Source organism: Cynocephalus volans, chromosome 4, assembly GCF_027409185.1.
Source record: "Cynocephalus volans isolate mCynVol1 chromosome 4, mCynVol1.pri, whole genome shotgun sequence".
NCBI classification, from domain to species: domain Eukaryota; kingdom Metazoa; phylum Chordata; class Mammalia; order Dermoptera; family Cynocephalidae; genus Cynocephalus; species Cynocephalus volans.
In genome coordinates, this window is record NC_084463.1 from 32,014,903 (window position 1) to 32,086,991 (window position 72,089).

The 72,089-nt window shown below is 35.5% G+C and overlaps 1 protein-coding gene and 1 pseudogene across 1 annotated transcript; one reads left to right on the forward strand and one right to left on the reverse strand.

Moving 5' to 3' along the window:
- Nucleotides 1-27,861: 27,861 nt before the first annotated feature.
- Nucleotides 27,862-28,800, reverse strand: LOC134375924 (putative vomeronasal receptor-like protein 4). Its single transcript, XM_063094658.1, has one exon. The coding sequence runs from the start codon at nt 28,798-28,800 to the stop codon at nt 27,862-27,864; it is 939 nt and encodes a 312-aa protein (XP_062950728.1).
- A 12,988-nt stretch (nt 28,801-41,788) lies between these two features.
- LOC134375925 (vomeronasal type-1 receptor 5-like) lies at nt 41,789-59,960 on the forward strand (annotated as a pseudogene).
- The last annotated feature ends 12,129 nt before the right edge of the window (nt 59,961-72,089 follow it).

Below are 72,089 nucleotides of genomic sequence, written 5' to 3' on the forward strand. Positions count from 1 at the left end.
AAGAAGATACACAAATTGTCAATAAACATGAAAATATGCACAATATCATTAGTTTTTAGGAAAGTGCAAGTTAAAACCGCAATATGATAATAATTAATAGTACAATGGCTGTAACAGAGATGATAACAAGGGTTGGGGAAATGTGGAGAATATGGAAGCCTCTCCATTGCAGGTGGGAGTGTAAAATAGTGCGAAACCATTCTAAATTTGTTTACAAATTGTAAACAAATTGTAAAGCAATTTGGCACTTCCTTCAAATGTTATATATGGACTCACTATGACCTAGAAATTCCACTACCTAATATGCACCCCTAAGAAATAAAACATATGGCCACAGCCAGCCTCATTTACAAGAGCCACAATAAATATAACCAGAAATAAGTTTGAAAAGAAATATGTAAATCATACATAAGATAAACTTTAAAAGACTCCAAAAGACACAAATAGACTTAAAATAGTTTGAGTAAAGTAGTGCTACATTTTAAAGATGCTGTCTTTAAGTCAAACTTATTTATTTAACACAATGGATAAAAGGTGTACAAATAAAGATGGGTGGCCCAAAATGTATAAAAAAATTTAAAACTTAGTAATCCACATTAAAGTTAAAATAAGATACACATTCTCATCTATCAGACTGTCAAAAATCTTACGATTACTAGTAATACTGTGGAGGAATAGCCATCTTGTACATTTTTGCTGGGAAGTCAAAATGATATAATTAGTGGGGGCGGGGGAGGCGGGGAGATACAAATTTCTAAGCATTAAATTGTAACCAAACCTAACTTGGGTTTGTTCACCCAATGTGCAGCTAAAGCCAAAACACTGACACTAAGTTGTAGAGGGAAAAATTAAGCTAGAATACAAGTCCAAGTAGTGGAGGCCAGGTGGCTAATGCTCAGAAAAATTTCAAACTTTCCAAAGACTTGCAGGCAAGGCTTTTTAAAGGAAAGCGTTGGGGGTTGGAGCAGGGACTCTGCAAGTAGCCAGTGGAAGTTTCTGATTGGCTGAGTCTCCAAAGACAAAGAAGCAGAATCTCCAGGAACAAAAAAAAAGCAACTTTTGTTCTTCTGCTTATTATTCATCTGGCTCCTATCAGTCCAATGCCTAACAGTTGACCCTTGATCAGCACATTCTGAGGTCTGGGAAAATTCCGTTTTCTGTCCCTGTAAAGACATCTCAAGGATATGTCAAGATAATGTCTTTTATCCCCGGGAACTTAGTGACTTTGTTATATGGTCCTCTTTATCACTTAGGCAACATCTCTTTTTGCCCAGCTGTCTTTTTTGTACTCCCTTTCTCAATTGCTAGTTATAAAATCCCAACTCCTTAATTAGAGGGTCCAGTTCCCAGATCCTAAATCACTTTTAACTTGAGGGACTAATGCCATAGACCACTTTGATTAAAACTTTCGAGGAGGAATGAGGGCTTCATCTGAATGGGGTACCCACTCGGTTTCATTATCTTTGCATCCAATAACCCCACTTCCAAGAATCTATGCTTCAGTTAGAGCTTATGGACAGCCTATTTAAAAAGATCAAGATGGGAAAGGAAAGTGATGAAGTCATTTATTGAAATTCCTAAGGGGGCTTTGAAAAGAGCCTTTGATTTTCAATGCCTTTGGCCCAAGGTCACTCACCTTACACTCCACTACTTGGAGGCAATCCTTGCCCTCTATTAAGGCGATGGCTTTTTGTGGCCAGGGATACCGTCACTTAGTACAGCACCTCCTCATCCTGGCAACAGTAGTAGAAGTACCCACGCTGAGTCAAGGCATAGAAAATGCTTGCCCTCCTTGAAGGGCTCCATTCTGTAACTCATCAATTTAGTTGAGAAGCACGAGCTGGGTTGAAAAACCTCTGATTTAGGAAAATGTCTCCAAAATATGCCTTTCTGGCAATAAGGACTATTTTCAGCTGGTTATTTTGAGACCCTTTTGCAAAAGAAACTTATATCTGTAAATAAAATCCCTATTTGTAAAGGTGTCTCTATCTCTACCTCACAAAGAGGAGAACTAAATCACTAAAGAATGAAGAAGGCATTGACTTAAATATACACCACAAACCTTATCTCTAGTTGAGGGGCTGTTCCTGGCCATCTTGTTGTAACTGGGCCTTAACCTATGCCTTTCTATCTTTGTTTAGGCAGATGATGGTATTTAAGCCTGAAGTGAAAACTCTGTGGCTTTGAGATGTAAATTTTCTACCCTGTCTTCTGTAGGACCCGATAGCTATTTTGTTAAATATAGAATAATTTATATTCTATATAGAATATAGAATAAATGAAACCCAATTTTTTTTAAAGTTTATATGATCTGGGATGATCTTTGGTAAATAAAAGCTAGTTAGAGTTTCTTAGTTAAATTAAAACTAGCATGTGTTGATGTCGTCAGCAAAAAATATAGTGTAGACTTACAACTTTTATTATACATGTGCTTACTGGTCAAATAAGCTCATATTATCGGTGTTACAAAAATGGTTAGCAAAAAAAAAAAAAAAAAAAAGAACAACCTGATGATATCTCACTTTGTTTGGTATTACGTCTACTTAAAAATACTTTTCCAAATCTCTTTGGCAACTTACACCCTTAGTATTTTCCTAATTAAATTAAATGATGGATATTCATTGAATATCTAGATCATTTTCAGATAAGCTAAAATAATGAATTATTAATTGCAGAAAATAAGTTTATCTACTTTTGGCTTCTCATTATAAAAATATTAAATATATTTGGGTCTGTTAGCAAACACGTCCTGTGCAGAATTGAAAAATTATACTATGAGGTAACACATGCTTCTAGAAATTACGATGAATAGATTTGCCATTCTACAGAATGCTGGTGTGATAGGCAGTTCACAATTGGTTATTTCATAGTTTTACCTAGAAAGTAAATTTAATTAGAGTTAACAATTACAATTTATTTATGATAATTAAAATTACTAAAAAGTAATGAAGGACCCAAAACTATACAAGGAAAGTGACATGTTTTTGGCAAGTTAAGATATGTGGTATGAAGAATGTGTTTTTGTTTAGGGAAAAAGACAGTAAGTTTTGTTCTAAAGTGGAATTACTGTTGCACAATGAGAAAGATGAAGAGTATAGAAAACTTATAGATGAATAAAATAAAAGAGGCATCTTGGAAATGAAATTTTATGTGAGATGAAGCTGGCTAAGATTTGAAGAAAGTTTTTTTTTTTAATTGAACACATTAATATAGTACACTGATGCAGAGCTAAGATACCGTCTTCTTTATTAAAATAACAAATTGTTCTTGGAGTATTGTATGCTACTAAGAAAAAATTATAAAAGGTTTTTCTTCACCTTATAGATGATTGGTGTAGAAAACAAAGATTCTTCTTTAGACACTTAAGTTGCTGTACTTCATGTTGTCACTTTTAGGTCTTCAACTACTTACAAAAACAGTTATTTTCATTAAAAGCCTAAGTATTTTTTTGTTTTGTTTTGTTTTTTCTATCTTCAACTGTGTGGCATTCTGTATCTGCCCTTGAAGTCTTTTAATTATCCTTTGGCTGAATGAATAAGTACTGTTTTGCAGTAACATAATTTAAACTGTCTGATAATTTTGACAGTCATTACAAAATCAAATTTTAATTGTCTGTTTTAACCTTGAACTTAACTGTGGTAGTTTCCAGAGGGCCCCTGAAATATCTCCAAAGAATTTGTTCTCTCTCCTTGTAGAAAGAGACATTTTAAACTGATTAGGCTTACTTTATATGTTAAACTGCATGGAAAGCATTATCAAATGATGAGTAATCCTAAGCCTTGTTTAAGTTCTATTTGTATGGGTATATTTATCAATATTAATGCTCACAAATTCTATGAGATTTCTAAAAATATTGTATGACCTAGTATAATGTTAATAGCCATAATTTCAGTTATTATGATTAAATGTTGTATACCACAGTAATGGCCACATTTCTGTATCAATTGCCCTATTATGGACTCTCATCAGATATTTAGCCATGGCCATTTTAATTCTTTTGCCATCGACAATTAATTTTTTTACTCTTTTACTGTTCTGAAAGCTTTGGCAAGCAGCAATAATTTTAAAGTGCTGTGCAAGCACTTTCATAAAGAGGACTCTTAACATGTCCAGGTTTCTGATAACTTTAAGATCATTCCATTGGACCAGTAAAGTTTTTCAAAACTCTAATGAAGAAACTGATTTTCATAAAACTGATACTTACATCAAGTAGAAAAAGAATTACATGAGATTAAATTAATAGAGTAAAATTATTTTTAAATAAATTTTGTTTCTTTGAAACATTGCTGTTTTCTTTTTAATGTTTTATTTTCCAAATTTAAGAAAGTATTTTTTTCTCTCTCTCTTTTACTGTCTATAGCTTACAGCAATTTGGTAAAGGATATTTTTGTAAACATAATTAAAATATTTACTTTGTCTCCCTATCTGATTCCTTCAGAATTCAGAAACTATCAGTGGGTATTCTTATTTTTATCACAATATTGTCATTTGCATAAGTTCTGTAAGAATCGTTCTCTTTTTAACAGGACACAACTGGAAACATTGTTCATATTACCAAAGCTTTTACTGGAATGCCATATTGGATAATGTGCATGGAATCAGATAAGACTAGACAGTGTTAAGAAACTAAGGTTTATGTATAAGCCAATAAAACCCCTTGGGGGGTGAAAACTGGCCTGTTACCTTACATACATGGTTCCCTTTCATGTTTGCCTTGCGGATGAGCAAGCAATATCATTTTCTGGCAGGCTGATGAAACTTAAAAATGTTTGAGAACCTCAAAGAGAGAAAATTTACCAAAAAATATCAACATTGATGGAGACATATAATGGCTACTCCTTCACTTGGCTTCCTATCACTGAGAGGCTTTCTGAAAGTCTAATCTCCACAAAGAATAATTACAATTTGTAATGATGAACATGCTGATAATATTAATTTGATCATCACATACTGTACACATATACTGATACTCAACTCTACTACCCCACAAATATGTATAATCAAAAAGAATAAATAAATAAATTTTAAAAAGTCTAATCTGAGATTTTTTATTAAAAGTTCCTAAAGTACTGACTTAAAAAGACTGTGTATGATCAGTCACTATTTTCATGTCCTTAGGTAAATAAACATGCCAAATTTAATAATATTAGACCTATTTCACAAAGGAATTATTTCTATTGTGATTACCTCTAATAGAAATGTGAAATAGGAGAGACTATAGACAAAAAATGTTTCAGTAGGAAACTATAGTTGTAAGAAAATAGCTTAAGTGATTCATTTTCAAGAAAGCTGCTTAACCAGCTTATACGTATGACAACCCCAGAGAATGCACATTCCCTGAAGGTCACTGAAACAGCATGTCACCTTTGAGAAATAACTTCTCAAGATGGTAGCTAGTCACCAGCCCTTTGTTCTTTTCATTTCCTGGTTTTTCTCCCTGCTCAAGACTTTCTGGTTGGCCTTTTTCATAGGCTTATCTTGAGTCCATCCCTTTCCATCAGCAGAAAGTGGACAATGAATACCTTATAAGGAAACAATGAAACTTAAGCAATGTTCAGGAAGATTGTACATCCCATAGTATTCAGCCAATGAGGAACTGGGGGAGGGATTTGCACGCTAGGGAATAAATTGCTAGATATAACCATTTCGGGTGTGCCTGCCCATCAGACACCCAATGTTGCAAGACGGCTGTTAAAGTCTGGCTTCACTGTACTTCGTGTCTCTGTGTCCATCCTTTGGCATTGGACAGGTGAGGGCATTTCTCACATAGTGTGCTGTTTATTAGATTCTATTCTTATTTATTTTATTTGCTGTTTTATTATCTACTTATAAACAGCTCTGTTCCTGAAGTCCTACATGCTGGAGTTGAACAATATGATATAAACTTCAGAGGACAACTTTTGTGCCTGTTGCTGTGTGGGACACTCAGAAACCTTACTGAAACACTTGATGGTATAAACAAAGACATTCCAACTGCAATCCAGGAAATTTGTTGGATTGATTCTGCCATGCTCATTCTAACTTCTAAAGATGTTTACAGCTCAAAATTTAGAAATGTAGACTACTCTTTAGATTCAGAGACTGAAATTATGATTTGTTCTACCTACTAGTCTTTGTGCTGGCTTTTTTTTTTCCATAGAAATTTTACTTTGTCAGATTTGTAAGGGACTGAATAAGGAGCCTACTATAGTCTATAGTTATTATTCTTCTGATAGTCATCATTGCAATTGCCCTGGTGTGCTGTATTCTCCCAGGGTTCTTAAGTGCATGTCTGCAGCCATCAGTGGTATGCCAGATGGTCTCACTGTGACTAGAACAAGAAAGACAAGAAGGAAGATTTCTTCAATGAGCCTGATGATATGACTGATTGGTTCTACACTGGAACAAAGGCAAAATAACCATGATAATGACTGAGCATCATGCCTATGCCAAGGTTTGGTCAATCTCTCATAAATTAGAGGCTAACCAAAAGGGAGGAGGGATTGTTTAAAAATCAACTGGGAGATCATTAGGCTGAGCTCCAGGATTCTGGAGGTTTACGTAAGCAAACTAATACTTAACTCAGAGTAGCTTCACCAATTGGCAGCCATCAACTAACCTCTAACTAGTGTCTTTACCAGTCAGAAACCACCAACTAACTTTCAACTAGGGACTTTTCACTTTAATTAATCAAATATTTCCTTTGTCTTACTTTCATAAATGCTTTATACAAGTTTTCCCCTTACAACCCTTTGTGAATCCCTAAACCACTTGCAGTCTGGTGTTGCCAGAGCTTTGTGCCCAAATAGGCTTAAAAAATGTTTGATCTGCCTAAGCTTGTCTAACAGCGTCTAAATGCATTAAAGCCTTTATATAGGCTTTTTATATAAAACCTATATATGAGTTTGCAAAACATATCTCCATTGTACAGATAAACAAACAAACAAAAAACAGGCTTAGGGGCAAATGACTGGTTAGGCTCACACAGGTCATAACAAAGTACTGTCAAAATCGTCTAAGGCTCTGTGAGGAAAATGGAGTAGTTTAGCCAGGGCCCCTCGTCTCAAGTCTGGATGTGGTGTAGCACATCCCTTGTAAACAACTTGTTTGGGAATACAGTTAGTGTGCATGCGCACCCGTGTATCCTTTGGCTTGTTGCTATTTTTTTGTGCTCTTTGGTATGTGAGGCAGCGTATCTGAACTGCTGGTCCACAGAGCTCGTATCTAAAAACAAAGCCTGTTGTTTCTTCACCCATGGGCTCCAAGGACCTTTTCCTGTTACCCAGCTCATAGGCCCGCGTGTGAAGGGTTTGTGACCCAGTCTGGATAATAAGCTCAAGGGGTCTGTGAGCTCCAGACCCAGTCCTAGCTTTGCAATTGGCTTCCTCTGTGATAAGATTTTGAGCAGGTATAGGAGCCAAAAGTCCCTTGGGAGAAGGAGGAAATGTGGCTAATTATGAATATGTTGTTCCCTATGGCCACTTTCCTGTTGACACTCAAAAGACACAGATTGGCAGATTGGATTTAACAAATAGTCACACCATATGCCTATGGGAGACTCACCTCACCTGTAAAGACACCCAAAGAGTATCAGTGAAGGGATAAAAAAAGATATACCATGTAAAGAGAAATAAAAAATGAGCAGGTGTAGCCATTCTTATGTCAGATAAATAGATTTTATCCACCCCCCCAAAAAATGAAAAGAGACAAAGAAGGCCATGATATAATGATAAGAGTATCTAACCAAAAAGAAGAAATAACAATCAAATATATATGCACCCAACACTGGAGCACCCGTACATATAGAGAAAATTCTATTAGATGTAAAGAAAGAGATAGGCCCCAATACAGTAATCGTTAGTGACTTGAGCACCCCTCCCTAAACATTGTAGAGATTATCTAGGCAGCAAGTGAACATAAAAGTACAGGATTTAAACCACACTTTATGCAATTTGGACTTGGCAGATATCTAAAGATCATTTCATCCTACAACCAGAAAATATACCATCTTCTCACCTGCACATGGAACACTCACCAGGATAGACCACATATTAGGTCACAAATTAAGTCTCAATGAATTTTTTTAAAATTGAAATCATTTTATATATCTTTTCATATTGTAATGGATTAAAATTAGAAATCAATAATAAGTGAAACTCTGGAAACTATACAAACACATGGAAATTTAACAACATTCTCCTGAACGACCTATGGTCAAAGATGAAATTAAACAGGAAATCAAAAAATTTCTTGAAACTGACAAATATAAAGACACATCATACCAAAACCTGTGGAATACTGCAAATGCAGTTTTAAGAGAATAGTTTATTTCAATAAATGCTTACATCAAAAGAATAGAAATATTTCAAACTATCAACCTAATGCTACACCTCAAAGAACTAGAAAAACAAGAACAATCCAATCCCCAAATTACTAGACAGAAAGAAATAATTAAGATAAGAACAGAACTAAATGAAATAGAGACCAAAAAATAATACAAAAGATCAATGAAACAGGAAGTTGGGTTTTGAGAAGATAAACAAAATAGACAATTAACTAGGCTAAGTAGAAAAAGAAGAGAGAACACCCAAATAAAAAAATAAGAAACAGAAGAGGAGATATGACAACCAGTAACACAGAAATACAAAGAATAATTTGATAATATTAACAAAGATATGCCAACAGATTTAAAAACCTACACAAAATTGATAAATTTTTGGAAACGTAGAAATTAATAATCATAATTTGTGGTAATGGGCATGCTGCTAGTGTTGATATAGTCATCCTATCTTGGGCACAAGTGGTGACAGTCAGCTTTGTACCCCATGAATATTCATAACCTTTAAAAGGAAAAAACTACCAACTCTGAACCGAGAGGAAATAGGAATCATGAAAAGACTAATAAAAAGCAAGGAGATTGAAGCAGTAATCAGCAGTCTTCCAACAAAGAAAAGCCCAGGACTGTATCACTTTACTGCTGTATTTTACCAAACCACTAAAAAGGAATTAATGCCAATTCACTTCAAACTCTTCCAAAAAATTGAAACAGAAGCATCCTCCCAAACTCATTCTCTGAGGCCAGCATTTACCTGATACCAAAACCAGACAAAGATACAAGAAGAAAAGAAAACTACAGGACAATATCTTTAATGAACATGAACACAGACACAAAAATTCTCATAAAATATTAAATTTTAGCAAACAGAATACAACAGCACATCAAAAAACAAAAAACAAAAACAAAACCCAAACTGCACCATGATCAACTGGGATGCAAGGATGGTTCACCATACCCAAGCCAGTAAATGTTATAAACCACGTCAGTAAAGTCAAGGACAAAAACCATACGATTATCTCAAGAGAAGCAGAAACAGCATTTGACAAAATTCAGCATCACTTTGTGATAAATCTCAGCAAATTAGGTACAGAAGGATTGTATCTCAACACAGTAAAAGCCATATATGACAAACCCACTGCTGATATCATCCTGAATGGGGAAAAGCTGAAAGCTTTTTTCTTAAGAATGGGAACAAGACAAGAATGCCCACTGTCACCACTCCTATAACATAGGATTGGACGTCTTAGCCAGAGCAATCAAGCAGGATAAAGAAATAAAGCCCATCCAGATTGGAAAAGACAGTCAAACTGTCCTTGTTTGCAGATAACATGATCCTATATGTAGAAAAAACACACAAAAAAATTTACTTAAAAAACCTCTGAGTTGATAAATGGATTCAGTAAATTTTCAGGATACTAAATCAATATGCAAGAATCAGGAGAGTTTTTATGCTTGAATGACTAAGTAGCAGAAAAAGAAATCAAGAAAGCTAGTTCATTTACAATAGTCACAAAAAAATTAAGTACCTAGGAATAAATTTAACCAACAAAGTGAAAGATATCCATAACAAAAACTATAAATTACTGCTGAAAGAAATTAAAGTGGACACAAGAAGATGGAAAGACAGTCCATGCTCATGGATTGGAAGAATTAACATTGTGAAAATGTCCATACCACCCAGAGTGACCTACAAATTCAATGCAATTTCCACCAAAATACCAATAACATTCTTCACAGAAATAGAAAAAATAATCCTAACATTCATATGAAACACAAAAGACCTGAAAGCCAAAAGAATCCTGAATAAAATAAAATAAAATAAAATAAAGCCACATGTACAACAATACTGACTTCAAATTATGCTACAATGGTATAGTAACTGAAACAGCATGGTCCTGGCATAAAAACAGATATACAGACCAGTGCATTAGAAGAGAGAACCCAGAAATCAACCCACAGACTTACAACCAACTGATCTTTGACAAAGGCAACAGGAACATACATTCTGTGCAAGAAATCGTGCTGGCAAAACTGGACATCCATAAGTAGAAGAATGAAACTAGACATGTACCTCTGAACATATACCAAAATCAAGTCAAAATGGATTAAAGATTTAATTATAAGACAGGAAACTATAAAACTCCTAAAAGAAAACATAGGGGAAATACCTCAGAATGTAGGAATGGGCAAAGACTTTATGAATTTGACCTCAAAAGCAAAGGCAACAAAAGGAAAAATAAACAAATGGTATTACATCAAACTAAAAAGCTTCTTCACAGAAAGGAACAATCAACAGAGTTGAAAGACAACCTACAGAATGAGAAAAAGTATTTGCAAACTACACACCTGACAAATGATTAATATCCAGAATACAAAATGAACTCAGATAATTCAATAGTAAAAAAACAATTAACTGGATTTTAAAAATGGGCAAAGGACCTGAATAGGCATTTCTCAAAGGAAGACATGCAAATGGCCAACAGATACATGCAAAAATGCTCAAAATCACTCAGCATTTGGGAAATGCAAATCAAAACCTCTTTGAGGTTATCATCTCACCCCAGTTACAGTAGCTATTATCAAAAAGGCAGATAATAATAAATAGTGGCAAGGATGCAAAGAAAGGGGAACTGTAATTGATAGTAATGAATATTTTTAAATTGTTATGGGAGTAAATTTCAAATGTTTTTTACCAGAAAGAAACAGATAGGTTTTTGAGGTGATGGATATGTTAATTAGCTTGATTATACCACTTCACATTGTATACGTATATCATAACATCACATTGTACCCCATAAATACATAGTGCACAATTATAACTTGTCAATTAGCAATTTTTAAGAAGAAAAAAAATACTTGAGTTGCTTTCATCGTTTGCCCTTTGTGAATAATGCTTCTATGAACATTGATGTGTATATATATATATTTGATCCTGCTTTCAATATTTTGGATATATACCTCAGAATGAAGTTGCTTGGTTTTATGGCAGCTTTTTTTGTTTCACTGATGAGGAAAATGCCAAATAATTTTCCACAGTTGTTGCAACATTTTTTTTTTTTTTTGCCATTATCAGTGCATGAGAGTTTAAACTTTTCTGGTATCTTCACTAACCTATGCTATTTTCCTTTTTTTTTTTTCCCATTATAGTCATACTAGGACTTGTGAAATTGTATCCCATTTTGGCTTTGATTTGCATTTTCTTTTTTTAAATTTTATTTTAATTAATTAATTTATTACTATTTTTTTTTACATTCTAAGATGTTGTGGAGCTGTTGGGAAGAGGGCAATAGGGGAGGGAAAAGGAGGATCAGGTGCAAGGAGGAGGAAAGTGGGAGAGGGGCATGGTCAAGGCCTGTAGCACTTCCCTCATTCTTGTAGGGCAGCCCAGGGGTCTTCCAGTGGCAGCTCAGTCATGTCTGGGCAGATGCAGACTTCCAGGAGGTGGAGCTAAGGCCCTTGGCCCTCTACCACCCTGGCTCAGGAGCCTGGGGTGCTTCTGGGAGTGGCCTGGTGGCCATTGCTGGGCTGAATGTGGAAGTCAGGGGGATGTTACTGAGGCCCTCAACCCTCCCCCACCCTGGCTTGGGAGCCCATTTGGCTTCTGATTCTTCTAGGTTTTATAGGTGTTCTTTGGTGACTTTAGACCTTTACTGGTTAACATCAGAAGTTTGTCTCTGATCTGTGGCTTTTTTGTGTTTTCTTTCAGTTCTGTGTTGGATTATTAGCTACCCACACCACTTAAACTCTGCACTGGAACTAATTTGTTGTCCTTTGGTTACTTGTAAAATGGGTGAACTTTCAATGGGAATGAGCACTTGAACCCTGTGGTTGAGCTAAGTTGCTGCTTTGCTGCTGATTCCCTGGAGAAGGCTTTTTGTGCAGCTTGGATTTTTAATTGTTGACCTTGTAAGCACTTCCAGGTCTTGTGAGGTCTGATACACCTGGGTTGTGTGTAAACTATGGTCTGGGCCTGAGTCTTTTCAGCAAACCGCACCCCTGCAGTTCTATATTCCTGACCAGTCTCCACTGAGTGGTCTTATGCTCATTGGAGGGCAGGTCAGCTGCCCATGATTTTCCCCAGTGTTCTCCCAGAGGGCCAATCTCCTCCACTGCCTGCACTCCAGATACTTTCCATAGGACGAGCCATGTGTTGGTTCCTTGCAGTGACTCACCAGCCTCTGAATGGCTTTTTTCCATCGTCTGGTGCCCCTCATTCCTCTGTGGGTCCATGGGAACCTGTTTGTGGTTTTGCTTGCCTGGGTGCCACCAAGTCTCTCTTCTCCCCTGCAGCCTCCAAGCAACTTTATACAAAGGGCACAGCAGCAGCTTTTGCCAGCTCTTGCTCCATGTGCTCACCAGGGCCAGGCCTGAAGTGGTCAGGGCTCAAAACAGTCAGAGTGGTCCTTTCTTTCTCTCATTGTGGCTTCTCCTGCTTTCATGAAATCCGTAGGTCTCTCCTCCTCTTCCCCTGAACTCTATCAGCCCAGCTTGGCAGTCATTGCTTTTTAATAGTTGTAAATTGGTTGACTATGGGAAAGGGTGATGCTGGTTATTGTCTATTCCATCAGAAGTCCTGATTTGCATTTTCTTACTAATAATGTTGCACATCTTTTCATATGCATATTGGCCATTTGCCTATCTTCTATGTATAAATGTCTATTCAAATATTTTGCCCATTTGGGGATTAGTTTTTTTCTTTTGTAGTTGAGCTGAAGTTAATAAACTCTGGATATTAGTCCAATGTCAGATATGTAATTTTCAATTATTTTCTCTAATTCTGTAGATTTTTCTTTCACTTTCTTTATAGTTTTCTTCAGTACATAAAAGACTCTAAATTTGATGAGATCCAATTTATCTGCTTTTTCTTTTGCTACTTTGTTTTCAGTGACATATCCGTACAATCATTGCCTAATACAGTGTCTTGAAGATTTTTCTCAAGGTTTTCTCCTAAGATTTTTATAATTATAGGTTTTACACTTACGTCTTTGATCTAACTGTGAGTTAATTTTTGTAAATGATGTAGTAATGACTCCATGTCATTATTTTGCACGTCCGTACCCAGTTTTCCAACCACATTTCTTGGAATGACTGCCCATTTCCCATTGAATGGTCTTGGGACATTGTCAAAAGTCAATCAATCATATCTGCAGGGGGGTTTAGTTGTCCTTAAACTTAGTCACATTGGAAACAAACTTTTTATTCTTTTACTCTTTCAAGGCTTTGTCTGCAGTTAATACATGAAGTATAACGTTTTTTGTGCAAATATTTTTTTAGTCGAGGTAAAAAAATAGCAATGGTGGAAAAGCATGTAAGATGTCTGCTAAAAGTGTTAATCCCTTGTTATCTTCATTGCAGGCCTCAGGAAATAAAATACTGAAGCATTACATTAAATTTGTCTTGTGCTTACGTATCCATGTATGATATTATTTTTATTTATTGGGCATGTGCTCCCTCGGTTTTCTCCATTTTCTAACCCTGCAACAATATGTTTTCTCAAGAAAGTTTAAAATTACCACAGAACTATAATTTTCTAGTAGCAAGCAAATACTCTGAGCTGAAAACTTAAATTTTTCTTCAAATACCAAAGGACAATGTATAATATAATATACATTTTGGGAAAACGGCTGCTATTCATTTAAGTGACTGATACCTCATTTTACGTTTTTGGTTTTTTGGCATTTATACCTCAATAAATTCTTTAGTTATGACATAAAAGCCTAATTGAGACTGACTGATTGTGCCTTCTCCAAATGGATCCACTGCTTTCCCCCCCCCGCATCGTTCTCTCTCTAAATTCTGGATTACAGTCATGCTACCAAAACGACATGTAATGCCCCATTATGCCCACGACCGCCAAACCCCCACCCTGAAAAAGTGAATTCTCTTCCACTCTCTCCTTCTTACTATGTTATTCAAAACTTTAATGTTTTTTAATTTAAAAAAATTACATCTAGCAGTATCGAAGAATGAGCCAGGTGCAGTGTTAGCAACTTCACGTGTTGTATTTGTTCATATCTATAGCAACTTCCAGGGCTGCCCTTGTCTTTTTCTTATGATATATGAGAAAACACACATGCCTACCTTCTTTTCTCTTACCTATAATTTATCTCCCCTCCCTCAATTGCAGGCCTCTACTATTTTCATCTCTGACCAAAACCCCCTGACCCTCCCATCTATTTATCCTTCTGTACACAAAAGTGCTACATAATCTCTGTTTATCCATGATTACTATATGTGTAAGCTTATAATTTTATATATATATATATATATATATATATATATATATATATGTATGTATATTTACACAAGTTGACCCTTGATCAGCATGTTTAAACGGTGCAGGTCCACTTACATGCAGATTTTTTCATTTTGTAAACAGAAGATATAAACTTATGTTTTGATAAATACGGCACAGTACTTAAATATATTTTTTCTTCCTTATAATTTTCTAAACAACATTTTATTTTCTCAAGCTTACTTTATTGTAAGAATACGCTATGTAATCATATACAAAATATGTGTTAATCAACTGTTCATGTTATTAGTAAGGCTTTCAGTCAACAATAGGCTATAGGTTATAAGTTCTGGGGGACTCAAAAGTTATATGTGGATTTTTACCTGTGCAGGTCTCGGTGCCCATAGCCCCCAGGTCTACTCTGTGTGTGTGTGTGTGTGTGTGTGAGTGTGTTTAATTCCTTGCTCAGAGAAATAAAGATTATTTTAATCTGATCATCTTACATCTGCATATTTACCAGGCCTTTAGCATTAGTCCTGTCATCCCGGATTGAACTTCAAAACCTTTGTCAACTTTGTATTCAATTTTTTTTATTTCATTTATTGCTCTCTACCTCCTCAATACACTGATATTCTAATTTTTCTTTATACTTAGTCCTTCCCAAGCATAATATATGTGGGTTTTTAAAAAATTTATTTAATTTCCCCTGACAACTCTATGGTGTCATTAGACTCTTTGTTGCAACCTTGCATTGTTACAGTGTGCATATGATTATTTTTTTGTTTGAGTTTTAAGCAGGCTTGATAACACTTGAAACCTAGACACTGCCATTATAGAATGAAGCTCAAAGCCCTTCTTTCTGATGGTTATTTGTGTGCATTATATGGGTCTTGAAGTGAGAACAATCAATGAATTAAGCAAGATAATCTCTGGAAGTGAGAAAGGCAAAACAAAAATCTGTTTATGTTTATTTTATTTTATTCTTTCACAATTTTACATGGTTCACATATTTTGAAACCTTCCAAAGTATAACATTACTTGTGAATTATATACTTAAACACACAATATCCACTCTAAAGTGTATGCTCACATACTTTTCTAGGCATTGTTATATATTCAATAAAGCTTGAAGAATAATTACTTAACAAAAAAATATTTTGGGGGGCTGATACTCTTTGGTTAAACATGGGGTAAAAGAGAAAAACAATTTTACTGAGAACATAATGTGGACTATTAATGAGGACAAATCTCACATTAGAGAATGAAAACCAAACTTTAAATAATTAACTTAAGATAATAGTTTTAAAGGAGACTATAAATTTTAGCCATCTTAGCCATTTTCTGTATATTTTTGTTTTATAAATTAACCTGGAGGTTACTATTACCTGTTTAACTTTCTAATAATTAAGTTTGAATTAGCAACAACTTAATTTAAATATAGTACAAAAACTTTGCTCCTATACACCTGTGTTCCCCTTGTTTTTTGTTGTTATAGTAACAAAATATATCTTTATGCATTAGGCACTGATTGATATAAATTTATAATTATTATTTTCTTATTTTTTTATTGAAACATAATTGATTATATGTATTTGTGGGGTACAGAATTGACTATCAATACCTGTGTATAATATGTGATGATCAAATCAGGATAATTACCATGTTCACTATTACAATACAATTATTGCTTTATTAATATGTCTTTTAAATCATACAGATAAAAAGAAAGTTACAAACCAAAAATGCAGTAATTAATTTTATATTTACCTATTTAACATTCTTTAAACACTGTTGTTTTTTAAAAATCTGTTTCTTATATGGCTTCAGGTTTCTGTCTAGAGTTCTTTCATCTCAACTTAAAGGAGTCCCTTTAGTGTTTCTCAAGCCACAGGTCTACTAGCAATAACGCCAAAGCTTTCATTTTCTGAGAATATCTTATTTTCTTCTTTATTTTTGAAAGATCATTTTGCCAGGTATAGAATATATAGAGTTTTTGTTGACAGTACTTTTTCTCAGCAATTTAAATATTTTATTCCACTCCTTCTCGTTCTTATGGTTTCTTGTGATAAACTGGCAGTTCATTATTTTCACTTTTCCTTGTATGTGGTGAGTCACCTCTCTTTCTGCATTTAATATTATTTTTCTTATAATTTCCATAATTTGACTGTAATGTCTCAATTTGAATCTTTTGCAGTTCTCCTGTTTTGAGTTATCTGAACTTGGTAAATGTGTTTTTAAATTAAATTTAAGAGGTCATCAGCCATTATTTATTCAAATATTATTTCTGCCCTTTCTTTTTTCTCTAAATGGAATGCTTAGTGGTGTCACACATGTCTTTCAAGATACCATATCTTCTATGGATAAATAACTATTCAAGTCATTTTTCAATTTTTCATTTAGATTATATTTTTTTCTTTAAGTTTTGAGAATTTTTGTTTATTTTGGATACTAGGTTATTATCAAATATATAATTTAAAAATATTTTCTCCCACTTTGTAAGTTGTCTTGTCACATTCTTTATAGTATTTTTGATGCACAAAAGATTTTAGTTTTGATGAAGTCTAATTTATCTCTTTTTTTTATTGTTGGTATTTGCTGGTTACTATATATAGGAACCTATTGTTAAATATAAGGTCATAATTTACTGGCATGCTTTCTTCTAACAGTTTTATACTTTTAGTTCTTACATTTAGGCCAGAAATGATTTGTTTTGAGTTAATTTTTGTATGTGAGATGTCAGTCCAACTTTATTTTTTGGCATGTGGATACTTAGTTGTCCCAGAACAATATGTTGATAAGACTGTTTTTTTCTCAATGAATTTTCTTGGCACCTCTGTCAAAAATCAATGACCAGAAATGAAAGGTTATATTTCTGGACCATCAAGACTAATCCATTTATCTATATGTCTATCTTCACTTAGGGCCACCCTGTCTTCATTATTGTAGCTTTGTAATTAGATTCAATTTTAGAAGAGTCATTATCCAATTCTGTTTTTCTTTTTCAAGATCAGTTTGGCTGTTTAGTTTCCTTTAAATGCTTATATGAATTTTAGGGTTGTCTTGTAAATTTCTATTAAAAAGTCAAGTGATATTTTGAAATGAATTGTATTGAATCTTTTATCTGTAAAGTGATGTGATCATAACTATGATTCATGAATATTGAATGCCTTTTAATTTATTTAGAACTCTTTGATGTCTTTCAACAGTGTTTTGTGGCTTTCAGTTTACAAGTCTTACATTTATTTATGAAATTTATTTCTAAATATATCATTCTTTTTTAATGCTATTGTGAATATAATTGTTTTCTAATTTTTTAATTGTTTATTGCTATTTTTATAGAAATACAATTGTTTTTTATACTTTGATTTTTCATTTGTGTCCTTTCTGAGCTCATTAATTAGCTCAAGTGGGTATTTGGTGAATACCTTGGTATTTATTTTATATATACAGAATTATGTAATCCCCAATAAAGACAGTTTATTTCTTACATTACAATAATGTGGTTAAATTAAACTTTAGAGCTCAGGGGGCCTCTGTTGTAGGATGGAAAGTATGACTGTACTTGCTGTATCTACTACCCAGATTTATTTTTTGAGATAAATGAGGCACTGCTCCTGAAGTAAGCTGGAACAGTGCTATTTGTTAAAATTATTTCAAGATGGCAGACTAAGTCTACCCTCTTTTCTGAGTCAATGTGTAGAGAAGAGAGAAAAAATAAACTTGTAATAAAGAAAAATACAATATATTGTAAATGAGAATGACATCAACAGAAGATGATTTGATGGATCATGGTGGTCAGTACGTAAATAGTACACACGATGTATTCAGCCCTATTGCAAGCCGCAAACACATGTAGCTTAATACATGATAGTTTAAAATATGTAACACAAAACTTTATTAGAAAGAAGAAGCTGACATATTTACAACTCCATTAGGTGGCATTAAAACTATCAGGGAAACAAATTGCTCGGTATTGTATCAGGGGTTCCAAAGGTCAGCCCCAGGTTTGATGATTTAATAGGAAAATTCTCAATACTTACCACTTTCACAGTAATGACTATTACAGCAAAATGATACAGAACAAAGTAAGCAAAAACAATAGACCCAAGAGGTGAAGTCCAAGGGAGAATGGGTTCAAGCTATTACAAACCTTTCAGAGGAAAGTCACAAAGGACATGCTTAAATTTCCCAGAAATGAGTTGTGACAACATATATGAAATATTGATAACCAGGAGAACTCATTAGAGAATTAATACAATGTATTATTATTTTTTTTTTTTTCTATTTGAGGCCCAGTCACATAGACAATCTGTGCCTGGCACGTACACATGTTCTAGAAGGAAAGCAGCTGATGAGCATAAATGCTATTGTTTATGAAGACAAAATGGGTGAAGAGAATTACTCTTATTAGTTAATGGTAAAGTTCTCCCTAAATCTAAGTTTCCAGATGCCAGCCAAGGGCCATCATTACAATCAATTGTTTCTAAGGATAAACAGTTAAGACTTCTATGTCAAATTCTCTTTGCACAGTTATACAACAAATACCTATCTTAAAAAGTGTTTTATACCTTTATTAGACACTTCATTAACTGGGTAGATAAACAGATGGACAGCATTTTAAATCAGTCAGTAAACCAAGGATATATGCTATTTTTAAATATCTGGAGAAATTTCTTAAAAATCACAAGGTTTTAGATTTCAAAATATTTCAATATTTTTATGAAAGCTAAATTTATACAGGTAATTTTTCCCAACTCCTGTGAATGACAATACAAATTATAATAATAAACTGTAAATAAAAAAAGAATATATAGCCACGTGTAAATTACTTGTAAATTTCAAGTAGCAGCTTCTTAAATAACTTCTGGATTAATTTAAAAATCCAAAATAAGATTACATTAAGGAGTCATAGAAGTATTAAAGAAGAATAGTAATTTGAATCAAGGAATCTAAATTTAGGTTACTAATTCTACCAACTATTGGCTTAATGTTATGGGAAAGTATTAATTCTCAAAATTTATGGTAACTCCACTAAGATAGAAAATTATTACTTTATAAATTTGTGTAAAACATAAGATTACATTAGAGGTATTAAAAATAATTACCCTATAAACATTATTATTACTATATGGTATATTGAAAGCGTGGTGCTCTTCCTAAGCAAGAAAATCGAGGCTTCTCATGAGATTCTGTTGTCTGCCCCAAAATATCTGTGTGGTACATTGGGAAATATCAAGAAACTATATCTGACAAACTATAGTTTGAAAATACAAATATATATATTAAACAATTTAAAAATATAATATATAGGGGAGGGGGTCAAGATGGTAGATTAGAGGTTCCCAGTGTGCAGTTCTCTTGCAGAAGAGATCCAGAGCAGAGAGTGGACAGCAGAAATCAGCACAGGAGAAATTCTCCCTCGAGACAAGAAGAGTCTACTCAGCTGGAGCACTTCCCAGTAGTAACCCCTGATTGCTCCTGCCCCAGCCTGCCCTCACCACTCCATATGTCAACAGTGCCAATGTCTGGCCCCAGGGCAGGGATCCATCTCCTGCTATGAAAGTTCCTCTTGCTCCCTGCAGCAGCCACCAGTGTGTACCTCTGCATGGCCCACACCACATACAGCCACAATCCCAACTGCCGGAACTGCAGGTTAGGCAGATCCAGACATGGCCACTGCACAGCCTCTAGCCCCAAACACTGAAGTGCTGTGCTGCCCACCACAGCCTCCAGAGCCCCACTCCATATGGCTTCTATCATGGGAGGCTGGAGCTGGTGGGCAGAAATCCCTGGAGCTCCTCTCCTTGAGGCTTTCACCACTAGAGACCCGAGTGGCTTGGCTCAAGCCCTGGGAGCCCTGCCCCTTGTGGCTCCCACAGGGAGAGGCCTCAGTAGCTTGGCACCAGCTGTAGGAACTCCACCCTTCACAGCTTTCTCAGGGGAGGCCTCAGTGGCTGGCAGGAACCCAGGGAGCCCCACTCCTCACGACTCCTGCTGGGAGTGACTTGAGTTCCTCTACACCAGCCTCAAGAGCCCCATCCCTCAGAGCTCTTTCTGGCAGAGACCTGAGCACATCTACACCAGCCCCAGGAGCCCTCCCCCTCACACCTCTCCTCAGTGGCCTGGAACAAGTCCCAGGAGCCAAGCCCCTCCTGGCTTTCACTGGGAGTAACTTGGGCACTTGTATGCCAGCCCCAGGAGCGCCACCTCACATGGCTCTTGCCAGGAGATGACTCAGCACCCTGGCAATAGACCCAGGAGCCCCACCCCTATGGCTCTTGCAGGAAAAGGTCTCAGTGGCCTGGCGTCAGCCCCAGGAGCCCAGCCCCTCACAGCTCTCACTAGTAGAGACTTGAATACCTCTACATCAGCTCCAGGAGCCCTGCCTCTCATGCTTCATGCTGGGAGAGGCCTCAGTGGCCCAGCACCAACCCTGAGAGCTTCACCCATCATGGCTTTCACTGGGAGAGGCCTGAATGGTTCTGTACCAGTCCCAGGATCCCTACCCCTCATAGCTTTTCTTGAGTGAGGTCAAAGAGGCTCAGCACCAACCCTGTAAGCCCCGCGCCTTGCAGATTCTATTCATGGAGGCTTGAACCACTGAAAAGCAGCCCCAGAAGCCTCCTGGCAACAGTATCTGAAGCCCCACCCTGCATATTCTCAATCATGAAAGCCTTTAGCCACCAGAAAGTTGCCACAAGAGCACTGCCCCATGGGGCCTCTGCCCAGCTGCATGCACCCTATGTTGTCCCATCCCACATGGTTAAGCAATAGGAATCTTAAAACCACCAGCCCACAGCCTCCAGAGCAACACCTCTCACAACTCCCACTGTGGGAGCTCAGCACTGGTAGGCCACAGTACCAGCAGTCTTACTATGTGCAACCCCTGTCACCCTCAGTCATATCACACTGTCATTGCCCACCAGTCTGCTGACTCTCCCAGGAACACCTGAGTATTCCTGAAACTTCTGGAACTATAGAGTCTACCTGGAATCAAAACTGAAAAATCCCACCCAACAGGCAACATAAAACAATATGCAGGAGAGAGTCTCTCTCCTCAAAAGATATTCAAGTAACTGAAGAAGCAACTGCTCTACCAGACGAGCAAACATCAATGCAGGAATACTAGACATATGAAAACAAAAAACAAAACAAAACAAAAAACCCAAAACAAAAAAAAGCTATGACAACCCCAAAGGAATGCAGTAACTCTCAAATACAAGATCCTAATCTACAAGAAACCCTTGAAATGCCTGAAAAAGAATCCTGAGCAACAATCTTAAGGAAACTCAATGAGATACAAGAAGAGTCACATAGACAACACAATGAAATGAGAAAACAATCCAAGGTATGAAGGAGGAAATCTACAAAGAGATTAATGCCATCAAAAAAGATGTGGCAGAACTCTTAGAACTGAAAGACTCATTCAGTGAAATAAAAACTACATAGGGGATCTTTAGCAGCAGGCTAGAACAGGCAGAAGAAAGAATTTCTGATCTTGGAGACAGTGTTTTTGAAATAACCCAGGCAGACAAAAAAATAAAAATAAAAAGAGAGAGAAAGAAAGAAGAATTAAAAAAAAAAAAACTAAAAAAGTCTTCAAGAGCTATCAGAGAGCCTCAAGTGTACAAACCTCTGAATCATGGGTGTTCCAGAAGGGGAAGAAAAAGAGAAAGGCATTGAAAACCTATTCAATAAGATAATAGCAGAAAACTTCACAGGTACTGGTAGAGAAATAGATTTCCAGATTCAAGAAGCTCAAAGATCCCCAAACACATTCAATCCAAAAAGGTCCTCTCCAAGACACATTGAAGTTAAATGGGTAAAAGTCAAAGACAAAGAGAGAATCCTAAAAACAGCAAGAGAAAAATATAAGTCACCTACTGGGGAGTCCCCACCAGACTAACAGAAGACTTTTCAGCAGAAACCCTACAGACCAAAAGAGAATGTTATGATACATTTAAAGTACTAAAAGAAAAAAAAAACTGCCAGACAAAAATACTATACCCAGAAAGGCTATCCTTCAGATATGAAAGAGATATAGTATACTTCCCAGATAAACAAAAACTATGGGATTTCAGCACCACATGACCAGCCCTACAAGAAACCCTCAAGTGAGTTCTGTACCTGGAATCCAAATAATAATAATAATAATAATAATTATCACCATGAATACACTAGAGAACAAATCCCACTGTTAGAACACATAGGGCAATGAGAAAGAGGAAAAAACTATACCACACACCTCAAGAAACCAACAAACTTTGAAGTCAAAGAACAACAGGGAAAGAAAAAACAGATGATGCCTAAAACAACCATACAAAACAATTAAATGACAGGAGTGAGACAATACCTTTCAATAGCAAGAACAAATGTTAATGGATTGAACTCCCCACTCAAAAGACATTGAGTGGGCAGATGGATTTTTAAAATAGGCCCAACTATATGCTGCTTACAAGAAACTCATCTCACCTGCAAAGACTCTCATAGACTTATAGTGAAAGGATGAAAAAGATCTACCACACAAATGGAAACCAAAAATGAGCACGAGTAGCTATTCTTACATAAGATAAAATAGACTTTAAACCAAAAACTATAAAAAGAGACAAAAAGACCATTATATAATGATAAAGTTTTCTATCCACCAAGAAGACCTAGCAATCATAAATGTATATGCTCCCAACATTGGTGCACCCACATTTATAAAGCAAATATTATTGCACTTAAAGAGAGAGATAGACCTCAACACAGTAATATTTGGGGATCTGAACACCACCTTTCTGCATTTGACAGATCATCTAGGCAACTAACCAACAGGGAAACACAGGATTTAAGCTACACTTTAGACTAATTCGACTTGGTGGATATATATAGAACATTTCACCCAACAACTAGAGAATATACATTCTTCTCATCAGCACATGGAATATTGTCCAAGATAGACCACATATTAGTTCACAAATTAAGTATCAGCAAATTTTTAAAAATTAAAATCATTTCATGCATCTTCTGAGACCACAATGAATAAAAACTAGAAATCAATAACAAATGAAACTTTGGAATCATGCAAATACTTGGAAATTAAACAACATGCTCCCAAATGACATATTGGTTAAAGAAGAAATCAAACAGGAAATCAAAAAATTTCTCAAAACTAATGATAATGACAACACATCATACCAAAACCTGTGGGAAACTGCAAAGGCAGCACCAAGAGGAAAGTTTATTACAGTAAATGCTTACATCAAGAGAATAGAAAAACTTCAAATAAACAACCTAACGTTACACCTCAAAGAACTAGAAAAACAAGGACAATTCAATCCCAAAGTTAGCAGACAGAAAGAAATAATTAAAGTCAGAGTAGAACTAAGTGAAATAGAGACCAAAACTATGGTACAGAAGATCAATGAAGCAAAAATTGTTTTTTTGCGAAGATAAACAAAATAGACAAACCAGTACCCAAGCTAAAAATGAAGAGAGAAGACCCAGATAATAAAAATCGGAAATGAAAAAGGACATATTACAACTGATACCACAGAAACAGAAAGAATTACTGGAGAATACTATGAACTATAGGTCAATGCATTTGAAAACCTGGAGGAAATGAATAAATTTCTGGACACATATAAACTACCACAGCTGAACCAAGAAGACATAGAAAAAGTTAACAGACCAATAACAAGCAATGAGATTGAAGCAGTAAAAAGAAATCTTAAATAAAAGAGAAGCCCAGGACTGGATAGCTTCACTCCTGAATTCTACCAAACCTTTAAAGAGGAAGTAATACCAGTTCTTTCCAAACTATTCCAAAAATATTGAAACAGAGGCCATTCTTCCATACTCATTCTATGAGGTCAGCATCACGCTGTTACCAAAACCAGACAAAGATACAACAAAAAAAGAAAACTGCAGGCCAATATCCTTGATGAACTTAGATGCAAAAAATTCTCAACAAAATACTAGCAAACAGAATATAGCAACACATCAAAAAGATTATACACCATGATCAAGTGGGATTCATCCTAGGTTTGCAAGGATGGCTCAACAAATGCTAGTCAATAAATGTAACACAACACATCAACAAAGTCAAGAACAAAAACCATATGGTCATCTCAATAGATGCAGAAAAAGCTTTTGACAAAATTTAACATTCCTCATGATTAAGACTCTCAACAAATTAGGTATAGAAAGAAGGTTTCTCAACACAATAAAAGCCCTATGTGGTAAACCCACAGCCAATATCACCCTAAATGGGGAAAAGCTGAAAGATTTCCCCTTAAGATGGACAAGGATGACCTCTCTCACCACTTCTATTTAACATAATATTAGAAGTACTTGCCAGAGCAATTAGACAAGAGAAGGAAATAAAGAGCATCCAAACAGGAAAAGATGAAATCAAATTGTCCCTGTTTACAGATGACATGATTCTATATATGGAAAACACAAGAGACTCTACCAAAAAACTCTTAGAGCTGATAAATTCAGGAAGATTGCAGGATAAGAAAATCAATATAAAAAATCAGAAGTGCTTTTATAATCTACCAAAAAACTAGAAGAAAAAGAGGTCAAGAAAGCAAGCCCATTTATAATAGTTTCCAAAAAAATAAAATACCTAGTAATAAATCTAACCAAGCACGTGAAAGATCACTAAAATGGGAATTACAAATCACTCCTAAAAGAAATTTAAGAGGACAACAAGGGATGGAAAGACATACCTTATTCATGGATTATAAGAATCAATGTACTGAAAATGTCCATACTACCCAAAGCCCTCTATAGATTCAATGTGACCCCCATGAAAATACCAATGAAATTCTTCACAGAAATAGAAAAAGCAATCCTGACATTCTTACAGAACAACAAAAGATGCCAAATATCCAAAGCAATCCTGAGCACAAAGAGTAAAGCTGGAAGCATTACACTTCCTGACTTCAAATTATATTACAAATCTATAATAAAAACAGCATGGTACTGACATAAAAACAGACATGTGGACCCCATTTAACAGAATAGAGAACGCTGAAATCAGCCCACATATTTATAGCCAACAGACCTTTGACTAGGGCACCAAGAACATCATTGGGGAAAAGACTGCCTCTTCAATAAATAGTGATGGGAAAACTGGGTATCCATGTGTAGAAGAATGAAACTTGATCCATACCTCTCACCATATATGAAAACTAACTCAATCTGGATTAAAGACTTAAATATGAGACCTGAAACTTAAAAACTCCTAGAAGAAAACATGGAGGAAACACTCCAGGATGTAGGACTGGGCAAAGACTTTATAAATAACACCCCAAAAGCACAGACAACAAAAGAAAAATAAACAAATGGGATTATATCAAACTAAAAAGCTTCTGCATAGCAAAGGAAATGGTCATCAGAATGAAAAGACAACCTACAGAATGGGAGAAAATATTTGCAAACTACATATACAACAAAGGATTGATATCCAGAATATACAAAGAGCTCAAACAACTTTACAGCAATAAAGCAAATAATTGAATTAAAAAATGGGCAAAGGAGCTGAATAGACATTTCTCACAGGAAGACATACAAGTGGTCAAAAGGTACATGAAAAAATGCTCAACATCACTAATCATCAGGGAAATGCAAATCAAAACTACTTTGAGATATCACTTCACCTCAGTCAGATTGGCTATTATAGAAAAGATAGAGAACAACAGATGCTGGTGAGGATGTAGAGAAAGGGCAACCCTTTTGCACTGTTGGTAGGACTGTAAATTAGTACAGCCACTATGGAGAACAGTATGGAGGTTCCTCAGACAACTACGGATAGAACTACAACTGATCCAGCAATCCCATTACTGGGGATATATCCAGAGGATTGGAAATCATCATGTCAAAGGGTTACATGAACTCCCATGCTTATCGCAGCTCTATTTACAACAGCCAGGCAATGGAAACAACCTAAATGTCCATTGATGGATGACTGGACAAGGAAAATGTGGTATATATACACAATGGAGTACTACTCAGCCATAAAAAATAATAATGAAATTCTGCCATTTGGAGCAACATGGATGGGTCTGGAGAAAATTATCCGAAGTGAAACAACCCAAGTACAGAAAGAGAAATTCCACATGTTCTCACTCATAACCAGGAGCTGAATCCATAAATAAACAAATCAACAATAAAGAGAGAGAGAAAGAAAACAATAACAGTAATACATTGAACTTTTAGTAAGAGAAAAGAACTGCATTATTGGAGGTGGAAAATGGGAGGGGACGGGGGAGGTTAAGGAGGAATTGGTTAATGGACACAAAGAATGATTACCTGTTGTAATAATGACTAAGCTAATATACTGATCTAACCTCACATTGTACATATCTATTGAAAATCAAAGCTGTACCCCACATGTATGTACAATAAGTTACCTTAAAAATTAAAAAATAAGAAAAATAAAAATAAAAATATAGTATATAAATCTTATTTTTAATGTACAGGTTAAGGATTAAATTAGAATGAGCTAATGAGAGATTAGTGAACTGAAAGATTAAGCTAAATAAATGTAGCCAAGATGCAGCACAAAGAGACAAAGTAATGAAAAATAATGTATATGACAACTAGAATGAGAAGAAATAAAACACAGGTAATTTTGTCATTAAGAAAATGAAAGAAAAACAATAATCAAAAAATAATCATTTAAAAACCTCTAAAATCAGAAACCAATCATGGTTTCTTACATTCAGAAGTATATTGGATTATAAAAAGAGATGAGGAAAAAGAAATACTGAAACAGAAATAATAGTCAAATTTCGTAATGTAAAAAGGAGGAAAACACATAAAAGCAATGAGAAAGAAAAGACAAATTAACCTACAAAGATGACAGCAAAATCTCCAGTCTATACAGAAGGTGTAATTCAGAAAAAAATATTAGGAGTTCAGGAAAAAAAAAATTAATATTCAAGCTAGTATTGAATACTTAGCTAAAATATATTTGATGAAAAAGAGTAAAATAAAATATTTTTCCAAGTAAAAGTTTTGAGATGTGGTTTGCACAAGAGCTTCTGAAAAGCATTCTTCAAAAAGAAAAAAAGTTTTTCAGCATGAAGATTTGAGAATCAAAATACAAGGGCAAGGGACTTATAAACCTATGACAGCATCAAAATATGGTGAACATTAAAAGAAAGAACCCACAAAAAAAATTGGTAATGTAGGATTAACCATATTTAGATATGTTAAAGTGTGATTCCACAACATTTATTTAAACAAGTTGCCAAATGCTGTGTCACTTGAATAATTAGATGACAGAAGACTCTATAAAGCTATTATTTTCTAATCACTACCTTGTTAAAAATTGATGGCACTTCTGCCACATATTTTGTAAAATACTGATTATTGTTTTATCAGATCTAATTAGCACTAAAGGACAGACAGTAGCGTAGACATTGCCCACAAAACCCTGGATGTCCAGGACGACTGGGTCATATGCCCATAACAAGGTTGAAGAAGATGAGATGATAAAGTCCACCCAGTACATGACCACAAAGAAACTCACCAGTTGCAAGATGGTCTGTGTGGCCCTTTTCTCTGGGGAGGTTCTTGGAATAAGGCTGGTGCTGTGAAGGTGCTGGGATCGCCTCTGATGCCTGAACAAGAAAATCACCATGTATGCACTTGAGAGCAGCATGATTCCTATAAAGAAGACATCCCTGGATGTTGTCAGGGTGAACATCACACTCCTGAGGCTGTAGCTCGTGGGAGAAAGTGAGCAGTATTTATTGATATTTAGTAGATTGGTCTGGGTCACATTTGAAGAAGCTACAGTGTTGAAGATTAGGTTAGTACTACCAGACAAACTGAGACACCATAAGAAAATGAAAACATAAATAATGTAATTTGTGAATTTATGTTTAAAGCTTGCCAACCAGCAGGTGCTGGGGCTGATGGTGGTGGCCTGAAGCATGCTCAGGAGGGAGGTGGTGCAGATGGAGAGGCTCCTCATCACCCTGTTCACGAAGAACAACATCCTACACTTGAAATCATTCTGCAAATTGAGTGATTCAAACAGATCCGGAGACACAAAAAATACTACGACGAGGAGCATAATTAGGTGGACAAGGGCCAAGTGAGAGGTGATCAGGTCAACGAGCTTATGCCTGTGATCCAGAAGGAGTGTGAAGATGCGGAAGAAAAGGAGGAAGACGTTGGCTGAGATTCCAATGCCAGCTTGGAGAACAAGGCAGTGTTTAATGGCAGCAAAAGCAGAAAGTGATTTCATTTTAATGTCAAAGAGGAAACATATTTTTGTGTCTGAAAAAAATAGACCTCACATTATCAATTTTTTTTCTTTTATAGTCAAAATCATCGTCATCTTTTTTATTTGACCCTATTATTCTTGATAAATCCTGAGTAACTCTTAAAATTTCTTCAAAATTCAGTTTCATAATATTTTCCATGTATGACAATATTTCCATATATATACAAATATGCGCGTGCGCGCACGCGCACACACACACACACACACGCACACACACACACACACATTCACACCCACAATAATGCCTGCGTAAAGTGCCTATTATTTGTACTTCTATAGTATCCAGGCCACATTTTTTATTAAGGCTTTAATTATATTTTGCCTTTCTTTGTTTAATGTTTAGAACCCAGGAAAGTGATGCATGATGCACATATAAAAATTACTAATTTATCTTTGCATAGACAAATTGATGTCAGTGTTATGCTAATGGAAAAAAATCACCAGAGCAAACATTGGAGAAAAAAATTCGTATGTTCTTTACATCTTTTCTCAGTTTTTGTTATTCTGGGTTTTTCTGCTTGGGAGAGAAATAGAGTAATTTCAACCATTTTAAAAAATGCTTTTGATTCCAACTGAAAGGAGAAAGGAGTACGTTAACGTTAAGCTGTTTTAAAAAATTGTTGAATGGTGCATGACAACATGCAAACCCTGAATTTGTTTTCTATTACTGCTGTAGAATTACTAAAATTGAATTTACTAAAAATGTAATAGTTTAAACAAGTCAAATCCTGTCTGCAGTTTTAGAAGCCTGTTCACAGTTTTGAATTTAGAAATTCAAAAACATTTTCACTTGTTTCAAGTTCTTATGTCCTTTAGACTGCATCCCTTTCTGTAAGCTCAAGAGAAAATCTATTTTCTTGCCTTCTCATGCTCTAGAGGACACCCATAGATTTTTGGCTTGTGACCTTTGAACTTTAAAACTAGTACTGATTAGTTGAATCTTTCTCACATGACATCACTCTGCCACTGTTTCTCTTACCCCATTTTTCTACATTTAAAAACTCTTCTGATTACATAAGACCCTCCCAAACCAAGAGCTAATGCAATCCAAAATAATTTCCCTATCTTAAAATCAGTTGATTAGCTATCTTAATTACATTGATAAGCTTAATTCCTCTTTGTCATATAACCTAACATATTTAGGTTAAGATGTGGATAAATTTGGGGGACCATAACTCTGCTTACTAAAAGTCTTTCTAACATTATCATCTCAAAGTGGCCTTGACTATCTTCCAAGTTAGTTTACATCTCACATATCTTTTATATAAATTTATTCATTTCAGTAGTTAATTGCTAAAATCCAGCTCTCAATTTTCAAGAGGACAAATACCACATTTCTCCGCTGTATTATATTTGTGGGATAGGATTAAGATAATTGTATGTTGATCTTTTTTGGACGGGACTTCACTTAATATGGGCATATACTCCAATGACAAAAAGTAGTTGGACCTTCTGTAATGAAGTCTATGACCTTTAAATTTTAATTAAGAAAGATCCAACATCAGAACTCATTGTAAAACTTTCACTAGAAAAATTTTAAGTTATGTTCTCATGTTATTTCTCCTGGATACAGGCATCATTATTTTGTTCAATTAATTTATTCCAGTACTTAGAAATACTCAGCTGTATAACACCAAAGTATGCAAAGCCCAACATTTCCTGATATTCCTCTTCAATGTTTTTGAGTGTATGATTCTAATTTCAAGGTTACTTACAGATATACAGACCCAAAAATATAAATGTGAAGGCAATGCAGTTATGTTGAAACTTAGCATTCTGCTCATATTCACAAATGCATGGCTGAGATGGAATATTACACTAAAAGAACAAGGTATATATAAGTTTATAAATCAAAAATTGTGCAGTTGATTAAATGTGTGCCAGTTTTTCCTACAAAAAACCTAATCTAATAAAAAAACACTTTTAGCTCAATTGCCTGAACCAAACAATTATAACTGGCCACCAATATAACCTGCACTGTCATCACACAGGTTCTCCTGTCACGTTGGTCTCGGGTAAAGCACCAGGATAAGACTGACCTAAAGAAATAATGGTCTCCACATTTTAAGGATTATACTCTTGTACCAGGAAATTAATATTTGTATGGGCCACTAACATGTGTAATTAGTGACTACATAAAAATCATTTTGATAATATAAATGCATGTGTTATAATTAATATACAAAAATAGATAAAAATAGATAAATTAGCACTTAAAAATTTAATACTTTATTTTATCACTCCATGATATATCATGTTTACCCTTTCTAATTTATGTGCCCTTCTCTGAAAATGTCTATTATATACTGCCAAAGAATTGACCTCCTAGATGGTCAAAGTGCTCCTTTCTGCAGTGAGGCTCTGAAGGCATTGGTGCTGAGCTTGGACTGGAGACGAAATGGTTCCCTTTAACTGGGATTACTAGACAGAATGCAGAACATTCAGTTAAGTTTGAATTCCAGATAAATTTTTTTTTAGTATAAATACATCCCAAGTATTGTAGGAAAAACTTATAAAATTACATTAAAAAGTTATTCGTTGTTTAAGTTAAATTCAAACTTAACTGGGTGCCCTATATCTTTTTTCTGAATCTGGCAATCCTACCATAGAAGAATCATGGAATTCGAGATAACAGGGTGCAGATCATGGGAAAAAGAAACAGAAGGAAAATGACATATATGTTGGTCAGAGTACAAAAGAGAATTGCGTTCTGAGTCATTAAAACATAATTCTGAATTCATATCACAGAACTCATTATTAGAAGTACAATCAGGTATTCCTGAAGGTGAAGCCCAGAGCACACTCAGGAGAGAAATAATGTATATCATTAGTTTATTTTTAATGTATATCAAAGTTTATTTTTATTATACTGGCTTTCATTTAGGCTATTTTTCTATTTTCTTACAAGCCCCAAAGTAAGTATATACATAATCATGAATAATAGTAAAGAAAATAACACCATTAAAATGATCAGGAACAAAAAAATTGGTCATAGAGTCTGTGGACTTAGATCAGATGTGTAATTACAGAAAGAAATAATTGTTGAGAACCCAAGTGCTATATTAGCAGAAGGCAAATATGTTATGTTTTTTTAAAAATTAAAGTACATAAATCTATTTCCTTACATTTAAAATATATATTATCTAAAATAATATATAACTAGAGTTGTTTTATTTTATGAATATTATTTCTGTACAGATCCTTGCTCTCTGCTCAGTTCAGCTTAATTCCTTAAGCTTATAATCTACATTATAAACTAAACATGCTGGGCTTCATTTTATTACTATATAAATCGATAATTTTATTTTTACCATCAATTTGATTATGTTCTATGAACAGCATTGTGAAATATATTGTGACTGGACATCAACAACATAAAGCCATCACGGGAAATGCAGGTGACAGGGCAGGGGGTTGGGTGGTTCAGTGGCAATATTCCCAGCATGAGGAATACAGCTGGCAATTTCAGGAAAGAAAAACTTTTTCCCACATAGATCAGTTCAAAGAAAATAACCTGTTTGAACATTACAAACATCAAAAGAAAATACAGTAAGCATAAAACGCAACTGAATAACTGAAATGCATCTACTGTTCTTTGGCAATTGAACTTAGTGTAGGTGCAGCTGGATGCACAATGTTGCTGATAAAAAAAAATTGTAATCAAGTCATGTAATTCTTCCCTCTCCTGAGAAAAAGCACAGGCAGGAGCAATGTCACTGCAGAAATCAGAGACAGTAAAACACTGAAGGGGTTGATCATAAATCATGTACTACACATTTTGGGAAACCCTAAAAATCCTTCTAGCAGTTTGTGTTTCTGACTACCATGACTGAGAAGATACTAGCGAAGTTTAATACACTTCCTTTGAAAGCCTTGAAAAGTGTTTTAACATCACATCCCTGTGCATCACAGTAATGAGAAAATAAAAATCAGATGGACCTTAATACTTTCACTGTGCTGTAGGTACTCTGCTAAGGATCTGGGAAGGCCCATAGCCTCTGACGTTCTCTTTCCTAAATGCATGCAATGGAGAGCCCTTTAACATAAATGCTTTCAGCTTAAAATGCACTAACATAAATAGCTGTAAATAGCGACTTTCTATTAGTTTTCTTGATGTTTTGATGCCTTTCTGAGCCAGAGATTAACAATCATTATAACTATTATTTAAAATTTGAACAGTGTTTTGATTCCTTCCCCATTTTTAAGGCATGTAGAATCTAGAAAACACTACCCTTACTGAATCCAGACAATTTAACATGACATTTGTTAAAATTCAACCATTAAATTGAAACTTAGTTATCATTTTTGTGAACATATATTTTAATGAGAAAATTACCATTTGAAACTTTGAAAAAACAGCAGGGAGACTAACTTTTAAAAACTAAAATTGGCAAGCTATTTTATACAAATTTTGCAAATTTCTCTCTTTGCTAAATAAACTTGACTCAAACTAATAGAAAATCATTATAAATTTTAACTTAGAAAACCAAAAACACTAAAACTGAATTTACTATAAAAAATATTCCAAGTCATGCTGGATAATACTCATCAAAGTTAGACTTTCACTTTATAAAAGTTTAATAAACATCAGAAGTTGATATGTTCAGATACTTTATTGTTAACCAGAAAACAAACAAAAAACTCTTACCATTAGCAATTATTATATGGCATAAGAGAAAGTAACCTTTTAGTTTACGTATTAAAATCTTATTATTGTACAATGTTAAAACAATCTCATATTTGATAGCATCAAAATTTGAAACAGTCTTAAAATATTTGAAAAATCCTAATTTAAAATAACAGAGATGTCATATTTTTAAAAATGAATGAATATAGTATATTAAATTAGTCTGGATTTTGTGTTTTTAATAGTAAACATTTCATTTAAATCCACATTGAAAGTCTTATATGACATATTAAAATCAGAAAAAGTACAATTTCAATTCAAAAACATTATGAAATTTTAAATGTCCTTTCACAAATTTATACATTTATAGCCTCATATGCTTCATGAATTGATCTTTTCATTTTGATAACATGTAATATTTTTAGTTATAATTCTCTAAGATATAATCCTGAAATTGCCAGAAGAGATTTCTCATAACACTTCATTGAGAAGACTCTTTCTCCTGCCACCACCCACCTAAGCTGTGAACACTCACAGTCAACAAAGATGAAGAATAGACACTCACCCAGCTGAGTCTTTGGAGTGAGTTTGTGTGAGATAAGGCCTCCAGTTATGATTATAAGGGATGTAATCAACTCACCTCCCTTCAGGCTCATAATTGTCGTGTTACTTGTAAAAGCAGAACAGCCTTAGCCTTGGGATTGTTAGAAAGTGAAGACACTATGGGAAAAACAAAACTCAACTTCTGGAAAACAGCAGGCTAGAAACAGCTGGGCTCCAAACTTTTTTTATGTGTGAGCACATTTTCCCAAGACACCTTGTCCTGAGGGCATTATAGGGTCACATCTTTTGGCAACAAAACATAAGTAGAATGCCATGTTAAATTTCCCGATGTATCCTTGTTGGTTCAAGAGATTCCTGGTGGCCTTCACACATGTTTCCTGTGGTTTCAGCTGGACTATACAGCACTTTTATGGGAATGAGAAATATTTCTCTCTTCCAGACCTACTTAGGCAGAGATCTTTCTCCCATGGGACACAGCCCTGACACAGGACACCAACATGGAATTCAGAATGTAGGTTGCAAGTAGGCCTCCAAACCACCTACTTGGCCAGGCAAATTTATTTATATATTATATTCTTGTGAGTAATGTTAACCTTAATCTTGCCACCAATCGTGACTGCCACATTCATGGTTCCGTTTCTTAATGGGACAACATCTGATTATAAATGGGTGACTATTTTCTCTCTAAACTTGTAGATCTTCTCCAGAGCACCACCTCTTAGCCTGTTGGAGTTCAGTCTGTTGTGCTTCTCACTTGTCCTTGTTCAATCTCCAGCAAACAGTCCTTTTTTTTTTGGTCTGTTTCATGATTACCCTCCCCCATTCAAGTCTAAATCATGGAGGATGCTCTTCCTTATTGAGAGAAAAGCCATCCCAGAACCAGAAAAGCCAGGCTGTGCTGTGAGGCTCTCTCCATCAGTGCTCTGGCTTTCACCTACTCACACCTGCTATTTCCTGCTCTCCTAGGAGGTTTGAGTCAGGTAACTTCTCTCAGAACAATAATTTTTATGAAGAGAAGAGAGTGAAGATAAGAGAGAATTTCAGTGATCTGACTTCAAAACCTACTTAGCATGTTTCAACCTAATTTATGATGCGTGTAGGACCATGTAACCCTGCACCTGCCCAATCACCCTGGGATGCATTGGGGACACAGGCCCGACGTATGGGCAGGAGTTTTTCCCTATGAACTCAAGACTGGCTACCTCATCTGCTTCTCTTCCAGCTGCCCATAACCTTCTCTGCTTCTGGTTTATTCTCCAAGTTTCATTTCTCTTTCATTTAAGAATTGTTTTCATTGCCTATTGAGAATGCATAAGTTTTTCAAATGACTGCCTTTTAATGAGCACATGTGAAGTATTGTACTGCTTTAATGACATCACTATGTTAAAGAAATGCAGATTTTATTAAATAGCCCTTGTGATCTTAGGTGATTTGGATTCCTACAAAGAATAAGTTCTGGGTGATCATCTGTTGGGAAAAATAGGAAAATGTCAGGGCCCCTCGGATGTTCAGAATCTTGCCAAGCATTTGCTGTAAATATCCTCATGTGTTCCTTGTTACTACTTAATGTAAATTGTTTATGGGCACCCAGGTGTCCAGGGTTGTGGACTTAAGTATAAAAGACTAACAGCTCTGATTCACAGTGCTTCTCAGAGCTCTCAGAGAAGCCACTAGGGTAGTTGCTCCTAGATCTGAATAAAACCCATTCATTTTTCTATACCTATGGCTCCCAGAACCTTTTTTTTTTTTTTTTTTCTAAACCTAGCTCACAGACCTGCGTGTGGAGGGTTTGTAACCCTATCTGTGCAACAGACTCGAGGGGTCTGTAAACCCTAGCTTTACATCCTCCTATTAATAACCCTTTCTATTCATTAAGTTATTTGTAGGATAATGTTGGGACTCCAATAGCCGGATACTATGATCAGTATAGGAAATGCAAAGAGAAATAAAATGCTTATGGCATATATGTATATAATTATAATAAAGATGATCAAAGAAGAAAGACACACTCAAATAGGTAAGGGGTGAATGTCCACAAACCATCAGGAATTGCAGACATGGTGCAAAATAAAAAGCAGAGCAGAATGCTGACTTTCAGTAAACCCAGGGCATCAACTTCATACTGTGGGATGAATCCTTTCACAGCTGCGTGCTCTCTCTTCCTGCAGAACTGCAAACCTCCCTCTGGTGCAGTCACCCTTCTACGAATGCATGAAGATTAAAATTATGTTGTCTGAGTTTAAAAAACAAATATTAAATTGCCTAAAATTTGAATCCAACCCTATTATACTCTACAATGATCATTTTAATTATTGCTTATAAATAGAAAGGAAAGTTTGGATTATAAACTTCCATTTTGAAACAATTTCTTAAAAATCAAAACTTGCCTGAGTGAGAAAATGTTTTATGTGTTTATCTGATCGTGATCCTAAATTATTGCACAATAAATGTTCTTTTGCTAAAATACTATTTTATATTGGGAACATATGCCAAATCAATTATTGATAAACTAAATAACATACTGAGAAAATTGAAACCTAAGGATATTTGTTTTTATTGTATCTTGTGGAACATTTAAAAAGTAAAATAATATAATAAATTAAAAACACTTCAACCGATACCCTACCCTACAAATATCTGGAAGGCTATTAGATGGAAGTAAATTTCATCCCATTTGTTGGAGAATTTAAGAAGAAATAGAGAATATTTGTATGGGCCTATATTTTAGCTTAGAAAAAGAATGAACATTTGAACAATGAATGAAATACAACTTTTTAAAACAATTAATTTTAATTGATACCTTGTAATTGATATACATATTGGCATGTGTTATAAACTTTAAATAGAGTATCTTTTAGAGATGGGACTCAATGTGTCATTGCAAGTGTTGGAAATTTAAAGAAAATCTTTATACTCCATGCAGTTAACATTCATTGGTCACTAACACTATGCCCTGTGACTCAATCCATACCTGAAGAACTGAGATCTTATATTGTCATCAAAAGCACATGCAGATTTTACAGAAGGACCATGGAAATCAGTCTCATGTTTCTTATATTAATGAGAGAAAATAAGGGTAGGATAAATAAATAAATAAACTTGTGACGGTATCTGAAGAAGCTACAACAGTTGATTTAATGAATAGCTTGTAGTGATATTTTATATCAAGGTAATTCCTTGTCTTGCACAAGTCTTACAGTCAACTGGAGTTAGTGACTTGATAAATTCAAAATCTTGATAAAATAGCCAGTTGGATCGACTTGATTCATGAGCTTTTAAAAGTACCCAAAGTGATAGACATCGTATATTGATGCCAATGCCTAGAATGAACAATGGGATTTTGTGAACAATGACTTATGTGACATCTTAGTTTTATACAAAATGTTTCCTATGCCTGATGAAGTCTGTGAAACTCCAGAGAAGAATACACGTGCCATTATACACATTATTTCCACTTACTAGGGAACCCTTTGCATCATATTGAAAATAAATCTCAGCTATAGTCTATATCCAATCCTGTGTTGGCTCCAGACATCCCTGATTAGAACTGGAGAATGTTTAATTCCCTTCTCTATCTTAAAAAGTAACTGCCTATTGGGAATTTAACTTCGGGAGGTTGGGTCAGCCCTGCAAGTATTTTTTTTTTTTTTTTTTTTATCTAAGTCTTTCCTGACATCTCAGGTCTAACCAATGTTCTTTGAGGTACATTTTTTCTTTCTTCGACAGAAATCTTCATTATAAATTTGTCCAGGATCAATTGGTTCCAGGCATTTCTGCTTTATAAATGCTTTATTTATTTTAATGGTTACAATATACAAACATAAGTTATCAAAGTCTATATTACCAACATTTTACTACTTCAACTAGAAATGAGAAAACATCATCTTTTAGATCCCTTTGCCTTCTTTGATTTATCACATGTTTTCTTAATCATTACCCTTACATACATCAAGGACCACACCAAACTATAAATTTTGCTTTCAATTATTGAACATAATGTAATAATTGAAAAGCAGAGTGGTATCAACCTACTGGTGAAGTAGGTAACCCCCAAAAATCATCCATTCTCTAAAGCTAAAGAAATCTATAGAAAAATAATTGAAGTAAGTAAGGAAAACAATGTGTAATCAAATAGGGAATATCTACAAGCAGACACAAAAAAATAACTACATAAAATTATGGAACTGAGAAGTGTGATAATTGAAAAGAAAAATTTAAAAACTTGATAGGAAGTCAAAAGCATAGTTTAGCAGAGAGAAGAAATAATCAGCTAACTTGATTTTATTGACATTTTCCATTTTGAGGAGCATAAAGAGAAAAGAATGAATAAAAATAAATATACCCAAATAGGCTTGTGGGAAATCATCAAGCACAATGGGAGTTCCACATTCCATGCATAATAACGCATGCATAACGGGAGTTTCACAGATAGAGATGGAAAAAGGGAGAGAAAGTACATTTGAAGAAGTAATGATGGAATCTCCCTCAATGTAAGACAAGTTTATGAACATACACATAATAGTAGATCAATGAACATCATGCAGGGCAAAAATCACAGGAATCCACATAAGGCATTGAAAAACAAAGACAAAGAGACAATATTTTATTATTTTATTTTATTTTGTCTTTGTTTAGTGAGTTCAATATTTGTACTTGATCAAGAACAGTTTCTATTAATTTTCTGTATACTGACCATCTTTTGTTTCTTTGTATTACCTCATATAATTTAGAATTTGGCTGAGTTTTGTCCTTGATGCCTTGGATGAAGACTCCAGATCTTTGGAATTTCCTGAATAATAGGTGTGTCTTTGTCTACTTTACTTGCCCCACTGATCCCCACGTCCTACATGGACTGAAGAGATATGCTGCGTTAACCACCTGTTAGTCACACCATGACCCCATGAAACTCGTGCCTGCTTGCTTTAAACCCACCCATTAGAATTTCCCATGAGAAACCTCGGGTAACACCCTGGACCCTAATAAAGGTTCGTAACTCTCCCCACCTGCTGGTTGAGCCCATGTGTCTCAAATGGCTCTACCTTCTCATTGGCCCTTCCTTTTGGCCAATGTTGTGCTTCCTCCTCTGTTTCCTATCTGATGGAGATAACCAAACCTAACATTTTTCCTGGTCAGGGCTCTTCTAGAGAATAAATATCTGGGTAAGAATAAACTGGACACATGTCAGAAAAGAGTCACAATGACATCTGCCAGAATAAACAAGTTTCCTGTGAAAGGGACACCTGGTCACAGATCATACACTTAGACATTAGGCTGCCCACCAGCATAGAGAAGTATCCTGTGAGAGGCACACATAAACATCCATGACCACCTGCCCTGAAGTCCCATCAGCACAGAGGCAGAATTTATAGCCACTCTCTACAAAGAGACCTCAAGAAAAAATTAGAAAGAATTTACAAAACATGCACATAAGTGAGACCATGAAACAATATTTTTCTGTGTCTGATATATTTCACTTATCATAATATCCTCTAAATTTATCAGTGTTGCCATAAATGAAAGGATTGCCTTCTTTTTAAGGCTAGATAATATTCCATTGACTATATATATGTGCTTCAAGAAGTTCAAGGAAAGATTTGCATTATTTTCTGAAGTACCTTTTTGTATATATACTATATATAAAATATAACTATATAAATATATATAATATATAATATATATAATATATATTTTTGTAGCTATACATATATAATATATATTATCCTACCTGATAGAGATACTGATTAAAATGGAAAGTGCAGAAAGTGATAATTTTAAATCTATGTTAATATGCTCACAAAATATAAAAACGTAATTTGTGACATTAATAACTTATAAGGGGAAGAACAAATGACAGCTAGATAGAAAAAAGAAGTTCTAGTGGTGTACATTAATGCTAGGCATGTATAATTAACAATAATTTATTGTATGTTCTCAAATGATTCATAGAGAGAAAATCAAATGAATCAAAGGTTTTTACCACAAAGAAATGATAAAGTTTTGCAATGATAACAAAAATTTAGAATATGTAACAGAGAAAAGAAACAGTTTTATGGCAGCATAGATTTTATATATTATTAAAGCAAAAGTGGTATTAATTCAAACTAGATTATTATAAATAAAAGATGTCAATGGTAATCTCCAATAGACTGCTAAGAAAATAACTAAAAATATAAATAAAAAGAAATTATAAAGAAATCAAAACAATACACAAGAAAAAAATACAAAAAAAGTAATGTAGATACTGAAATTTTAAAATATATATATAATGTATAGAAAACAAATAGTAAAATGGCAGAAGTTTTTTCTAGTCAGTGATTATAATAAATATAAATGTGTTAAAGTATTTAATCAAAAGGTAGCAATTGGCAGAATGAATAAAAACATGACTATACATTCTGTAGAAGACTCATTTCAGTTTCAAAGACACAAAGAAGTTAAAAGTGACATGTCAGAGAACAACATTCAATGCACATAGTAACTAAAACAGAAATAATGTGGCTATACAATTATCAGACAAAATGGATTTTATATCAAAAATTGTTATGAGAGAAAAAAAGGATATTTCGTATTGACAAGAGGGTCACTCTATCAAGAAGATATAACAATTATAAAGATGTATAACCCTAACAACAGAACCCAAAAAATATATGAAGCAAAAATTGACAGATTTGAAGAGGAAAATTGGCATTTCTACAATAATAGATGGAGACTTTAATTCTCATTTTAAATAATGGGTAGTATAACTAGACAATAGGTCAATAAGAAAATGGAGGAGTTGAACAACATGATAAATTTATTAGATCTAATTGACATATACCATTTATGTCACTCCAAAACAGAAGACTACAAATTTTTCTCTTGTAGAAGAAACATTCTACAAGAGGGACTATATAGTAGGATACAATACAACTATAGTCACCATGCTGTACAATAGATCTCTTGAACTTATTCTATCTAACTGTATTTAAGCATTTTTTGACCAACATCTCCCCAATTCCCCCGCCTCAAAAACCACCCTGGCCTCTGATAACCAACATTATACTCTCTACTTAGGTAATATCAACTTTTTTAGATTACACATATCAGTGAGATTATGTTGTGTTTGTCTTTCTGTATCTGACTTATTTCACTTAACATAATGTCCTCCATGTTTATGCATGTTGTCACCAGTGACAGAATTCCCTTCTATCTTACAGCTAAACTGTATTCCATTGTGTATATATACCACAATTTTTTCCAACTTTCAATTGGGTTTTTTGATTACTTGCTATACATAAGTTTGAGTTTCTTATATATTTTGGATATTATTTAGGGGGTGTTTTTATTGAAATATAATTGCTTATACATATTTTGTGGGGTACAGAGTTGAATATCAATACCTGTGTACAGAGAGGCAGGGCAAGATGGTGGACTAGAGGTGTCCAACACACAATCTTTCACGGAAAGGGACCAGATCAAGGAATGGACGGGTAAATATAGGGGTAAGCATCAGTGAGAGAGAGATGGAGGGGAGTGGGAGCCTGGTGAGGAAGCTGTGAAGCATGAAAACCAAGCAGGGTGGAGTAAGGGGAGAAAGAGGTACATGGCTTCAGCCACTGACACATCTCCATCATTAGGAGAAGTGCAGGAGGAATTCTCTCTTGCACCAAAAATAATCTGGCTATGAGCCCTTCCCAGTGGTAACCCTCCTCTTGCTCAAGCCCCAGTCCCCCTCCACCACTCCCATGGTCATATGCAGCATTGTCTAGGCCAAGAACCATGGCCCTTTATCCCACACAGGAGTTTGTGCCACACAGGGCATCTCACCACACAGCCCATGCCACCCACGTGGCTCTGCCTGGCCACTCACATGGCCCCACCACTCAGGAAGCTCCAGTCTTCCAGCCACCCACATGGCTCTGGCTGCCCATGCAGTCCCACCAGCCCATGTGGGCTCAGCTGTCCAGCTGCCGGCATGGCCCCAGCCACACTGGCCACCCATGTAGCCCCATAACTGATGGCTCCAGCCACCAGATTGCCCACAGAGCCCCACTCACCCATGCAGCCCAACTGTACAGCTGCCCATGTAGCCCCAGTCACAGATGCAGCCACCAGTGCCCCTGGGAAATCCTGAGTCTGCCTGGAACTACTGAGTCTACCCAGAACAGCTGAGTCCATGCAGAACTAGAGACCATTGAGCCTACCTGGAAAAAAACCTAAAACTCTTCATCCAATGAGCAATATAAAATAAATCTACAGGATTGAGTCTTTTTTCTCAAAAGCCACACCAGAGTAATAGAGGAAGCAACCACTCCACCATTTGACCAGATATCAATGCAGGGATGCAAAAAACATGAAGAAACAAGAAAATATGACACCAACACCAAAAGAATCCCATAATTCTCAAATACCAGACCATAAGCAATAGAAAAACCCTTGAAATGCCTGAAAAGGAATTCTGAGCAATAATCTTAAAGAAACTCACTAAGATACAAGAAAACTCAGATAGACAATACAATAAAATGAGGAAAATGCTCCAGGACATGAAGGAGGAAATTTACAAAGATATAAATACTATAAAAAAGAATGTAGCAGAACTCCTGGAACTGAAACACTCATTCAACAAAATAAAAACTACAACTGAGAACTTAAGTAGTATGCTAGAGCAAGCAAAAAAGAAAAAAAAAGTATCTGAACTCAGAGATAGGATTTTTGAAAAACCAACGCAGACAAAAAGAAAATAAAAAGAATTTAAGAAATGAAGAAAATCCATGAGATCTAGCAGATAACACCTTAAGTGCAGAAACATCCAAATCATGGGTGTTCTGGAACAGAAGAGGAACAGAAAAAAAATATTGAAAAATAGTTAACAAAATAATAGTGGAAAACTTCCCAGGTATCAGTAGAGATATTAACTTTCAGTTCTAAGAGACCCAAAGACCCCAAAACAGATTCAATCCCCAAAACCCCAAAAGAGAAGCAATCCTTTCAAAGACACATTGTAGTCAAACTGTCAGAAGTCAAAGACAAAAAGAGAAACCTAAAAATAGCAAGAGATTTCAAGTCACCTGTAATGCAGTCCCCATCAAACTAACAGCAGACTTCTCAGCAGAAACGATACAGACCACGAGAGAATGTGATGACATGTTCAAAGTACTAAAAGAAAAAAAAATTGCCAGCTAAGAATACTATACCCAGCAAGGCTATCCTTCAGAAATGAAGAAGAAATAGTGCATTGTCCAGACAAGCAAAAACTGTGGGAGTTCACCACCACAGGGCCAGCCCTACAAGAAATTCTCAAGAGAGTCCTGCACCTGGAACTCCCCAAAAATGATAATCATTACTATGAATACTTGAGAAATAACAAATCCCACTGGTAGAGCAGATATGCAAATGAGAAAGAGAAAGGAACTATAGCATACCATTTCAAAGAACTAAGGAACATCAAAGACTAACAATAAAAGGTAAAAAGAAACAAAAGATATTTTAAACAACCACATGGAAAGCAATTAAATGCCAGAAGTAAGACAATACTTTTCAATAACTTTCCTAAATGTAAATGGATTGAATTTTCCACTCAAAGGACATAGACTGATCAAATGGATTAAAAATAGACCCTACAAGGAACCCACGTCACCTGTAAAGACTCACACAGACTATTAGTGAAGGGATGGAAAAAGATATACCATGCAAAGGTGAACCAAAAATGAGCAGGAGTAGCTATTCTTGTATTGGATCAAATAGACTTTAAACTAAAAAGTATAAAAAAGAGACAAAGAAGGGCACTGTATAATAATAAAGGGATTTATCCAGCAAGAAGACATAACAATCAAAAATATATATGAACCCAACATTGGAGCACCCAGAAATATAAAGCAAACACTAGTAGACTTAGAGACACAGATCCCCAATACAATAATGGTTGGGAATCTGAACACTCCTCTGTTTACATTGGACAGGTCACCTAGGCAACAAGTCAACAAAGAAACACAGGATTAAACTACACTTTAGACCAACTAGACTTGGCAGACATCTATAGCATATTTTAGCCAACAACTACAGAATATACATTCTTCTTATCAGCACATGGAACATTCTCCAAGATAGACCACATGTTAGGTCACAAATCAAGTGTCAACAAATTTTTAAAAATTGAAATCAAGTATCTTTTCAAAAGAATAAAAAGACTTCAAATAAATGACAACGTTACATGTCAAGGAACTAGAAAAACAAGAACAATCCAAATGCAAAATTAGTAGGCAGAAAAAAATAAAGATCAGAGTAGAACTAAATGAAATAGGGACCAAAAAGAAACACACACACACTAAAAAAGATGAATGAAACAAAACGTTGGTTTTTTGACAAGATAAACAAAATAGACAAACTGTTAGCTAGGCTAAAAAGAAATAAGGAAGATGACCCAAATATCAAAAAATCCCTAATAAAAAGGAGAAATTACAACTGATACCACAGAAATGCAAAGAATCATTAGAAGACTATGATGATCAACTATACACCAACAAATTTGAATACCTGGAGAAAATGGATAAATTTACGGACACATACAAACTACCTAGGCTAAACCAGGAGGAAATAGAAGACCCAAACAGAGCAAAAAATGAGCAACAAGATTGAAGCAGTAATCAACAGTCCTACAACAAAGAAAAGCTCAGTACTGGACATTTTCACAGCTAAATTCTACCAAACTGTTAAAGAAGAAATAATGCCAATCATTTTCAAAGTGTTCCAAAGAACTGAAACAGAGGTCATTCTGCCAAATTCATTCTGAGGCCAGTATCACCCTGATACCAAAAAGAGACAAAGACACAACAAAAAAAGAAAATTATGGACCAATATCTTTGATGAATATAGACGCAAAAATCCTTAACGAAATATTAGCAAACAGAATACAGCAACACATCAAAAATATTACACATTATGATCAAGTAGGATTCATTTCAGGGCTTCAAGGATGTTTCAACACATGTGAAATAATAAATGAAATATACCACAGCATCAAAAACAATGACAAAACCATATGTTTATCTCAATAGATGAAAAAAAAGCATTTGACAAAATTCAACATCCCTTCATGATAAAGACTCTCAACAAATGAGGTATAGAAGGAAAGAATCTCAACACAATAAAAGCCATATATGAAAACCCACTGCAAGTATCATCCTAAATGGGGAAAAGCTAAAAGATTTTTCTTTAAGAACAAGAACTAGACAAGGATTCCCACTCTCTCCACTCCTATTTAACATAGTATTGAAAGTACTAGCCACAACAATCAGGCAAGGAAAAGAAATAAAAGGCACCCAAATTGAAAAGCACTGAGTCAAATTGTCCCTGTTTGCAGATGACATGATTTTTTTTTTTACAAGATTAACCAACTTTATTCTCAAAACATTTGCCGTACATTAGCTTCCACATTGACATGTGTGGGGTCAATTTTCTATCTTTGGAAGCTCAAGCAATTGTCTAGTATTTCACTTTAAATATTGTTACTTTTAATGAAGCATGAGAGGGCACAGCCTTCTTTTATACACTTATAGCACATATTTATGAAAACACTGAATTTGTTAAAGGCAAACCTTTTTCTTTATTTTTAAAATAATTTTCCTACTCAAGTTGTTTTTCTTTTTCTATTTTATGTTTTATTAGCATATTCACTGTTACAAATCATACTTATTTTTTATGCCCCTTATCCAGTCTCTCCCCTTCCCCTTTCTCCATTTTCCTTCTTCCCCCTTCCTCTCCCCACCAATAACCATAGATTTGTTCTCTCCATCTGATAGATGTTCCTCTGTTAACCGTTCCTCTGTTGGTTTTCTTGCCTAGATGATCTGTCCAGTACTGAGACAGGTGTGGTCATGTCCTCCCCTATTGCCATAAATCAGATACTTCTTTTATTACTCTTGAGTGTGCTTTTTGTAGAAAGAGGAACTCTTTTTTGGGGGGGGTCTCTGCTGCTGCCTCTCCTTGTGTCAATGCAGTTGAGAGTCTGGTGTGCCATCTGCATGGTGGCTGTGACTGCTGCTATAGAGACTATCTGCTTTTGCAGCAGCCATGGCAATTGTGGTGGCTAAGGTGGGCTGCCCACATGAAAATGGTGTTTTGGGTGTGCTCTTTACCTGGTTGTGGCTGGGTTCAGCTTCCCCCTCCTCCATGCCTCAGGACCCCAGTGGAGCCCAGGACAGTGGCAGCAGCTTTCCTAGTTGTGGCTGGGTTTGGCTTCCCCCAGAGTTGGAAGTATTCAGTCTCAGCATACAATATGCCAAGTTTTGTTCACCTAATGTAAAATCCTGAAAGCAAATGCATGTATCGAAAATATTCTGGATTTCCTCCTCAGGTGGAACATAGAGGAGAGTGATCTGAGAAGGTCCCCAGTTCATTTCTGTGTTGCCATTCCACACTGCCAAAATGGGAAAAAAGAAAAAGAAACAAGAAGCAAGAAATTTTAAGATATTAAAAAGCTCAATCTGATTGTTATAGAATGAATACTAGAAACCAGCCAAAGAGTAAGCTCTGATGGCACATAGATTGACCTCTAAAAAGCTGTCAACAACAACAAAAATAAATAAATAAATAAATAAATAAAATAAAAAAATAAAAAAATTTTAAAAAATAAATAAATAAAAAATAAAAATAAATAAAAAATAAAAAATAAAATAAAAATAAAAGAAAATAAAAAGCTGTCAACAGAAAAACATTATCACATAGGAAGCTAAGGCAGCTTTGGATTTGTCAAGGAAAGAGAAGTAGGTAAAAATGATGTATTATTACAAATGTAATTAGCAATCATTATTTTTTCATAGACAACGATTAGTGGTCTCATAAAACATATTACATTTTTGATCTTTATATCCCGTCATGATGATAACTATTATGATACTACACAGTTCTTCACATAATAGTATTTTCTACTTTTTCCCTTAGGAATATAGTTCTTGGCTTAAAGCAAAAGTCTGAAATCACAAAGACTCTTATGCTTTAAGACATCTTACATTTAAAAAATGGGGTTTAGGAGTGTAGATGTCTCTTCAGTACACTGATTTCCTTTCCTTTGGATAAATACCCATCAGTGGGATTTCTGGATCAAATAGTAGTTCTATTTTTATTTTCTTAAGACACATCCACATTCTTCCATAATGACTCTACAAGTTTACATTCCCACCAACAGTGTAGAAGCATTCTTCCTTCTTTGCATCCTTTGCAGCATTTGTTATTTTTTGTCTTTTAAATAATAGTCATTCTAACTGAAGTGAGATAATCTCATTGTGGTTTTGATTTATATTTCTGTGATAATCAGTAATGCTGAACATTTTTTCATAAGCCTGCACCCATATGTTTATTTCAGCACTATTAAAAATAATCAAGTTGCAGAATCAACCTAAGTGTCCATCAACAGATGAATGGATAAAGAAAATGTGGCACATATACACAATGGAATACTATTGAGCCATAAAAAAAAAGGAAATCCTGTCATTTGCAGCATTATGGATGAGTCTGGAGGACATTATGTTAAGCGAAATAAGCCAGGATCAGAAAGAGAAATATAGCTTGTGCTCACTTATATGTGGGAGCTAAAAAAAAGTTGATCTCAGGGAAGTTGAGAATAGAATAATTGTTACCGTATGCTTGGTAGAATGGGGGAGGGGGCAGAAGAAAGCCTGGTTAATGGATACAAATATACAATTAAACAGAAGAAATAAGGTCTAATGTGAAAACACAGTAGGGTGACTATAGTTAACGGTAATTTATTGTATATTTCAAAATAGCTAGAAAATAAGATTTGAAGTGTTCCCAATACAAATAAATTATAAATGCATAGGTGTCAGATATCCCAATTACCCTGATGTGATCTTTACACATTGTATACATGTATCAAATCGTCACATGTACTGAATAAATATATATAATTATATATATATAATTATTATTGCATAAATATGTATATAGTATGTACTGCACAAATATGCATAATTATTGTATAATTATTGAATTATTATAGTAATTCAATCCCACTAAATTATGTAATAAATAAAATTTATCTAGCAGTTAACCAAAAAAATGTGGGGTTTGTTGGGGAGGGATGAATAGGAAAAGCACAGAGAATTTTTAGGCCAGTGAAAGTCCTATGTATGATACTGTAATGATGGTTAATTATTATACATTTGTCTAAACATATAGAATGCACAACACCAAGAATGAACTCTCAGGTAAATTATGAACTTTCAGTGATAGTGATGTGTCACTTTACTGATGTACCTACCTAGTGACCTGAATGTACTTAATGTAGGTTTATCAACTGTAATAAGTGTTCTATCTGATGAAGGATGTTGGTAATGCAGAAAGGTGTGCATGTGTGGGGTCAAAAAGTATACGGGAAATCTCTGAACCTTCCTCCGAATTTTGCTGTGAATCAAAAACTTAAACTCTAAAAAACAAAATCTTAAAACATAGGTCAATTACCCAATTAACCAACGAATAAATAAATAAGAACAAAGAAAGAAAGAGAGAAAGAAAGAACAATCACAATAATATGTTGAACTTTCAGAAGGAGAGAACAGAACTGTGGTTCCTAGAGGTGGGGGATGGAGAGGGGAAGGGGGTTAGCGAGGAATTGGTTAATGGACACAAAGAAAGATTACCTTTTGTAATGATGAATAAGCTAATTATCCTGATTTGATAATCACACATTGTACACAGGTATTTATACTCAACTCTGTATCTCACAGATATGTGTAATCAATTGCTTCAATAAAAAAATACATAAAAAAAGAAAGTTTATGTCTCTGAAGACACTCAAGCCAAGCAATACCTGACTTCTTATTATGTATGAAAAAGAAAGCTGAGGTATTTGCATTTCTGATTTAACTATTCTAAGTGAAAAGACTGAAATCAGAGTTTTCAGGTACTGCCTAGAAATGATTAAAACAATTGGTGATGATATTGCAACAAAATGTACATATACACACACACACACATGTTTTTTTAGTAATAATTCAATCTCCTTACTTTTTATAGCTGTATTTTAATTGTTTATTTTTTTATTGAGTCAGTTTTAGCAGTTTGTATCTTTCTAGAAAAATTATTAATTCATTTATGTTAATGAAGTAATTGGCATATGATCATTCATTGTGTTCCTTTATAATCATTGTTGTTTCTTTAAGGTTGGTAGTTTTTCTTTATTTCTACTTCTAGTAATTGAAAACCTGTCTGTTTTTCTTGGTACATAAAGCTAAAGATTTATCAGTTTTGTTGATCATTTCAAAGAATTACTACTTAGTTTCATTGGTATTTTCTATTGATTTTTCTATTCTCTGTTCTATTAATTTATGCTCAAATTTTTATTATTTTTTCTTCTGTTTACTAAAGATTTTGTTGTTCTTCTCTCTCAAATCTAATAAAGTAATTAATAGGATATTGATTTGAAATCTTTTTTTATATAGGCTTTTAAAGATATAAATTTACCTTTAATCACTACTTCAGCTACATGCCATAAGTTTTTTTTTTAAAGAAAATGCAATTTTATTAATATTATTTTTTACATTCTAGGATGTTGTTGCAGAGCAGTTGGGAGGTGGGGGGAGAGGGGGAAGGGGAAGGAAATTGGTTGGGAGAAGGATGAAGGAGTAGGGACAGGATTGAGACCAGGGGGCTTCCAGCAGTGGCTTGGGTGCAGATGTCAGGGGGGGTGTGGCAAGAGCCCTAGGACCCCACTGTCCCAGCTCAGAAACCTGGGGCCCTTCTTGCTGTGGCTTGGTGGTCATTGCTGGGCTGGTTGAATGTGTTGGGGGGATGTGGTCGAGGTCCAAGGCCCTCCACTGCCCCAGCTCAGGAGATCATGGGTCACTTCCTGCAGCAGCTCGGTGGTCACTGTTGGGCTGGCTGTAGGTGTCGGGGTGGGACATGGCCGAGGCCTGAGACCACCACCACCCCCCGGGTTGGGAGAGCCCAGGGCGCATCCTGTGGCAGCTCGGTGGTCACCACTAGGCTAGCTGCAGGTGTCAGAGGGGACAAGCCAAGGCCCTCATCCCCCACCTTTGGGATTGGTTGCAGGTGTCAGGGGTCATTGCTGAGGCCCCGGCCTTCCCTGCTTTCTGGCTTGGTAGTACATGGGACTTCAGGTCTTTCTAGGTGTTATAGGTGGTATTTGGTGAAATGAGACCTTTACTACTTAATATGAAACTTTGTCTCTGGTTGTGGGTAATTTGTTTTTTCTTTCATCTCTGTGTTGGATTATTTGCTGTTCCCACCATTTAAACTGCACTGGAATGAATTTGTTGTCCTTTGCTTACTTCTAAAATGGGAGAAATTCCTGTGGGAACCAGTACTTGAGCTCTGTGGTTGAGCTAAATTGCTGCTTTGCTGCTGATTCCCTAGGGAAGGCTTTTTGTGCAGCTCAGGGTTTAATGGTTGACTTTATAGGTACTTCAGGCTCTCATGCAATCCAGTGCACCTGGGTTGTATAGAAACTCCAGTCTGGGCCTGAATCTTTTCATCAAACTGCACCCCATGTAATTCTATATTCCTGACCAGTCTCCTCTGAGTGGTCCTGTGCTGATCTGGGGGCAGATCAGCTGTCCTTGCTGTGTCCCAGTGTTCCCCCGATGGGCCGGTTTCCTCCACCGCCTGTACTGCAAACACTTCCCATGATGGGCTATGCTTCCACCACTTGCGATGACTCACTGGCCTCTGAATGGCTCCTTTTTTTGTTGTTCTGGCTCCTCACTCCTATGTGGGTCCGTGGGAACCCAATTAGTGGTATTGCTGGCCTGCGGGCCACCAAGGCCCTCTTCTCCCCTGCCACCTCCAAGTAACTCCATCTGAAGGGCACAGCTGTGGCTTTTGCCAGCTCCTGCTCTGTGAGCTCAGCAGCTCCAGCCTGGATGCAGCTGGGACTCAAAACAGTCAGAGCATTTTTTTCTTTCTCTCATCATGGCTTCTCCTGCCTTCATGCACTCTGTAGGTCTCTCCTCCTCTTCCCCTGAGCTCTAGTGGCCCCAGCTTGGCTGTTGTTGCTTTTTTATAGTTGTAAATTGGTTGATTTGTGGGAGAGAGTGATGCTGGGTACCGTCTATTCCACTGTCTTGATGGGAAGCCCATGCCATAAATTTTGGTATGTGGCATCTTCATTTGCTTTAGTTTCAAAGTATTTTTGAATTTCCTTTTTCATTTCTTCTACATACATTGATTATTTAAAAGTTTGTTCTTTATTTTTCACATATGTAAGAGTTTCCCAAATTAATTTTGGTTACTGATTTCTAATTTCATGCCAGTGTGATTGAAAAATCTTTTTGTATTATTTGTATTTGTGTCTATATCTGTAAGCATGTATATATATATATGTTATTTTTATTGCCTACCACATGGATTATACTGGAGAATATCTTATATGCACTTAAGAAAAAATTATATTTTGTTGTTATTAAGTAGAATATTCTATAGATGTGTGTTAGATTTAATTGGTTTATAGTTTTATTCATTCACTTTAATACCTTGCTAATGTTATGCCTGGTTTTTCTATCCATTATAAAAAGCGGGGTATTGAAATCTCCAATTATTGTTAACTCATGTATTCCTTTTTTCAAAATTTCTATCAGTTTTATAATGTATTCTAAGATCTTTTATAAGTGTACATATTTTATAACTGTAATTATAATTACATATATAATTATCATACATCTTTGTCTAATCTCAAATTTATTCTAAAGTAATTCTAATGAGATATAGAAATACTACTCCTATACTGTTCTATTTTCATTACTCCATTTGTGGATATACATATATATATATACATACATACATACATATATACATATATACACATATATATATAATTTATAGATTTACAACCCCCAAAACACATTGCTATAATTATTAGTTAACAAATTTCATGTCTTCTAAATGAGTTGTAAGAAAACAGAAAAGCAAATATAATTTTGTAATTAATTTTTAAAATTATCATTTCTTTTTTTATTAATCTATTCATTATTATGAATCATAATTATTCTTTATTCCCTTTACCTGATCAATCCCTCCCCTGCCCACCTACCTCCCCCCCATCTCCAGTATCCTTAGGTTTATTCTCTCCTTCTGAAAGATCAATGTGTCATTTCTCATTAGCTTTCTTGTTTCCTAAAGATTCAGTTACCATCAGGTGATATTTTCTTATTCCAATACAGCTTCTTTATGCTGTTATTTTAAAATAAATTAAATTTTAATACATTATATATCCAAGAATGCATTAAGTACATATTACTTATTTATTTACTTGTTTAATGAGCTATTAAAGTTGCAAATATTTATGGTATAGAACATGATATTTTGTAACATGGGTACACTGTAAAATGGCTAAGACAAGCTATTTAACACATGTATTACCTCACATACTTATCACTTTTATGGTGATGATACTTGTAATCTACTCCTAGCTATTTTCAAATTTACAATATATTGTTATTAACTGTAGTCACCATGATGTATAGTAGATCTCTTAAATTTAGTCCTTCTGTGTAACTGAAATTTTGTGTTCTTTAATCAACAGTTTTTCAATCACCCCCAAACCTCTGGTAACCACCATTTTGCTCTCTGTTTTTATGAGCTAGACATTTTTACACTCCACATACATTTTTTCCTTGGTATCCGTGGGGAATTGATTCCAGGACCTCCCGTGGATACTCAAAGCTGTGGATGCTCAAGTTTCTTAAATAAAATAGTGTACTATTTGCATATAACCTATGGACATCCTCTCAAATGCTTCAAATAATCTCTGGATTACATATAATACCTAATACAATGTAAATGCTACACAAATATTTATTATACTGCATCTTTAAAAATTTGTATTATTTTTATTGTGTATGGTTATTATTATTATTGTGTTTTTTCCCATATGTTTTCGAAGTTGGTTGAGTGTGGATGCAAACCCTGTGAATATGGAGGACCAACTGTATAAGTGAAATTATGTGGTATTTGTCTTTCTGTGCCTGGCTTATTATACTTAACATAATGTCCTCCAGGTTCATATATGTGGTCATAAATGAACAATTTCTTTAAGGCAGAATGGTAATCCACTGTGCATAAATACTATATTTTCTTTAGTCATTCATTTTTGATGGACACAGGTTGGTTGCATATCTTTGTTATGTAAATAATACTGCAATGAATATGGGAGTGTATATGTCTCTTTGACGTGCTAATTTCATATCTTTAGAATGTATACTTAGTAGTAGAATTTCTGGATTATTTATTACTTCTATTCTCAATATTTTAAAGGAATGTAAATTGTTTTTATAATAGCTGCACCAATTTCAATTCTAATCGAAAGTGTATGAGTTCACTTTTGTCCACGTCCTCAACAACACTTGATATGTTTAGTCTTTTTAAAATTAACCATCTTGATAAATGTGAGGTTAAATCTTTTTTTCTTTTGTAATTTTTGAAGGAATTTAATTTTTAATTGAAACGTATTGATTGTACATATTTATGGGGTACAAAGTTATGTTTCAATACACGTATACAATGGGTTGTCTATGATGAAAACATTTAATCTCCTCCCTTCTAGCCATTTGAGAGCACACAATAAATTACTATCAATTATAGATGCCTGCCACTACCGTACACTAGAACTATTTTTTTCTATTATATATAACTATTTATATGTCAATTGCACCTCAATAAGTCGGCTTTTAAAATCTGGCTGTGAGGCATGCTCATCATTACTGTTGTCTCTCTTGCCATCAGACACTTCAGTGAGAAGAGCTAGGTGACATGTCAAAAATCAGAAGTTCATATTGCTATTTCCAGTTTTCAATGGAGCATGTTCTAGATTACATCAATGCAGAAGGTAGAATCAAACTGTGTATATTTAGTTTTGCTTACCATGATGTAACCTCATGAACACCTCAGGTTTGGACATTGCGGGTTACAACATTGAAAATGTTTTCAACTAAGGTGTCCCTGTTCACTTTGCTTTACTTTGTAAGTGAAATAAATAATTTTTTTCCCCATTGAGACTGCTTATTTCTAAAATAACCAGGCATCACTGTGTTTCAAAGGTAGCATGAAAGTTGCTTATCTTGAGAGATATGAGGTAATGACATTCTTTTCATAAAAGTACCAGTTGGCTCTCCTTTCACATAAACAGATATGATCTCAAAGTTCCACTTGATAAGTGTCGCTTCAATTCTCAGTCTGAGAAACAGTGTGGGGGAGCCAGTGGGAAAGAAGCTTACATCTAGGGTATTGATTTTAAGTGATTTGCACTCTAGTTTCTATCCAGGCAATTGTGGGAGGCAGAATTTTATCATAAGGTATAGAAGAACTTCTGAGAATGCTCAGAATATAAACCTTTAGTGAATCTAAATTCAGTAGACTGTAGACAAAAGGCTCACTTCAACAAAAATTTTTCTAGAAATCATTCACTTCTAGATTTTTATTTATATGACTAAAACATTTTTGTATTCTTGTTATGTTATTTTAAAATGTGAATGTTAGGAAGAGTAAAAGTTTGAATTTATTTAATATTTTTGAGTACTCGATTTATAGTCCCTCTGTGGAATATATTTATAGTAAATGATATGTATAGTGTTTCTTTAAAATATTTATGTCTTCACCAAATAAAGACCTATCTTTTTCTTGTCATTCCCTTCTCACTACCTTCTTTGAAATTTTAGTCACTTTATTCAAGTTGAAATATTCTAAGGATGTTGTGAGGGAAAAGTAAAGGTGTAGAATTATTTTACTTTTGTAATAGTTTTTGGTATTATTTGTAAATGCATGGGGTAGTATAATTTTAACAGGTTACCTTTATCATCACTGTCACTAGTGAACAACTTATTGTATGTGACTTAAAATTTGAGGCATCTTCTCCTTAGTGATTTAACTGATTTTACACTTTAAAAAGTTATTTATTTTTCATTTAAAAATGCGAAGCCTTGACTGCAAATTTAATTGAAATATTTTGTCTTACTATTTCAATTACCTAAAGCCATAATTAATGAGTGACAAAATACATTATACTAGTTTTAGTTTATTTTCTTAATGAATGAATAATAGTAAGTTAAAATAATTTTGGAAATTCTGTTTTTCTTATTCAAATATTTTATCTCAGTAAATTTGTAATGTACACTTTTTCAAAAACTTAAATTGTAATTGAATGAACAAAAGTATTCTTCATAAAAAGTCAGGTGATTTACCACAAATTTTAACTTAGTGGTTCATTATAAACTGTGCAGTTTTGTGCTTTAAAAAGAGAAGGAAATTGTGGCAGGAACAAGAATATAGTGAATAAAAAGTCAAGTCAAAATGATAAACATTTTTCCTTCATGGCTCCTGAGAATCAAAAAGCAAAATATCAGAAAAACTAAGTAACAGGACACCTACATTTAAGTTCTTGTACTGAAAAAATTTCTAGTCATCCTTCCTTAGATTTATTCAACATGGAAAATTTCTTCCTCTTTCTAAGGTGTGTGCCAACTTTTCTCATTAAGGAAAGAAGACAGTCTGAGTTTGACTCATCCTGAATTACACATGGAAAATGTTTTGGGTTTTTTTGTTTTATTTTGTTACTCTTCAGCTGACATCTTTCTGACTCGGCCTTGTCTGTGAGAAGTCGAGTGTGCCCTTTGAAAACCTGGGACACACAAGGTGAGGGTGTTTGACAAAAGAAGCCACACTTTGCTCTCATAATTTTTGCAGTGATCAGGAAACACAGACAAGACTGAAATGTGGGTTTTCCATTACAGTTACATTCTTTGTGGTAGAGCTCCTCCAGTGTTTGTTATATATTTTTTCCCTCTCTCTCTCTCTCTGCTCTCTTACTTCATCCCAATGATATAAATCCCACGACTGGGAACACCTTGGCAGTAGGATCAAATTATAAACATAACCTTTTTTCCAGTTACATTGCCAAAGAACAAGTGATAGCCTGTGCCATTATTTGGGGAATCAATTCTCATTTGTTTATCCCAAAGTTCCCTAGTGGTGTTTTTTGTGGTCTCTTCGCAGTTGCGCATTTTACACACAAATTTGCATGTCTTTGCATAGCCCCTATGTTGCAGATGGATTCCTTATGATCTCTCCATAGTTTTTCTGCTTGTGGAAGGAGTATCACCCACTGTCCCCCTGACACAACAAAACCCCCTTTTCACAATGATCATTTTCTCTCTCAAATACTTTCAAGACCTTTACACCTATTCTTTTGCTGAACAGGACTTTTTCTTTTTCATAAGATAACAGAGTAGGTAACAAAAATGATGATTATGTTGGCCAAAATGGTAATGATAAAGTAACTCTTATTTTGTGGTTGACATGATTCACTTTTAGGTCTTTATGTGTCTGACACTGGTTTAAGTGCTTTATGCAATATTTGTGTTTTATACTTTACAAGGTCCCTAGACAGGTATATTATGTTCTCGCTTTACAACTAAAGACACAGATGTACACATATTCATTTCCGTACTCTCCAAGATGTTCCAGCATAGTTACCTCTGTTAGCTGGCCCTGGGTCTGATGAGTGGTTCCTTACTCTATCTTGTGACCACTGGAGCACAGCCACTAGCCCAGCTTCTTGTGATGATGCTAAGAATCCCATGACTGAGCACGTCTGAGGATCAGACGTGGTGCCCAGCATTGGTTGAATGGACTGAAGTGGAAAAAGGCCCCTACTCACATCAGGGAGGGGCTTTGGTGCACATTGCAGCTCTCCTGGAACACTCCCATGGCCTTCACCATTACCCATAGGGTCTAGGCTGCATTTACCAAAGCAAACGCCCAGGTTTGAATCTCAAAGATTTAATTATTCACATTTCTTAAGGTTTTTCTGCAGAATTCATATAGGCTAAGTGCCAAGATATATATGAGAAGCTGCACTGCCACCATCAATAATTGTTACTGTTCAGTGAAAATGATTGGATTATTCTATTTCTCTGTCCCCGAAATGCCCTGAAGAGGGAGGGCCAGAAAAGACAGGATGAGGATGGCAATGGTCCTTATGGGATCATTTACTTCTCCTACACATATTTCAACATTTTTTTTTTTTTTTTTTTGGCAGCAGCGATCCAAGTTTCTTCTCATTCTTGAGGTACTTTCAGGACATGTAGGAAAAAAATCAACAATTTTCTATCAGTAGGGAAAATGCTGCTATGGAGGGAAGTGAAGATTCTATAGGAGTTCTGGGAGCGGCACAGAAGCATCACAGTGGTTGGGGATGGGAGACAGAGAGGAAGGATCCTGAGAATGACATGATTGAATTGAATCTTGAAGAATGAGTAATAAATTTCTCAGACTTAATCTGTATTTTTAGGCATAAAAACTACTGATTCCAGATCACAAAGTTTGTTGCATGTAATGGTAATAATTGGAACCTTGGCAGAAATGATGCTATATCACCATAACTTTAATTTTTCTCTACAGATTTCCTCTATTTGTTTTTACTTTTCATGAAAATGATGAAACTTTTTAGGTATACTGCCATCAAAAAGGTATTTTACTATCACGTTGGCTTTGGAATCTTGGCAAACACCTTCCTTCTTTTCCACATCTTCATCTTTGCTTTTACTCACAAGCCTAAGCCCATTGACATGGCAATTAGTCTCTTGTCCCTAATGCATATCATGCAGCTCTTCATCCAGGCAATATTGGTGTCCTCAGACCTGTTTGGATCATAGAATATGCAGAAGAACCTAAGGTGTAATTGTCTTTTTACACAAGCTAATGAGTGGCATCTCCATCTGCTCTACCTGCCTCCTGAGTGTGCTCCAGGCCATCACCATCAGCCCCAGAACCTCCTCCTTGGCAAAGTTCAAATGTAATTCTACAAATCACACCATAGGCTACATCCTCTTCCTTTTGGATCCTCAACATGTCCTTCCACTCTACACTGTGGTTACCCCAACTGGGTCAAGGGCCAGTCTTCTGTTTGTCACTGAGCACTGTTTTCTTTTGCCCATGAGCTACACACACAGCAGTCTGTTTCTCACATTAATGACTTTGGGGGATGTCATCTTCATAGGGTTCATGGTCCTTTCCAGTCATTATATAGTGATTATTTTGTACAAACACAAGAGGCTGTCTCAGCATCTACATTGCAACAGTCTCTCCCCAAAAGGCCAGCCAGCAAAAAGGGTCTCCCAGACCATCCTGCTGCTGGTGAGTTGTTTTGTCTTCATATATTGGGTGGACTTCATCTTCTGAATTTCAGTGGTTGTGATATGGATGAGTGATCCTCTGCTTCTGTGGTTCCAGATTATTGTGGCTAATAGCTCTTAGGTCTGCCACAATCAGTCTTTTGGTGCTAATCCATGCTGATAAGCAAATATTCAAGATGATGCAAACCCTGGGGGTGGGGGGTAGAATTAGGTTGATGGAAATTTGCAATAAAAATGCATTTTTGATAGTTTTCAAAATAGTTGTACAAGTTGCATGGGGTATTTTTCTGAATAAATTTATTGAGGGTTATTATCAACTCTCTGTCATTTCTATTCCATGAATCTTTGTATTGCATTTGACAAATACAATTGAGCAAATTGTACAAATCAGTCACACGTGTACAGGCTTTTTATTTATTTGCTTTTCATTCATTTTTATATGTCAGATAAGACCTCTGGGACCATCGTTTCTTGACTCAACTATATCATTGGAAATTATCTTATTATAGATCTAGTGTGAGTAAATACTTCCTCTTGATCTAAAACCTCTCTTCTCTATTTCTTAAAGTTAGATAAAGGGTAATTTACTACCAGTTATGTTCTAGTAAGTTGCTACAAACACTGAATTAGCAATTACTGTCCCAATATTCCTAGGGAAAATACAGGTTAGGTTGGTGTGAACCACTGGTCTTTCTCAATTGATCATTACATAAATTTGTTTATGTGTGTTTCTGTTTAAAGATAACATATTTAATATAACTTTTCTGATTAATTTACATTGAACTCTCAGCAAACTGCATTATAATTCATACCTGAAGAAAGTTTAACACAATTTTTTTTCTTTAAGGCACATTATGACCTTCTGTACTTAGAAATACTAGGCAGCACCTTAACACTACACATGGGATCATCTTATATATTTTTTCCCATATAAAAAGAGGTTTATTTAGATGTTAGAATCATCTAGTTAATGAACAAGATTGGGCATTAAATGCTCTAGGCTTCAGGGCTGAGCTGCAGAGTCCCACATGGAGTCATCTTAAACAGCAAAATCACTAACAAAAAGCAAAAGCAAAAAAAAATGTGGAAACTAAATGTATCAATAAAGCGTGGCACTAAATAATTATATATCAATGAAAGAATACTTGTTTGCACTATGAGAGCTGAAACAAGATGACAGAACCCTGTTGACCTCTACTGGAAATGTATGTGTCACGTGACTCAAATATGTTGCTGCTCTGTGCATATCTATTAATAACCATGAAAGCACTGAGATTATTGATTTGGGGGTTATAAATAAATTTCAGTGAATAAGTGAAATCACAAATATGAAATCCACAGACAATGAGAATCAACTGCATATAGTTTTATATTTACTATTTTTTACCTTGTCTCTTGGATTCCATTATACATTTTGAGGATTATGTTAACATTCATTATACATATATACATACTCATGCATATAATATTCACATGTATAAATTTTCCCTTTATGTTCAGTGTTTTCATAACACAAACCCTGTCTATTAATGTCCTATTTTTTATTATGCTTATTCGATATGCCACATGAATCTCCATTTCTTGACTTTGTCATTTCTATAAAATTTTGTCTTTATTTTTAAAATGCTGTATTTTTGTTTTCCCCCTCCTCTATTTCTGAATGCCCAGCATAATGTAAATCAGACCTTCACATTTTATTCTTCATATCTCTTAAACTCTTTTACATTTTTTATATTTCTCTCCTCTTTAAGGTGCAGTCTAAGGATTTTATCGAGCCAAGCAGCAGAACATAAAGACTTGAAAAATTCTCAGCCTGGCCATGTAAAAAATAAAAAAATCATGTTTAGGACAGGAAACCAAACGTATGGCCAAGTGACCCTTTGTGAAGGAGATTAGTATGACCAGAAGGAAGCCAGGAGTTACTCATTAAGATAAAGGGGAAATGGCCATGAGGGCATTTTGAATAGCTTCAAACCTGCCCCTTCCATCACAGGCCCAGAGATCAAGACCCTTGGGGGAAGAACAGTTTTTGAGGAGGACCCAGTACATTTATTGAATCTAAGGAATCACTGCCTAGGGCCACCTCAGGTCTCTGCTGTTCACGTTCCATTATACACTTCTCTGCTGCCCCAAATATGACTCAAGTGGGCCCAGGTGCAGCTTGTGATGTCTCATCAGAGGGCACAAGCAGTGAGCCTTGGTGGCATCCATATGGTGCTAATTTTGCAGGTATGTAGAGTACAAAAGCTGTGGAAGCATGGCTTCCTTCACCTCGATATTAAATTATGTCTTGGACAACCTCCGGGCCCAGACAAAGACCAGCCTCAGGGACAAAGACCCTGTAGAGAGTCTCCACTAGGACAATGCTTAATGGACCCATGGGGGCAGATCTGTACAGCCACCAGTGTACAATGCCAGACCGGGAGAGCCACAGGCACCCAACACCCACTCCATTGTGCCAGGGAGGTGAATGTGTAGTCAAAGAAGATTATTCTCAAGCCTTAAGATTTAATGTCGTTTGCCCTGTTGCGTTCTAGATTTAATTGGGACCAATACCCGTTTTTTCTTGCCTACTTCTCTCATTTGTAATAGAAATGTTTGTCCTGTGCCTGTCCTACCATTGTTATTTATTTTTTATTTTAACTTCTCAATATACATTGTAGTTGATTTTTGTGTCCCTTTACCTGTTCCTCTCTTCCCCCTCCCCCTGACCCCTCCCCCCACTACATCATACCTGTTCACTTTTCTTAAGTTCAAGGAATTGTTGTGATTGTTGTGTCTTCATCCCCTGCCACCTGTTATTTCTTTGTGTATCTATTTATTTATTTATTTTTAGCTCCCACAAATGAGAACATGTGGTATTTCTCTTTCTGTGCCTGACTTGTTTCACTTAATATAATTTTCTCTAACTCCATCCATGTTGCTGTGAATCGTAGCATTTCCCTCTTTTTTATAGCAGAGTAGTATTCCATTGTGAAGATGTACCACATTTTCCTTATCCACTCATCTGACGATGGACATTTGGGCTGGTTCCAACTCTTGGCTATTGTAAAATGTGCTGCAATAAAAATGGGAGCACAGGTATCCCTTTGGCATGATGATGTCCATCCCTCTGGCTATATTCCCAGCAGTTGAAGAGTTGGGTCATATGGTAGATCTATCTGCAATTGTTTGAGGAACTTCCATACCATATTCCATAACGTCTGCACCATGTTGCAGTCCCGCCAACAGTGTATAAGAGTTGCTTTTTGGGGCCGGCCCCATGGCTCATTCAGGAGAGTGCGACGCTGGTGGCGCCGAGGCTCCAGGTTCGGATCCTATATAGGATGGCCGGTGTGCTCACTGGCTGAGCGTGGTGCAGACAGCACCAAGCCAAGGGTTACGATCCCCTTACCGGTCAGAAAAAAAAAGAGTCTCTTTTTGTATGAGTTTTGACAAATGTGTATGTCATGTATTCACCATCTCAGAATCATACAGAAGAATTTCACAACCCTGAAAATCCTCTCTACCCCACCTATATATTGCTCTTTCCCTATTCCTTCTTTCCACCCTAAATCCCTGGCAACCATTGATCTATCTGCTGTCTCCATAGTCTTGTCTTTTCCAGAATGTTATTTATTTGGAATCATATTATATGCAGCCATTTTAGACTGGATTTTTTCACTTAATAATATGCAGTTAAAGTCTTTGCATATCTTTTCACAGATAGCTTGTTTTCTGGATAATATCCCATTGTACAGATATACCACAGTTTATTCTTTCACATATTGAAAGGTGCATCTTGGTTGCTTCTAGTTTTGGCAGTTATAAATAAGACTGCGATAAATGTTTCTATTAAGACTTTTGTGTGGACATCCATTTTTAAATGTTATTTAAGTACCTAGGAGTGTGATTGCCAAATCCTCTGGTAAGACCACGTTCATACGTGTAAAAGCATGCCAGACTGTCTTCCCATTTTCCATTCACACCAACAGTGAATGAGAATTCACGTCGATTCACATGTTCACCAGTGTTTGGTGATGTCAGTGGTTTGCAATTTCCTAATAACTGCAGCGTTGAGCGTCTTGTCATATGCTTATTTGCTATGATGGTATCTTTGGTGAAGTGTCTTTCAAGCTCTTTTGCCCATTTTTTAATTGGTTGTTTGTTTTCTTACTGAGTTTTAAGAGCTATATGTGTGCTTGGTGTACCAGTTTTTTGTTTTGCTTTTTGTTTTTTGTGGCTTTTTTAAATCAGATACATTTTTTGCAAATATTTTCTCTGGACTGCAGCTTGTCTTTTCTTTCTCATAATAGCGTCTTTCACAAAACGAAATTATTTTCCATAAAGTCTGACTTAAGTACTTTCAGTTTTTACCCCTTTTAATTGTGGCAGGAAGGATATAAGGGGGTGAAATTCGGTATTTCCCTTACTCCAAGAGATTTGTTTTGGCTCTGGTAAAATCTGCTGCTTAGGTTTTTGAGAAACAGTTTCTCCTGAAAGCAGGACTTGTTAAAACCAACTCTCTGGGCATATTTGAAAATGGCTACTTTTCCACTCCTTTGGGGGGTAGTAGGAAGCAATTTTTTTTCTGTGATCCTCACTGTGAGACTGTGGTACTGTTTCTGTAGGTAAATCCATTAAATTTGTGGAGTCCCCTCCGTCTGAGCATTCTGGACATTTTAACTTTCGAACTGCAGCAATTCATCAATTATGGTTTAGGATTTCCTACACTTGTACCGTTTCCTGCAAGGTTTTCTTGTGCTTTCTGATCCAGTAAGTTATGACTCTCTTCATATGCCTCTCCGTCCTTTCAGTTAGGAGTAGTGGATTGTCCTGTGAATTCAATTCTGTGACGGATCTAAGAAGAATTGTTCATGTGCATTTTCAATTTTGTTTCTTTTTTTTACTTTGGTGGATGTGAATGTCACCTTCTATGTTCTTACTTGCCAGACTAGAAACTAGAAGTGTCTGTCTCCCTTTTTTGATAACTGAATGCTGTCAACTTATAATTCTAAACCCTCATTCTACTTGTGGCACCACATTTGGATAAAGTGAAAAGAAACATGAGTTCTCCTTCTTTTGGTGTGGTAGTAAACCAGAACCATGCAAACCCCTGCTTGTGGGAGTGAATTCTAACCTTAGCATCCCACCTAACATCAGTATAAAATCCAAACCAAGTTCTTTTTCTTTTCTACTCAAGGGACATCAGACCACCTTGAGAGGTATGCTCTGCTTTCCCCACAGATGTCATTTACGTGAATAATAGTTTTTAACCTTCTCAAAACTACATCTCTGCAGGTAAGCATAACAATTGGTGCCATAAGCAGGATGTCTAGACTTGCTAATCTGCTCTGCTGCCTGTTTGTTATTCAACATGCACTTTGACCTGTTGCTTGCTTGAGAGATAGTGCTTTATGCCGTGCTTCTCTTTTTACTTTTTTTCTGCCAAATATGTGAATAAAAACTCAAATTACCACATCACAAGGTATTGTGGTTTGAATGTCCCCCCAAGCTCATTTTGGAACATAACCCCTAAATTGGTGGTGGAACTTGAGGTAATTAGATCACAAGGATTGTGCCATCATGAATGGATTGAGTCATTCATGGAGTAATGAGTTGACGGTTTTAGTGGGTTGTCATGGATGTGGTTCTGATGGCTTTTAAAGGAGAGCAAGTGAAAAGGTTGGCTCTCTTGTTTAGGCTGTTCTTGTCATGTGATGCCTTGCATTTCCACAGGACCCTGTAGAGGGCTCCCACCCAGAAAAAGGACCTCACCAGATGTGGCCCCATGTACTTCCCAGCCTCCAAAACTGTAACAAAATAACTTTCATTTCTTTATAAATTACCCAGTTTCAGATATTCTGTTATAAACAACTGATACAGACTAATATCAAACACATACACAAATTGTTTTCTCATCTAAACATAATTCTTTATTTTTTCCATAAAATATAGTCACAAAAGAAAGAATAAAATATTTGTCATAAGTTTTAGTAATAACGGTAGAAGCAACCTTGGAATCATCATCAAGATTCATGCTGGGCTTTGGACAGTTGTTAGTTTTCTGGTGGTCTCCTCCCAGATTTATTTTCATCCTACCTCTTAGATGACCACTGTACTAATTCTTTGTCTATTTTTCATATGTTTACAACGTTATTTTTGACTTTCCAGTGTTCTTTATTTTTGCTTCTTTTGAACTTTTAATAAATGAGTATTAAAGAAATTAAAATGAAAAAGTTTATTGGTGGTGTTCTTCCCTCGGTACATTTAATACATGCTAGCGTCTGAGGCTGTGGGCCGTCCAATTTACCCATCCATTCCAATGGTTATCGTGTTTGGGTTTTTCCCAGTTTATTTTTTGCTCTTGGGAAAAAATACTGCACCTATCATTTTATGTCAGTCTTCGAGTTCAAATCCTCAATAAATTCTCTGGACATTAATTAAAAGTTAATGAGCTGTAAATTATGGTAAAGTTCCAATTACAGGAAACAGCAATGGAGTACATCAATTGGCTCCTCCTTCACTCAGTATAACTTTATGTTTGCTATGGACATTACCACTTAGAATTCTCTAATTGACTAATTTTTGTCCTTCTATTAATCTGTATCAAATGTCTTCTAGTTGATATTTTATTATCCTATTTCCTCAAACCAAGGAGATGAACTTTTACATATATATAATCTTCTGTTAAATAAGTTTTGGTTATTTATCTATTTTTAAAATTTATTTATTACAAATATTCATGAGATACAAAGCTGATTTTCCCCCCTCCTACCCATGATGTGGGGGCCAGATTCATACTGGGGGCATACCCATTACCAGAAATTACATTTGTACCCTTTATGTCCTCCCAATTATCCCCCAACCTCCCTCCCCCTTTCCTTCTCCCCTCTCCCACAATTTGTAGCCCTAGGAATGCTCCCTCCCTCTGCTGGATCACGGCACTGCTGTGGTCTTTCTTTCCTGCCTTCCTTTCTCTCTTAGCTCCCACATATGAGTGAGCACATGAAGTATTTATCCCTCTGTGCTTTGCTTGTTTCATTCAACATAAGATTCTCCAGCTTCATCCATGTTGCTGCAAATGGGAGTATTTCTTTCTTTTTTATGGCAGACTAGTATTCCATAGTATATATATACCACAGTTTCCTTATCCAATCATTTATATCTTGGCTATTGTAAACAGAGCTGCAATAAACATGAGAGTGCAGGTATCTCTTCCACATAATGGTTTCCATTCCTCTGGATATATACCCAGAAGAGGGACTGCTGGATCATATGTAAGATCTGTCTGTAGTTGTTTGAGAAACCTCCAAATTGTTTTCCAAAGTGGTTGTACTAATTTACAGTCCCACCAACAGTGCAGTAGTGTTCCCTTCTCTCCACACCCACACCAGCATTTGTTATTCACCGTCCTTTTTATTATAGCCAGTCTAACTGGAGTGAGGTGGTATCTCAATTGCATTTCCCTGATGACTAGTGATGTTGAGCATTTTTTCATGTATCTGTTGGCCATTTGTATATAGTCCTTTGAAAAATGTCTATTCAGCTCCTTTGCCCATTTTTTAATTGGGTCATTTATTTTTTTGCTGTATAATTGCTTGAGTTCTATGTATATTCTGGATATTAGTCCCTTGTTGGATGCATAGTTGGCAAAAATTTTCCCCCACTCTGTAGGTTGTCTTTTCTCTCTGTTGATTGTTTCTTTTGCTGTGTGGAAACTTTTTAGTTTGAAATAGTTCCATTTGTTTATTTTTTCTTTTGCTACTTATGCTTTCAGGCTCATGTTCATAAAGCCTGTGCCCTGACCTAATTGCGGAAGTGTTTCACCTATATTTTCCCTTAGTAATGTTACAGTTTTGGATCTTATACCTAGGTCTTTAATCCATTTTGAGTTGATTTTAGTGTATGGTGAGAGATGCACCTCTAGTTTCATTCTTCTGCATATGGATATCCAGTTTTCCCAGCATCACTTGTTGAAGAGGCAGTCTTTTCCTAAATGTAGATTTTTGTTGCCTTTGTCTAATATCAGGTGGCTGTAAGCCTGAGGAGTGATTTCTGGGTTCTCTATTCTACTCCACTGGTCTGAATGTCTATTTTTATACCAGTACCATGCTGTTTTGGTTACAACAGCTCTGTAGTATAATTTGAAGTCAGAGGTAGAGTTATGCCTCTGGCTTTGTTTTTTTTTTTTTTTTTTTTTTTTTTTTTTTTGCTCAGGATTGCTTTGGCTATTTGGCATCGTTGGTTTTTCCATATGAAAAGTAAGATTGTTTCTTTCCATTTATGTGAAGAATGTCATTGGTATTTTGATGAGGATTGCATTGAATCTGTAGATCACTTTGTGTAGTATAGACATTTTTCACAATGTTAATTCTTCCAATCCAAGATCATGAAATATCTTTCCATTTTTCTGTGTCTTCTTTAATTACTTTCAGAAGTGCTTTGTAATTCTCATTGTAAAGGTCTTTCACCTCCTTGGTTAAATTGATCCCTAGGTATTGTACTTTTTTGGTGACAATTGTAAATGGGCTTTCTTTCTTTATTTCTCTTTCTGTTAATTCATTATTTGAGTATAAACACTACTGATTTGGGGGCATTTATTTCGTATCCTGCAACATTACTGAAGTTATTAACCAGCTCTAAGAGTTTTCTGATAGAGTCTTTAGGTTTTTCTATACACAGTATCATGTCATCTGCAAATAGGGAAAGTTTGACTTCATCTTTTCCGGATTCCCTTTATTTGTTTCTCTTGCCTGATTGCTCTAGCTAGTACCTCCACTACTATGTTGAATAGAAGTGGTGAGAGTGGACATCCTTGTCTTGTTCCTGTCCTTAAGGGGAAGGCTTTCAATTTTTCTCCATTCATAACAATACTGGTGGTGGGCTTGTCATAAATGGCTTTTATTGTGTTAAGATATTTTCCTTCTATACCTCATTTGTTGAGAGTCTTTATCATGAAGGAATGTTGCATTTTGTCTAGTGCTTTTTCAGCATCTATTGAGATAATCATATGGTCTTTGTCCTTGAGCTTGTTTATGTGATGTATCACATTTATTGACTTTCGTATGTTGAACCATCCTTGCATCCCTAGGATGACTCCCACTTGATCATAGTGTATAATTTTTTTAACCTGTTGCTGTATTCTAATTGCTGATATTTTGTTGAGGATTTTAGAATCTAGATTCATCAAGGATATTGGCCTATAATTTTCTTTTTTTGTTGTGTCTTTATCTGGTTTTGGTATCAAAGTTATGTTGGCCTCATAGAATGAGTTTGGGAGAGTAGCATCTGTTTCAATTGTTTGGAATAGTTTCGTGAGAATTGGTATTAACTCCTCTTTAAATGTTTGATAGAATTCATCTGTAAAGCCAGCCAGACCCGGATGTTTTTTGTTGGAATATTGCCAATTACTGCTTCAATCTCCATGCTTGTTATTGGTCTGTTCAGGTTTTCTATCTCTTCTTGGTTTGGTCTTGGTCATTATAAATGTGTCTGGAAACTTATCCATATCTTCCAGATTTTCAAATTTGTTGTCACGCAGTTGTTTATAATAGTCTCTAATGATTATCCCTTTTCATTATTGATTTTTGTTATTTGGATCTTCTCTCTCCTTGTTTTTCTTTATTTTTCTTTATTTTTATTTATTTATTTTTTTAATTTTATTTTGTGGATATACATTGTGGCTGATTATTGTTGCCCCTTACCCAAAACCTCCCTCCCTCCCCCCTCCCCCCCAACAATGTCCTTTCTGTTTGCTTGTCGTACCAACTTCAAGTAATTGTGGTTGTTATATCTTCTTCCCCGCCCCCGTTTTTTTTTTTTTTTGTGTGTGTGTGTGTGTGTGTGTGTGTGTGTGTGTGTGTGTGTGTGAATTATATATTAATTTTTAGCTCCCACCAATAAGTGAGAACATGTGGTACTTTTCTTTCTGTGCCTGACTTGTTTCACTTAATATAATTCTCTCGAGGTCCATCCATGTTGTTGCAAATGGCAGTATTTCATTTGTTTTTATAGCTGAGTAGTATTCCATTGTGTAGATGTACCACATTTTCTGTATCCACTCATCCGATGATGGACATTTGGGCTGGTTCCAACTCTTGGCTATTGTAAAGAGTGCTGCGATGAACATTGGGGAACAGGTATACCTTCGACTTGATGATTTCCATTCCTCTGGGTATATTCCCAACAGTGGGATAGCTGGGTCATATGGTAGATCTATCTGTAATTGTTTGAGGAACCTCCATACCATTTTCCATAGAGGCTGCACCATTTTGCAGTCCCACCAACAATGTATGAGAATTCCTTTTTCTCCGCAACCTCGCCAGCATTTAGCATTCATAGTCTTTTGGATTTTAGCCATCCTAACTGGGGTGAGATGCTATCTCAGTGTAGTTTTGATTTGCATTTCCTGAATGCTTAGTGATGTTGAGCATTTTTTTATGCATCTGTTGGCCATTCGTATATCTTTCTTGGAGAAATGCCTATTTAGCTCTTTTGCCCATTTTTAATTGGGTTACTTGCTTTTTTGTAGAAAGGTTGTTTGAGTTCCTTGTATATTCTGGATATTAATCCTTTGTCAGATGTATATTTTGCAAATATTTTCTCCCACTCTGTTGGTTCTGTTTCTTTTGTTTCTTTTGCTGTGCAGAAGCTTTTTGTTTGATATAATCCCACTTGTTTATTTTTCCTTTGATTGCCTGTGCTTTTGGGGTCATATTCATGAACTCTGTGCCCAGCTCTACTTCCTGAAGTGTTTCTCCTATCTTTTCTTTAAGAAGTTTTACTATTTCCGGGCATATATTTAATTCTTTAATCCATTTAGAGTTGATTTTAGTATATGATAAGAGGTATGGGTCTAGTTTCATTCTCCTGCACATGGATATCCAGTTTTCCAATCATGATTTGCTGAAAAGGCAGTCTCTTCCCCAGTGTATAGGCTTGGTGCCTTTGTCAAAGATCAGATGAATATAGGTGTGTGGGTTGATTTCTGGATTCTCTATTCTATTCCATTGATCAGTGTGTCTGTTTTTGTGCCAGTACCATGCTGTTTTAGTTATTATAGCTTTGCAGTATAGTTTAAAGTCAGGTAGTGTTATGCCTCCAGCTTTACTTTTTTTGCTCAGAATTGCTTTGGCTATGTGTGGTCTTTTGTTATTCCATATAAATATCTGGATAGTTTATCCATTTCTGAGAAAAATGTCATTGGAATTTTGATGGGGATTGTATTGAATTTGTGTATCACTTTAGATAGCATGAACATTTTCACAATGTTGATTCTTCCAATCCAAGAACATGGGATATATTTCCATCTTGCGTCCTTGGTTAACTCTATTCCTAAGTATTTTATTTTCTTGGTGGCTATTATAAATGGGCAAGCTTTCTTGATTTCTCTTTCTGCATGTTCACTATTGGAGAATAGAAATGCTACTAATTTTTGTATGTTGATTTTGTATCCTGCAAGTTTGCTGAAATCATTTATCAACTCCAAGAGGTTTTTTTTTAGAGGCTTTAGCTGTTTGATATATAGGATCATGTCATGTGCAAACAGGGACAGTTTGACTTTATCTTTTCCAATCTGGATGCCCTTTATTTCCTTCTCTTTTCTGATTGCTCTGGCTAGTACTTCCAACACTATGTTTAATAGGAGTGGTGAGAGTGGGCATCCTTGTCTAGTTCCTGTTCTTAAAGGAAAAGCTTTCAGCTTTTCCCCATTCAGGATGATATTGTCAGTGGGTTTATCATATATGGCTTTAATTATGTTGAGATACCTTTCATCTATACCTAATTTGTAGAGAGTCTTTATCATGAACAAGTGTTGAATTTTATCAAACGTTTTTTCAGCATCTATAGAGATGTTCATATGGTCCTTGTGATTGATTTTATTGACATGGTGTATCATATTTATTGATTTGCCTATGTTGAACCAACCTTTCATCCCTGTGATGAATCCCACTTGATCATGGTGTATAGTTTTGTGTATTTGTTGCTGTATTTTGTTAGCTAGTATTTTATTGAGGATTTTTGCATCTATATTCATAAAGATACTAGCCTGTAGTTTTCTTTTTTAGTTGTATCTTCACTTGGTTTTGGTATCAGGGTGATGTTTGCTTCATAGAATGAATTTGGGATAATTGCCTCTGTTTCAATCTTTTGGAATAGTTTGTAGAGAATTGGTGTCTATTCCTCTTTAAATGTTTGGTAGAAGTCTGCAGTGAATCCGTCTGTTCCTGGGCTTTTCTTTTTTGGGAGCCTTCTGATAACAGCTTCAATCTCTTTCATTGTCATTGGTCTGTTCAGATTTTCTACATCATCATGGCTCAGTCTGGGTAGTTTGTGTGTGTCCAGAAATGTATCCATTTTGGGCCAACCCCTTGGCTCACTCGGCTGAGTGCGGCACTGGGAGCGCAGCAGTGCTGGGAGCACCGAGGCCTCGGGTTCAGATCCTATATAGGGATGGCCGGTGTGCTTACTGGCTGAACGTGGTGTGGGCGACACCAAGCCAAGGGTTCCGATCCCCTTACCCATCACAAAAAAAAAAGAAGGAATGTATCCATTTCCTCCAGATTTTCAAATTTGTTGGCATATAGTTGTTTATAGTAGTCTTGAATGATTCCTTGTATTTCAGAGATATCAGTTGTGATATCACCTTGTTCCTTTCTAATTTTTTAATTTGGATCTTCTCTCCTCTTTTTTTAGTTAGCCTTGCTAATGGTTTATCAATTTTATTTATCTTTTCAATAAACCGACCGTTTTATTCATTGATCTTTTGTATCATTTTGGGTTTCAATTTCATTAAATTCTGCTCCGATCTTAATGATTTCTTTCCATCTGCTAAATTTGCGTTTGGATTTTTCTTGTTTTTTCTAGTTCTTTAAGGTGAAGTATTAGGTTGTTCACTTGCCATCTTTCCATTCTTCTGAGCATTTAACGTGATAAATTTCCCCCTGAGTACTGGTTTTACAGTATCTCACAGGTTTTGGTATGATGTGTCATTGTTTTCATTAGTTTCAATAAATTTTTTGATTTCTTGTTTAATTTCTTCTTGGACCCATATGTCATTAAGTAGAATGCTGTTTAATTTCCATGTGTTTGTATAGTTTCCATAATCTCATTTGTTATTGATTTCTAACTTTAATCCATTGTGGTCTGAAAAAATACATGGGATAATTCCAATTTTTTTGAATTTGTTGAGACTTGATTTGTGACCTAACATGTGATCTACCCTGGAGAATGAGCCATGTGCTGATGAGAAGAATGAATATACTGAGGTTGTTGGATGAAATATTCTGTAGATATCTGCCAAGTCCAATTGGTCTAGAGTGTTGTTTAGATCTTATGTTACTCGGCTGATTCTTTGCCTAAATGATCTATCCAATACCGACAGTGGGTGTTCAGGTCCCCTGCTATTATGGTATTAGTGTCTATTTTTTTTTAGGTCTAATAGAGTTTGCTTTGTAAATCTGGCTGCTCCGACACTAGGTGCATATATTTTTTTGTGATTGTTATGTCTTCTTGATGGATCAATCCTTTCATCATTATGCAGTGGCCCTCATTCTCTCTTTTTATGGTTTTTAGTTTAAAGTCCATTTTATCAGATATAAGAATAGCTACTCCAGCTCGTTTTTCATTTCTGTTTGCATGGTAAATCTTTTTCCATCCTTTCACTCTTAGTCTATGTGAGCCTTTATAGGTGAGGTGGGTCTCTTGAAGGCAGCATATAGTTGGGTCCTCCTTTTTAATCCAGTCAGCCAGTCTGTGTCTTTTGATTGGGGAATTTAAGCCTTTCACATTGAGTTGTTATTGAAAAGTGTTGATTTACTCCTAACATTTTATTGATTTTTGTTTGGATGTCTTAAGTGTCTTTTATTCCTTTCTTTCTGATTTACTGTTTGTTTCTGTATTTGTTGGTTCCTTAGGTTGTAGATAAACTTTTTTTTCTC

What these genes read in the sequence shown, in the direction of transcription:
- LOC134375924 (XM_063094658.1), bottom strand. Translation starts at nt 28,800, where the DNA reads ATGAAATCACTTTCTGCTTTTGCTGCCATTAAACACTGCCTTGTTCTC.